Genomic DNA, 72,089 nt, shown 5'->3' with positions numbered 1-72,089 from the left:
GCTATTTGTGGCTTTGTCCGTGTCTATTTAGTCTTATCAAACAAAAAATACAAAAAATAGGTCGTGCGTAAGTTTAGGATATCATTCTACTATTAGGAATTAATCGAACCATAATCCGGTTATTAAAAGGGAAATCATAAAATATACGTCTCTTATTCTATTTGTTTGTCATTAAATGATTTTATTTTAATTAAATGTTAATGTGAGTGATATTTGTTGTTTGAGTATTAATTAACATTTGTATGATTTTATTTTTAATTTTACAATTTTAGTTAGGAATTTTATTTAAATCAAAAGAAAGAAAAGAAATGGGTTAAATCAGATTTAGGCCATTAAATTGGACCCAGAATCAGGCCCAGAAAATACTGATGTACCCAGTCCAGGTCAGTTTGGCCTCAGGGGTATCCCAACGATGTCGTTTTGGTCATGCCTGATCTGGGCCGTTGATCTCAGAATGATCAACGGCCAAGATCACATCCCCCGTACCCGCATTCAAACCCGACCCGTTCAACCCCGGACCAACCCAACCCCTTGCATCTGAAACGACACCGTTCCTCACCAGCTGAAAGATCCTAGCCCTTCATCTCGCCTCATCCGACGGCCAGGATCTAATCTTTCACTAACTATATAAGTCCAAAACCTTACCCCACGCCCCCATCCAAACACCCCCCTTCATCGTCCCAAACACGGACCTCTCAAACCCTAGCCGCCCCTGTGCACCTTCACCGTAAAGCCGGCGGCAAGGACGCCGGTGACCACCACCTTAACACCCTAGGACCTCCTCCACCCCCTGAACACAGATCCACTAACTGTGGGTCTCGAATCCTCTTCCACCATCTCGAATCTTCATTTGAAGATTCGAGCCGGACCTCGACCTACACCAAACCACCCCAAATCCATGTCAGGCACTCCCCTGACCTCCCCCATGACCAAACCAGGTTTGGTTTGGTCCGAATCCAACCAGGAAAACTTGAATCCCAAATCTGCCATTAGGAACCCTAGAAGTCTTGAGTTCAATTTGTGTCCGTTTGAACTAGAAGATTAGGGTCTAATGGACCTTAATCGAAGTGTTCTCAGTTGAGAACACTTCGATTAAAGTCCGTTCAACCCCAAGAAAGGTCGATTCAAATCCGAGCTAGGGCTTTCTAATTTCTCAAGACTTTAAGGTATTTGCTTTCCTTTTTCTTTATCAGTTCATTTTGTTTGTTGTATTTAAATGTCTGTTCATATGTCCAAATGTTTAGTTGATTCATTTTTGAATTTTTGTCGACTGTTCTGTCCACCTTGCCCGGGCCTCTGTATTTGGTCAAGTCTTTCTTCATTTACTGATAATGTGTATGTGTGTAAACTATACAATCAACTGAAATTGAATTTGGTCGATTAATTAGCTTCCAGGGCAATTTCGTTTGGTCAGTACAATTTGAACCGCATGTTAATACTGTTGGATTCTGATCAATGGCTTCGATTGTATGTGTTGTGATTCGCGTAGTCGATTCGATATATGTCGTCAATTAGTTCAGCTTTGAATGGTAATAATTTGATCCATGTTATTGGTTTTTCTGCTGAAGTTTTGTTTGAATCCAATTAGGAACTGAGTATAGCTTTGTTAGTTGTTCAATTTGAATCAAAAACATTTATGGTTTGGGTTATAGTTTCAGTTCAGGTTTAAGTTTTGAATTGATGGCATGTGTATTCTTAGGCAGCATGTGCATTATAGTTTCTTTATTAAATTAGAGCAAATGGGACAGCATGTGCTGTCAGGATACATTCCTGCTGCCCATTTTTGTTTTAGTTTTAATAAAATGATAAAGCACTTTAATAATGAAAAGAGTTTGGTTGTCAGGGGAATCTCATGGGAGGGGTTTTATTTTTAAATGGTTGAGTGGAAAAACAACAGGAAATGGGAGGGAGTGTGAATGGTTTTACAGGCTGTAGATGGTTTGAGGCAGGTTATAAATAAGAGGGGTTCCATTAGTTAAAGGGGGGGATTCAGATCAGATAGAGCAGAGAGTTTAAGAAGGGAGAGAGTTCTGAAAATCAGAGAGAGTTCTGAAAATCAGAGAGAGTTCAGAAATCAGGGGAAGATAGAAAAGAAATTTCTGTTTGTTTGATTGAAACTGAAAACACTGGTTTCTTCATCTTTTTCTGTTTGGACACTAGCTCTAATCTGCTACTGGTTCAGTCAGACTAAGGGTCTTTGCTTTGAAGTATTTGAAAATCAGCAACTGTGTTCTTTTATTGTATCGGATCCATCTGTTACCCGTTTGGAATGACATTGGAGTTTCCTGGGTCTCAACTGGGCTTTATTTTTTTACTTGGACATTGGGTACTGTATCATTGAGTTACTGTTTGGTTTATCCTGCCTGGGTTTGTCATTGCTGCTGTATTTGTTATTTGTTGCTTCCATTCTTGTTGCTGTTGCTGCTGACTTGCCTGCATTCTGTTTCTTCTGTTGTATTCAACATTCAGGTACACGTTTGAACCTCACATTGATGTAACGGTTAACAGCATGAAATGAAAGATGCACAGGAGTTTAATCAGTCGCTGCTTTACTATGGCTTTGTAAATGTGGTTAAAACTGTGTAAATTTTAGTTTGTAGATCAATAGAGAATACATTATTGAGCTTGTACTTAATTGAAGCTTATGCTGGTCTATAACTGCAATATATGATTTGTTTAACGGTATACATGATGTAACTATATAATTCATGGAATGTGCAATCACTTAGTGTAATTGTTAATTCGAACTTTTCTCTAGTTGTTTTGAGCATGTAGGGTGGATGGCTTTTAAATCTTGCCAAATACAATACAGTTTTTTAAAGTTTTTGAGTTTTCAACTTCATTAGGCAGTTTATAGGACGAGTTCCGAATACCATTAGTAGCATCTTCTAATAAGTAATTCTATTAATCCTGTTTAAATGGGTTAGTTTAAATTTAGCTTGAGGAGTGTTTGGAGTAAGTGTAGCATTTCATCAATCTTGTATGTAATTCTTTTTTTTATCAAATTAAAAGCATGCTCCATGAGGTACAGCATTCTTCACCTTGTAAACAATTAATCAGATGATTAACAAGAATTTGGAGTTGGCCAAAGCATGCAATTTAATTAGCATGTATCTTTTTTCTTCTATTTTTAGAGACAAACATAATAGAAATGTAGTCACTGTAGGTTTATCCTTTCAAACAATGAGACGAGCCTCGCCAAATAAAAAATGCAAATTGCGGGGCCCTCAATAATTGATCATAATAAATACTTAGAATTCGGGAGGGACTGTTTAGTGAATTTCACTGTCTTCCCCCAAAGATAATAACGCGTTAGACTCTTTAGGCGCGACTTAATTAAATTACATTCTTAAATTCGGGTGCGCATTTATGCGACCCATATTCAAATCTCAACGGAGTCGAAATGTGTTAACAACTACGGGTGCATTGATTGTGACGTGGTTCGAGATGCATTTTCACGACGTTGCAATTCTATAAAAAATAAATGATAATAATAAAAGCGCTTTAAACTTAATAAAAGCACATAAGTCACAACATGTATTTAAATCAGATATTTAGCCATTATAACAATTTAAGCGACCGTGCTAGAACCACGGGATTCGAGGGTGCCTAACACCTTCCCTCGGGTCAACAGAATTCCTTACTTAGAATTTCTGGTTCGCAAACTTCATTTGGAAAGTCGAATATTTTCCTCGATTTGGGATTCAAGATAAACCGGTGACTTGGGACACCAAAAGCCAAACCTTTCCCAAGTGGCGACTCTGAATTAAATAAATAATCCCATTTCGAATATTGTCACTTAAATTGGAAAAACTCCCTCGCGCATTTAATCCCTCGGGGCAGGCGCGCAAAAAGGAGGTGTGACAAATATATACATAAAGGGAATGAATATTTACATCAAATGGAGAAAATATATACATACCAAATGAAAATAAATATGAAAAGAAAATATTATCAAAGTTATTACAATTCAAATGTCAAAATATTCAGAATAGACCACACCCCAAATGAAAAATAAGCATTGTCCCCAATGCTTAACAAAAATAAGAACAGGGAAAGGGTAAAAAGTTAAGAGAAATCCCTATGTGGTCTCAGTCTGCATCGGATCCTAAGCAACCTCAACCTCAAGCTATATCTTATCATCACTAGGCTGAAGGTCAGCTGGGTTGCTGAGCATCCGGATCATCTCCTCAGCTATGTGGGAAGTGGCAACCCACTCCTCAGTCTAGTTGGCTACTGCATCTGGTGTTGTGTGTGCTTCTGGTGGGGCTATCTCCATGAGCATATCCAATGGCAAATCCCCTGCAGATGCAATCTTCTCGACCTCCTTAGTCAACTTCTCCACGGACTTCTTTGAAACTTGAGACTTCTTTATCTTTTTGACCTGCTTGGTCAAGTCTGCAATGACCTTCCTATGTTCCTCCAAAGTATCTGTAATAGTCTTCTAGTTTTTCAGAATCTTCTTCAATGTTTCCTCCACTAACGGAGGTACTTGTGGCTGTGTTGGGGCTGGTGAGGCTGAAGACTGTGCTGCAACAGCACTGGAAATATTAGTCAGCTTTGTAGTAGCTTCCTGCACCCAGTTGTTGAGACTCGCCAATGTCTGGGAGACTCGCAGCGCAGTCTGAAGATAGGTAGATGAAGCAGGCACTGGCAATAGTACTGAAAGTCTGGCAGAAGCAGGAGGTCCGGTAGATAAAGATGGTGGCATGGCTACTGTCCTGGTGGAAGTACCGGTTGTTGTGGAAGGCTCAGAAGCTACATCAGTAACCACTACTGCTGGTTTCTCAGACTGGCCAATGGAGGTAGTAGCTTTACCCTTGAACTTAGGGTTGTCAGCTCCCTAAAGTTGGTACCAGGAGAAAGGCTTCTTGTCCTTCACATTTGTATCATAATGCTTGAACTTCACTCCTTGATCCTTGAAATACTCGGTGAGGAAGTTTGCGTACGGATAGGATCTCTCACCCTTCTGGACAGCTAGAGTGATGTTGGTGTACATGATGGCACCAACATTTATCGGATACCCAGCCATAATCGAGGCCACCAAAGCTGCATGGGGAATTAGGAGCATGTTTTCATTGAGGCATGTGTCACGACCCAAACTGAAGGGCCATGACTAACACCCGACCACACTTGCCGAGCACCAACGTACATTTCATCTAACCTTCATTATTATCTTTTAGGGCTGACGAGATCAATATAAATGGTAGACCTAGATCATGGACAACCAGCAATAAAATATGACGGCATGAACATACATAGCAGGGGATGACCAGACAATCAAGAAACTACATATAAGGTATGAGCTACCACGCTACTATGAAAGACTATACAACAAAAACTAGCCGACAAGGCATACCAAACTATACATGAGCCGACACCTGTCTATGAGCCTCTAAAAGAACATAAGTGCTGCAACATAGCCGGAACAGGGCCCCGACATACCCATAATGTCTATAACAAAAATTGCATACCAAGACCAAGGCAAGTCCGAAGAAGGGATCTCGCCAATCACCGCTGAACTGGACAGTCTACTGTGGTGGGGGAGCTGCACCTGCCTGTCTATCAGGACCTGCAGCATGACATGCAGCGTCCACAAATAAAAGGACGTCAGTACGAATAAAGTACTGAGTATGTAAGGCAAGGAACCATAAATACGATCAGTAATGTAAGCAAGGATAGAGAATATACAACTTGTAACATCTTAGTACCTCTGAGGGCTACTTACATGAAATGCATGATACATATGGATAAATACATAAACCTTTAAAGCATTCGCCTTTGTGGGCATCATCATCATCATATCGTACCCGGCCATAATAGGCTCGGTAAAAAAATGTACCCGACCATCATAAGGCTCGGTAGAATCGTACCCGGCCACGTGGAGCTCGGTAAAACCCAACTGATCAGTGGTTGCACAATAGGTGTCGTACCCAGCCAACTATAGTGTGGCTCGGTAGAGTAAAATAGATACATATATATAATGCATGCTCGACTCATGGAATCACATTCTAAACCTTTCGGAGTGACGTAAGGTCGGTATCCTCTGTACACGTTATTAGGACTAACTCTTCACTATGAACCTTATAAGAATCAGGAAGTACCAACAACATTGATAACATAAGAATAAGAGAAGCAACATTAACATCAACCATTCCATAAGAGGGAAAACAATGTAAGTACTGCTAGCTTCTAAGAGTAGAGTATCTTGGAAGCTCGTTCATTACATTATGTACAATCGGAGTCGTGCAAAAGAAGGAAAGGGATAGCCTCACATACCTTGTATATACTGCCCCAATCTCAAGCTATGCAATTGTCAAAACTCCTTAGTCTACAATAAGAGAAACGATACTATCGTTATCATTTAAGCGTCATAACTATTATGTATCGACCACAACCTATTTTACGATGAAACGGACAGTACCTCCCCTATATATATGACCTCACACCATTCAAAACAGTCACCAAACAGCCCAAACAACATCAATAATAAACATATTGAGCCTCCCAAAATAGTCCACACACAGCCTAATCACTCCATACATACGACGACCACCGTAGTCGTGTCAAACAACCTGGAAATATTACGAATAAATATCAGCCCATAACCCTACATATATATGGTGTTTCTCCACACCCTTCCTCCTCCAAAACTCCACAAGATAGTAGTAAAATACGCAGCCCAACAACAACGCAAAACAGTCCACAAAACAATAACATTACTACCAAGCCTTTCGATATATATCTCACAAGTTCTAGCTTCAATGGCTTAGCCGCAACTTGGATAATCTTAAATACATATAGAGTAAGAGGTTCCTTACCTTTATACAGAAAGAACAACTCCAATTTGACCTTAAATTTCCATGAAATATCCCTTCAATGCTGCCACAACAACAAAAAAGCGAAACTAGCGATCAATTAGTGTTTTTCGGCACTAGAGTCACTTTAGAAGGCTTGAAATCACCTAGGATTGATATTAAGAACATGAGGGAGTATTTACAGAACATAAACCCTTTAAAACAACCTCCCACACGAGCTGGAACGACACAAAAATGAGCAACAACAAGAAGAACAAGAGACTTACTAGCGCCACGGAATTCCCGACACTTAATTTGTGTTGTTTGCCCTTTTTTGGGTCTTGAATCTTGAGAGAACCTTGAGAGGATGTTCCTAGGGTTATAAGGTCTGAAAATAGTGAGAAGAAATGACTTAAAACGGGTTGGAGGCATCCTATATAGGTCCAAATATAGAAACTAGACTCATAGATCTTTAATTTGGTTGGTAGATCACCCCATAGTTCCTTGTAAACTATGAGAAAAGTTTAGAAACATTTGACCTAATGTTTAAGTAAAATTATGAACCTAAGTTGCGACAACTTTTGTCGACTTTTGTTTCATAACTCGTTTGACTTCAAGACTTATGATACGGATATTATATGATTAAAATACCTTAATAAATGACCTCTTGAGTGTATTAAGCACCGCTAGATTACCTGAAAATACAAGTTACAACATCCTTGATTCGTTTAACTTCTAATACTGGTTAATCACCCTTATACACTCTTGTATCACTTAAGACCAATAGGATTGACTTCTTATCATCTCAAAGATAATTCCTTCTTGGATTTATATTAACTAATATATGGCATGAACTAACACATGTGGATATGGGTTGTAACAGCATGGGTCAATGCGGCTACACATAAAGGTTGGCCACCATTTTGCTTCAAAGTTTAGGGTGGCCCGAAGAATTGGAACTCTAGCTTTGAGCCACGGAGGTGTTGACCCTAGAATTGCCAGAATCTTAGCCAACCATGAACGAGTTGCATCACCCATGGCTAGATTTTCCAAATACTGCACCGCCTGAAATTCTTCAAACCCCATATATTTGTTCAGTGCACAGGAGTCAAAGCGGATCTTCAGATTCCGCACTTTGGTCACCTTAGTACCCTTTTTAATGTGAGCAACATTCGCGTAGAATTCCTTGACCAGGTACTCATTCGCGTAGAATTCAGAGACTATGAATTTTGACACTTAGTCAAATTTTTCATGCACAATCCCTGCAATGCACACCCATTCATGCATACACTTCAAAATTAGTTAGCACAAAACCAAACCTATCTAAAAAGAAGGAAAACAAAAGAAAGAAAAAGACATGGGTTTCCTCCCAAGAAGCGCCTTATTTAATGTTGCGGCACGACGCAAGTTACCAATCATGAGAAATGGAGAACCGCCATAGTGTGTCCATCATCAACCTTGCCAAGATAATGTTTAACCTGGTGCCCATTGACTCTAAAAACCTTATCATTCTTATTTTTCAAATATAGAGCATCAAAGGGGGTTACATTCACTACTTCAAAGGGCCCACTCCATTTTGATTTCAACTTGCCCGGAAACATCCTCAACCGGGAATTGAACAATAGAACCAAATCACCTTCTTTAAACTCCTTGTTGTGGATATACTTGTCATGGAGGTACTTCATTTTCTTCTTGTAAAGGGACGAACTTGTGTAGGCATGATACCTGAATTCAGCAAGCTCATTCAAATGTACCACTCTTAGGTTAGCAGTGACATCCCTTTCAAGGTTCAACTTCTTCAAAGCCCACATGGCCTCATGCTCAAGTTCTACCGAAAGATGACATGCCTTCCCAAACACCAATCGATATGGAGACATCCTAATTGGTGTCTTGTAGGCCGTCCTATAAGACCAAAGAGCATCATCACATTTTCTTGACCAGACAATCCGGTTGGCATTCACAGTCTTCGACAAAATGCTCTTGATCTCCCAGTTGGAGACTTCAACCTATCCTCTTTCTTGAGGGTGGTAGGCGGTGGATACTTTATGAGTGACACCATACTTGGTGAGTAAGGTATCAAAAGCCCAGTTGCAAAAATGTGAACCCCCATCACTAATAATGGCCCTTGGAGTACCAAACCTTGTAAAGATGCTTTTCTTCAAGAATGTCACCACTCCCCGCTTCATTGTTGGGCAAAGCAACAGTCTCGACCCACTTGGAAACATAATCAATCGCGACTAGAATGTAGGTGTTCTCACAAGAACTAACAAATGGACTCATGAAATAAATACCCCACACGTCAAAGATGTCTATCTCCAAAATGGTGGTGAGAGGCATTTCATTCTTCTTTGAGATCCCACCGGCCCTTTGGCATTCATCACAACGGTTGACAAGCTCACTAGCGTCCTTGTAGAGGGTAGGCCAATAGAATCCACAAGTAAAAACCTTTGTAGTCGTTCGAGCTCCACCATGATGACCACCATACGGTGAAGAGAGGCAAGCTTCAAGAATTACCATTTGTTCTTCTTCCGGCACACATCGCCAGATCATACCATCTGTACATATTCGAAAAAGATACGGCTCATCCCAATAGCAATCCAAACAATCTCGTTGGAGCTTCTTCCTTTGGTTTGAAGAGAACTCATTCGATAAGCTCACAAGATAATTGGCTAAATCAGAAAACCATGGCATCCTGATCATTGAAACGGATAGGAGTTGCTCGTCGAGAAATGAATCATTAATCTCAAGGCTGTCATGTGGCCTCCCTTCCTCTTCCAAACGGGACAAGTGGTCCGCCACTTGATTCTCACTACCCTTGCGGTCTTGAATCTCTAGATCAAACTCTTGCAAAAGAAGCACCCACCGTATCAACTTTGCCTTAGATCTTTCTTGCTCATCAAATACTGAAGCACCATATGGTCGGTGTGAACAATCACCTTAGTACCCATCAAATACCGCCGGAACTTCTCCATGGCAAACACAATAGCAAGTAACTCCTTTTCGGTCACTGTGTAGTTGACTTGGGCATCATTCATGGTCTTGCTAGCATAGTAGACCGGATGGGAGATTTTGTTGATTCTTTGCCCCAACACCGCTCCAACCACAACAACACTAGCATCACGCATGAGCTCAAAAGGCAAGCTCCAATCAAGCGCGGTGATAATAGGAGTAGTAGTCAAGTTGAACTTAATCAACTCGAATGCCTTCAAACAATCTTCATTGAAATGGAACTTGGCATCCTTCTCCAAAAGTTTACACAAAGGGTTTACCACCTTGGAAAAGACTTTGATTAATCGGCGATACAAACCCGCATGACCCAAGAAGCTCCTCACTCCCTTCACGGATATGGGGGTGGGGGGATTTTGGAGATCACCTCAATTTTAGCTTGGTTAACCTTAATACCATATTTTAAAATTTTGTGGCCGAGGACAATGCCTTCCTCAATCATGAAGTGACATTTTCCCCAGTTCAACACCAAATTGGTCTCCTCACATCTAGCTAATACCCTATCCAAATTGTTCAAACACTCGTCAAACGAGTTCCCAACAACAAAAAAATCATCCATAAAGACCTTAAGAATGTCTTCCACCATATCGGTGAAAATAGCCATCATACACCGTTGAAAAGTCGTCGGTGCATTACACAACCCAAAAGGCATTCTTGAAAATGAGAAAGTACCATAAGGACATGTGAAAGTGGTCTTCTCTTTGTCTTTGGGAGCAATAAGAATTTGGTTATAGTCGTAGTATCCATCAAGGAAGCAATAAAAAGCACGTCCGGCCAACCTATCAAGCATTTGGTCTAGAAATGGAAGCGGGAAATGATCTTTCCGAGTAACTTTATTGAGCTTCCTATAGTCCATGAACACTCTCTACCCGGTGATGGTTCTTGTTGGGATCAATTCATTCTTGTCATTTTTCACCACAGTCATGCCCCCTTTCTTTAGGACACATTGCACCGGAGAGGTCCACGAGCTATCAGAAATGGGGTACACAACCTTAGTGTCTAACCACTTGATTATCTCCTTCTTCACCACCTATTGCATTGCTTCATTCAATCTTCTTTGATGTTCAATAGAGGGTTTGGAACCCTTCTCCAAAATAATCTTTTGCATGCAAAAGTCGGGGCTTATGCCCCGGATATCCGCCAAAGTCCAACCGATTGCTCTTTTACTCCTTTGTAGCACATCCAAAGTGGACTCTACCTGCACGTTAGTTAAGCACGAAGAAAGGATAACTGGTAAAGTAGAGAAAGGTCCAAGGAACTCATACCTGAGGTGCGAGGGCAATGGCTTTAGCTCCAAGGTAGGAGGCTCCTCAATTGAGGGCTTTATTGGAGGAGTCTTCTGGTTTTCAAGATCCAAAGATAGTTTTCGGGGCTCATAAGTGTATGACCCCATGCCTTGCAATGCATTTACACACTCCACATAGCCATCACTCTCCTCATCATCATCTAGGTTGAGCAAAACAGCTTCCAGTTTGTCCTCAACATTCATTGTTGCACTAGCATCATCAACTATCATGTCGGTCACCAAATCCACAAATGAACAAACTTCATTACTATTCGGTTGACTCATTGATTTGCACACATGAAAGACCACCTTTTCGTCACCCACCAGGAAAGTGAGCTCACTGGTTTCCACATCAACAAGAGCCTTCCCCGTAGCAAGAAAGGTCTACCCAAAATGATAGGCACCTCATAGTCCACTTCACAATCAAGGATAACGAAGTCCGCTGGGAGGATGAACTTGTCAACTCTAACCAGTACATTATCAATGATGCCCAAAGGCCTCCTTATTATCCGATCCGCCATTTGCAACCTCATGGATGTGGGTCTTGGTTGCCCATTTTCCAAAGTTTTGAACACAGAGTAGGGCATCAAGTTGATACTTTGCCTAAGATCACATAATGCTTTGGCAAAATCGGTGCTCCCAATAGTGCAAGGGATGGTGAAAGCGCCCGGATCTTCTAACTTAGGAGCCATTGAGTGCACAATAGCACTCACTTGATGAGTCATCTTGATGGTTTCACAATTCATTGATCTTTTCTTGGTTACCAAATCTTTCATGAATTTTGCATATCCCGGCATTTGCTCCAATGCCTCAACCAATGGCACATTTATGGACAAACTCTTCATCATATCAATAAACTTTTTAAATTGGTTCTCACTGTTTTGCTTTGCAAGACTTTAGGGTATGGAGGAGGAGGCCTTGGCATTGGTGCCTTAGCCTTTGGCACCACTGGTTCCGGCATGTCAATCACGTGTTCCCTAGACAGGTTCACCTATTCTTGCGTTTCCTCCACACGTTCATCTATATCAATTCTCACTTTTTCATTAGCTTGAACCACATTGCTTAGGATTTCATCCTCTTGAACCACAACATATTCATCAACAATCCTTTTTTTATTTGAGGTGGTTGCATCTCCACCTTTTCCACTTCTAGTAGTCACAGCCATAGCACGTCCTGTATTATTATCACCCTTCGGGTTCACCACTGTATCACTAGGTAGTGCCCCCTTAGGATGAGTGTTCAAAGCATGTGAGATTTGGCCTAACTGAACCTCCAAATTCCGAATAGAAGTGTTGTGTGAGGCTATTTGAGCATCGGAGTCAGCATTCTTCTACATCATCTGTTTAAACATGTTTTCAATGCTACCCATATCATTGGAAGACGAGCCCGGGCCTTGACAAGGATAGGGAGGTAGATTGCTTGGTTGTTGGAACATCGGAGGCCTTTGAAAACCCGGCCCCCGGTTGTTGTTGTTGTTCCACCCTCCTTGATTATTGCCTCCATAGTTGCCTTGATTTTTGTTGCCCCAGTTGCCTTGATTACCCCAATTGTCCTGATTTCCTTGATTGTTCCAATTGCTTTGATTATAATTACCACCATTCCAATTGCCTTGGTGGTTTTATGTTGTTCTAATTACCTTGGTTCCCTTGTGACCTCCATTGTTGTTGATTTTTCCCTAGCGCATTGTTTCTTTGACCTTGATAATTGTTGACATATTGAACTTCTTCATCTTGCTCATTGAATGAATCACCTTGATCATAACCACTATCATCTTGCATAAATTGTTCCTGACAGTTTTGCATTTGTTGACATTGTTGCCATCTTTTGTTTACCATCATATTAACACCTTCCACTGCATGCATTTGTTTCGGCTCTTGAACTTGTTGAAGCTGAGCCTTGGCCAATTGGTTCATAGTAGTTGTCAACTCGGCTATAGATTGTTCGTGGTCATGTAGCTCCTTGTGTAGGTGAATAACATTAGGGTCACCTTGTGGTACATTGGCTCTACTTTGCCACGCTGAAGGGGTATCTGCCATCTCATCAAGAATTTTACAAGCTACGGCATATGGCGTGTTCATGAAGTTACCCTCGGCGAGTTGGTTAACCACATATTGATTAGTTGTGTTGATCCCCCTGTAGAAGGTATGTTGGATCATGGCCTCGGTCATATCATTGTTTGAACACTCTTTAACCATGGTACAATATCTTTCCCAAATCTCATGCAATGGCTTAATGGGTTCTTGCTTGAAGGCAAGAATCTCATCCCGAAGCGTTGCCATATGTCTCGTAGAGAAGAATTTGGAAATGAACTTTTCTGCCAACTTATCCCAAATGGTGGTGGAATGGTTGAGCAACCTTTGTAACCAGTCCAAGACTTTTCCCCGTAGAGAAAAGGGAAATAGCCTCAACCTCAGCGCGTCCTCAGAAACATTTGTTTGCTTTCTCCCCCAATAAGTATCGACTAACCCCTTGAGATTCTTGTAGACATTTTGATTCGGAGACCCAGTGAATAAACCCCATTGTTTAATTAGTGTAACCATCACGTTGGTGATTTGGAAGTTGCCCTCCCTAATGCGGGGAGGGACTATAGCACTTGCATAACCCTCGTCTGGCAATTGTCGGTGGGTTGCCGCTCTTGGTGGAGGTGGGGGAGGGATGGGCACATTATCGTAAGGCGGGTGACCTCGTCTATTAGCTTGAGGTTCAATAGGAACCTCATCCATGGCATTATCATCCACGTCCTCCCCCAAGTGCACATTTCCGATGGGTTCATTGTTGAGAGCCATATTTGTACCTAGAATCAATTCAAACACATAACTCGAAAGGAAAGAAAGACAAATCACACAAAAATCTAGATATATAGCTAAATTGGTTTAACTCCCCGGCAACGGCGCCAAAAATTGATCTCGCCCAAACTCACACCACAAATAGGTAGTGAGGCGATCAAAGCAATAATAAACCCAACACGAGTCGAGATTGAATCCACAGAGAGTTAGAATTTGGATTAGGTATATAACTAAAGCTAATTTATGTTGTGCCTTAGATTGGACTTCCACATATTCATTGGTTGTTTTCTATTTCTACTTTTAGCTAATGATTGCAGATAATAACTAGGAGACAGTGTTTTTGGTTTTGAGTGTTTTTCAAATGATAAAGGAATCTAGGGTCGTGACCTTCACCTAGGTGGCTACCTAATGGGTTGTAAAATATAGGGCAAGTTTGATTTATCGGGGTCGTGGTATAGCAAACACATGCAATTGCTTACTCTATACCTCTCGGTAGTTTGAGTGATTTTTCCCGATTTGGCTTTCTCAAGTCCAAATGGGTATTTGCACAAATCAAGTGATATATGCTCAAGTCGGGTCTTACTATCTCTATATTTGACCCTTTAATTGGGGCTATCAATTTCTTGAATTCAACCCAATTCCTTGCTAGCCAAGTTTTCCTAAACCTAGACTCTCTTTCTCAAGCAAAGACTAGGTCAAAAAGGCATGAATCAATGTTTGCAACCATTAATTCTAGAATTTAAGCATAAACAAGGCTAGATATCACTAACTCAATTACAAACAAGCCTTAAAATTAAATACCCATTAAATATCCACACTAGGGTTGAGCCACAACCCTAGCTAAAGATTTAGCTACTCACGAAAAATGAAGAAATACAAGAAGAAATTAAGATAGAATGCATAATCATAGATGAAACAAAGAAAATCTAATGTTAAGAAGTCAATCTATTACAAAATTACTTAAAGTAGTAAAGAAAAATGTTCAGGTGCACCTCCGTAAACTAAACTTAACCTAAAAATGACAAAAAGTTGTATTTATATTAAGCTGAAAATATCTGACAAAAATGCTCCTACAGAGGTTGTGTGGCCGCATAATTCTGATGCAGACCGCAAAATGGGCTTCTAGGGTCGCATAATTCTAGTGCGGTCCGCAGTCTTGGTAAACTTGGGACTAGAAATTGAGGTCTTCTGCAGTCCGCATAAAAGTGGGTGTGGCCGCACTGAGGATTATGCAGCCGCACAAAAGTGATGTGGTCCGCACTCCAAAACTTTCTAGTTCTCTGAATCTCAACTCTGTGTTCCGCATAAAAATGGACACGGCCACACTTGACCTCCTGTAGCCACACAATTTTAGTGCAGTCTACACTCCCTGAGCTAGCCGAAACATAGTCTCTAAATCTCCTTCTGCGGACGCACTAGAATTGTGCGGTCCACACTGCTATCTCATTTGCCCTGTTTTGGTTCTTGTTCACTTTAGACTCCTTTATGAGTTGATTATTTGACTTCTTTAGCTCGTTTCCCAATATTCCTGCAAGTAAGCACATTTTTGTTAGTTTCCTGGAATACCTTTGAGCATTTTGAGCTAAAACACAAGTAAAAGAGAGCAAATAAATGGTCAAAATCCCTACTTATCACTAGCCTAACAGGTACCCCAAGCTGGCAGTGCAGGGATATCAGCAGCTGGAACTGAACTCCTAGACTGAATACCTCACAGTGACGCATCTGTCCAGAGTTTGGGATAATCTCTCACCATGTGGCTGGTATCTCCACACTTAAAAGCAACCTCTCTGCTGAAGTGGTTGTGGAAGCTGTGCGGTGCGGGTACTCTGAGGACCATGGGTACCTGAAACACCGTGCGAAGGTTGAAGTGCAAACTAAACTGGCTGGCCTACAAAACGTCTACCATGTCGTACCCTGCCTCCAAAATAGGGACCAGTAGATCTCTCCGATCTGCGATTCCTCTTAGCCTCACTGTCCTCTCTCTCCTGACCCTGCATGTCCTCTCTCTCCTGGCCCCGCCTGTCCTCTCTCTCCTGGTCCCACATGCCCTCTAATCGGCAAGCGATCTCTACCACCCGCTGAAATGGAACATCTAACTCCAACTTCTGAACCATGCTGAACTGGATATTATGACTGAGCCCGTCAATGAACCTACGAACTCGCACTCTATCTGTAGCGACCAAATAAGGTACATGTCTAGACAAATCACTGAATCTAATGACATACTCTGACACTGGCACAGCTGCTCAAACTCCACACGCCATGCATCCCGAAGGGTCTGAGGAACAAAGTCTCTTAGGAATATATCTAAAAATTGAGTCCAAGAAAGTGAAGTTGCATCGACCAGGCTAGCCAACACATATGCTTGCCACCACTGATATGCTGCTCCCTTAAGATGGAATGTAGTAAAAGCAACATCATTCGTCTCTACAATACCTATAGTGCGGAGAATGCGGTGGCACTCCTCTAAAAACCCATGTGCATCCTTTGAATCCAAACCACTGAAAGTAGGAGAGCAATACTTCTTGAACCTCGCAAGTATAAGTTGTTATTCCTCAGATGTTGCTGCCCTAACCGTGAGGCTGAACCAGGACCACAGGCTGTATTACCATGATACCTAGAATCTGACCAATGTAGACTCGCTGCTTTAGAGTATGGGCGGGCGGAGTCTGAGTTCCTCCCCCCGTCTGTGAAGTAGCTGGTGCAACCCCGCCTGAGTCAATGTACCAAACATGCTCAGGAACTGTGCTAAAGTCTCCTAAAGTCTAGGTGTAACAGCAGGCTCCTCCAGTACCTGTCCCCCAATCGAAGCTACTGGAGGCTCCTCAACTGCTGGTCTGGTAGGTGCCCTAGTTGTGGCGTGTGCTCCTCTTTGGCCTCTACCTCTGCCCTGGCCCCTAGTGACACCTACTCCGGGGGCAGCATCATCAGTAACTGAAACTCGTGTCCTCGTCATCTATGAAAGAATAGAATAATAAAAGTTCAAACTCCGAAATCAATAAACTCGCACGATAAGAATAAAAGAAGTGAAACTGTCATATTAGTTTTGTAGCCTCTCAAAGATAAGTACAAACGTCTCTGTGTCGATCCTCAAGACTCTACTAAACTCGTTATGACTCGTAGCACCTATGAACCTAGAGCTTTGATACCAATTTGTCACGATCCAAATTTCCCTCCGTAGGATGTCGTGGTGGCACCTAGTCTTAGGGATTAAGTAAGCCTAATACTTACTGAAGTAATTGCAATATTTAACCAACAACTGACAATATTAATAGAAATCTCTATACAAGACTTACAATCCCAAAACTGGTAGTACAAGTCGTAAGCACTACTGAGCTTTCAAGAAAAACCTCTAAATACAATTGTTTCGATATAGAGATAAAATAGTGCAAGTACAATATCAGAAGGTGACTTTGAGGCTTGCGAACGTAGCAGCAGGTTTACCTTGAATCTCCACAACAAGATCCGTACAACTAGCTAGTGATCGACCAACTCCGAAATACCTAGATCTGCACAAAAATGTGCAGAAGCATAGTATGAGTACACCACAATGGTACACAGTAAGTATCAAGACTAACCTCAGTGGAGTAATTATGAGGGACAGTCAAGACACCTACCAGACTAAACAACTTGAACAAGTGTAAAGATGAACTAACAGAGAAATGATATTAATATACAACTAAGCATGATAAAGAGTACCAAACAATACTTGCAACAAGACACCAATAACAAAAATATTCAATAGGAAGCAGTCAAGTAATAATGTCGTAGAGTAAGCTGGACACAGTCTAAGTCTGGTGAAATCAAAATAAAGAAAACCAGCAACAACTCAATAAGAACAATCGTTTTTATACCAGATTTTGTTCAAGAATTTTTCCGAGGTACTGAACCTCATAATCACAGCTCACGGGTCCCAATTCTTGAATCCTAATCACTTTGTATCCTATGCCCGCATTACAACCCATAACTGCACGGATGACTCACGTGCCAATAGAACAATTCTCACTTAGAAGGCAAGTAAACGGGAGTACGTATAAATGGTCAATAATATCAGGATCCATATCTTAAACCGATAGGGCGATTAATTACGTGTGTGCTTGTGTAAAGTGTTCTATCATAGTTCAGGCCAACGAGTAAGAATAGAAAAATTGAATGGCACATAAGAAATGATCCCCACAATTTGCACAGGGTAAAACTCACACAAGTTAGGCACTCCAATCTCCATTACACAAATATCAACAACAACAATGCCCCCAGATCATCACAAGTCATCACAAATCATACCCCGACATAGCCCACCTTGTCTCGTCACGTGTGCAATAATAAAGTAGATGCCCGCCTTATCTCGCCGCACGCGTATAATAATGTTCCCACCTTATCTTGCCACATGATCAAACACACAAATATAGCATGTCTTATCACGCCGCATATGCAACATCAATAGTAACAATAGCACGACAGAAACCTCGTGCAAACACCCAAACAAATTCTCCCAACAATATCACGTGCCAAAAATATAACAACACAATAAAATGACCTTCACAACATGTGCCCATATTCCAAAATATTTCCTCAAAACACTTTCAATACCACGACCGCGCATAGCCCTCGGCTCAACAATACTAAGTACAACAGAAACAACAATAATAACACAAGAAGACGGCAAGTAAATTGACTCAGTAACTTCAGAATACAAAGACAACGGAAGAACGAGCTCACCAAGAAAGACCCAACGGGAAAAAATAGTACAATATAGCAATAGCTCGACAAGGAAGAGATAATTTATAGCAATGATTCCACAAAAATAAAATTCGACGATAAGGGAGATAACATGAGTCAATAATTCTTAATAAGGATAAGTCAACAATGATAAAGGATAACAAAACTTCATTTAGGGTTGAGCAATTACGGAAGAGATACAACAAATTCAATTAATGATAAGCAAATTACGGAAAAGATAATAATAACCTCAATTAAGGATAGACAATTATAAAGGAGAAAATAATAACTTCAATTAAGAATAAGCAATTAGGAAAGGATAGCATGGAAATAGAATAGGCAACAACTTCAGTTAAGACACATAAGAGTTAAATAGGCAATAAGAGTGGAACATGAAGCAATTAATTCCAATCAAGATACGTAAAGGTGAAACTAGTAAATGAGGGATTCAACATGACAAAACAACTTCATATCTAATGAACATAAGAACCTAAGAGCCCTAAACAGTCAAATTTCCACAAATAAGCCCCAGTACGTACTTGTCAACTCGCGTACACGAACTTCACATGACACAATTAGCACCCCAAGACTCAAATTCTAAGGGGTAGTCTCCCTGTCACACCTCCTTTTTCACTACACCCCGAGAAGGGGTATATAGTGGAGTTTTTTCTAACTTAAAGTGACAATCAAAACGGGATTATTAATTTATTAAATTCAGAGTCGCCACTTGGGATAATTTATAGTGTCCCAAGTCACCGGTTTAAATCCCGAATCGAGGAAAAGATTGACTTTGTTATACAGCCTGCGAACCAGAAATCCGGGTAAGGAATTCTGTTAACCCAGGAGAAGGTGTTAGGCATTCCCGGGTTCCGCCATTCTAGCATGGTCGCTCAACTGTTACAATTGGCCTATTATCTGATTTTAGTACGCTTTTAAACCTGTGTGCATTTTAACTTTAAACCGCTTTTAATTAATTTTAGGAAGATTCAACGTTATTTAAAACACTCCTTGAACCACGCCACATGAAATGCACCCGCGGTCCACGACATATTTTATTTAACATTGTTGAGAATTGGAGTTGGGTCACATGAAATGCACAACCGAGTTTAGGAAGGTAATTTTTAAATAACGCACCCAAAGCAACTACGCACTTTCAACTTTGCGAGGGCCATGGAAAATTCCACTAAATGGTGCACCTCAATTTTTAAAGATAAACAAGATTAATTAAACGAGGGCCATGCAATTTAAGGTTTTATTTGGCATGGCACACCTCGATTCTAATTTTAAGGGCTAACTAGTTTTGTGAGGGTCATGGGCTTATGGAAATTATTGTAGAAAGAGGGTAGTGTTTAATTTACATGACAAGGCCAATGGTATATCTAAATTGTGCAAAATGTTCATTAAATAAGATAACTCAGTTTATAGAAAGTGAAATCGTCCAAAATCGTACTCCTACGACCTAAAGGTCCTAAACATATAGTCAAAATTAATTAGCAATGTAGAAAACTCCGACTTCTAAGTGATCATGAAGTATGGCTGATCTTGGAGTAGCTTTTAAATAATCAAACAAGTGAAACCAAACTTTAAAATTTACTACCAGGAGAATTACTTTACAAACACAAGCACACAACCAACATAAAAGGCATCCACAAGCTCTATTTCAGATTACCAAGATAGTGCATAACCTTTAACACAATACACTCAGGCTCAGCGAAAAGTATCGCGAATAATGTATGAAAACAGGGCCTAAGACATCCAATTATTCAAGCGATAAAAATGTGGCCTAAACAAAGAAAAACTTTTCTCTAATGCTTTAATGAATTTTTTCAGATATGCCTTCATGGTCTACCTATCAGACAATTTGAAACTTAAAACTTCAATATATGGAAAGAAAAGGAAATTAACTTCATACTTTATCTTCAGATATCATCAAACCAACAATTAACATTAAGCTAGAATAAAATGAGTAGAGGATTGAAGAATTGAACCTCAGTTAGAGCTTTCCGATTAATTGAGTTGCGACAATTACACGGACTTACTGCTGGGAAGGAAACCGGGTCAAAACACGGGGACCGACGAGCCGGACCCAACTACGACCTCAAAAATCCGACAGAAAACTTCAACCAAAGTACCAAACTCCATTTTTTGTGGTGAGAATGAACAGAATTTTATTTTTGATAATTTTATACAAGAAAATTAAAACCGAAAATCAGAAGAGAATTTCTCTACTTTGTCCAAAGAACGAGATCATTCGACAGGAAATGGAGGGCATTTCTTTTGTTGAAGACAGCCGGCGGCTCCTCTTTCTTGTGTAACAATCCAAAATCGTTGAGTTATTTTTCAAATCCCAAAAGCTAGTTGCCGTTTTTTGATTTTGAAATTAGGATCAAAGATCTTTTCTCTAACAAAGGGAGATCGCTGCCTTTTCCTATTTTTGGTGTAGGAAATTTTTGAGATTTCAAGCTAATGGTTGTCGTTCTTTAGAAGTCCAAGAAGTTCTTTTGGTTCTTGGTTTTGTTTTCAAAATGAAGAAGAAAACTCTAGCCTTGATGGAAAACGGCTGATACTCTAGGTTTTTAGGCATTTTTTTTTGGTGTCCCTATATTTAGGTGTTAGGTACTATTATATAGGGGTAGGGATTAGGTTAGGGGTATGGGCCTAGGAATTATGGGCTAGGTAATTGGGCCAAGACTAGAAAAATGGACTACAAGATTTATAACGACGGGATAAACCAACCTAAAACTAATTCTTCTTTCTGTACAATTATAATATAAAACTATAAAACTAATTTTAATTAATTGAACTAAACTATAAAACATAGAACTATTTTTTTGGGTTTTCAAGATTATATAAAAATAAAGATAAGGTACTATTTTTGTATATTTTTTATTTAAATTTTCGAAAGATACGTAAACTAAAATATTTTTTGTAATTTTTATTTTTTTGTGACGAAATAAAGTAAAGAGTCAAAATTAGCTGAAATAGCGATATTAGACCTAAACTAAATATTTACATGCTAAAATGAGTGAAATTTCGGGGAGGGTCAAAAATCACATGTCTACAGCTGCCCTCTTTGACTGGAAAGAAGAGTTTTCAGACAAAGAACGACTAGACAGATTTTTTGACCCGACCCTTATTTAGGGAAACCGAAAGCTAAAAGAAAGGAAAATGTGACCTAGCCCTAGTATCTGAGCTGCCTACATATCCTTGGCTATAAAGGAATCAGGTCACGTGTAGTTCAGAAGTAAAAACAATGATGGAGTATACTGAGGTGGAGATCCGGTCGAGGTGTCGTTCCGCTGAGGTTCCGGTCTGCGGTTCCGTTATTACATCAAAACCAAAAATGAAAAAGACTAACTAAGTCTATCAGCTACGAGGTACAAGATTCCTATCTATGAGTCTTCTGAAGCTTGATCTTGAGTCTTGGTTGATTCTTCATGCGGACCCTGATTTGAATCTTGATGCTTGTTAGTCGCAGGTGTTGGTTCAATCTTCTTCAGCTTTTCAAACCAAGACGGAACATGCAGAGTTTGTGACCTCAGCCCTGTCTTGAGCAGCTCACATCTTTCATTAACTTCTGCATTTGGATTCACTTCTTATCTTTCTTTTTGTTGTTTTATTTTTTTCTTTTTTATTCTGGATTGTGACAAACTTCTGTTGATCATCTCGGACAGCTGACTCGCATTCTTGACGCGAGCTTCTTTTGTTGCTGACCTGAATTGCATTCTGAATTGAATTCCTTTTTTTTCAGGTGGGCGCCTGATTGCTGAACTTGAACTGACTTCCTTTGAAACTTGAACTATTTTCCCTTGAAACTCGAACTGTTTTCCCTTGAAACTTGAACTATCTTTCTTCGAAACTGCTTTTCCTTGAAACTGGAACTATCTTCCCTTGTTCTCCAGGTGGGCACCTGATTGCTGAACTTGACCTGTCTTCCTTCGAAACTGGAACCGTTTTCCCTTGTTCTCCAAGTGGGCGCCTGATTGCTGAAACTTTCTGTGTTTCCTTGTTTTCCATCTGGGTGCCTGCAATCAAAACCAACAAAACAAACGAAATTTTCTGCCCCAGTTTGCACTAGGAAGATTTGTGAGTTGTTAGCAATATTTTAAACCACTTATACTATTGATGCAATGATGAGTAAACTAAAGACTAGACTAGGATGTACGTCTCCTAAAAGTGATTGTGCTTGCGGAAAACTATAAACTAAGCTTGACTAAAGTAAAGACTGACCCTATTCTCCAGGCGGGGCCCCTAATTTCAAGAAAACTAAACATTGATAACTAAAAATTGAGCCCTCTTTTTTCAAATTCAGACTTCCCCCTTCTTCTTCTTTTAAATTATTATCTTAGGAGAAAATTCGTCAGACTAGGTTTTCTATCTTAGGAGAAATATTCATCAGACTAAGACATTAATCCTAGGAGAAAATTCATCAGACTAGGTCCTTTTTCTCTTTATTTTTTTTTTGGGTATCTTAGGAGAAAGATTCATCCGACTAGGATTTTGATCCTAGGAGAAAATTCATCAGACTAGGTTTTACCTTTGGAGAAAATTCATCGGACTAAGATTTCTATCCTAGGAGAAAGTTCATCAGACTAGGTCTTCTATCTTAGGAGAAAAATTCATCAGACTAAGATTTTGATCCTAGGAGAAAGTTCATTAGACTAGGTCTTCTATCTTAGGAGAAAGATTCATCAGACTAAGATTTTGATCCTAGGAGAAAATTCATCAGACTAGGTCCCTTTTTTGTTATCTTAGGAGAAAGATTCATCAGACTAAGATTTCTATTAGGAGAAAAATCCATCAGACTAGGACTTTTTTATCCTAGGAGGAAAAATGTGAAGATTAATGGCAAGATTTTATGCACAATAGCAAGGCAAATAAAGGCAAAGATTTGAGAAACTTCCTTTTGTCGGCTCTTCTCTTCTTTTCTTTTTCTTCTCTTTTTTTTGTTTTTTAACCACTTTCCTTGCACTGCTTTGTTCCTATTTCACACAAAGAAAATTTGTTAGTTTTAAAAGGTGGCGGTCGGTTTGTGGTCTTGAGTCTTTGGCAGCTTGGCTTTGTGCTCAATCATCTTGAGTCGGTCTCAAGAGAGTTTTATTCTGCACCAACTCTGATTGTTTCACACCAGTACCATTTGTATTTGCAGCTCAAACAGCCTTATCCCAATTGGAGATCTTTGCTTAGGTGACATTTTCCGATATCATGAATGACTTCCTACTTTTGAGCAATTTGTCTGTCGAAGAGAATCACCAGTTATCTTTACTTGCGCCAAGTAGGCTGACAAGAGTCTTTAGGGGAGCCTTTGCATGAATTCTCAAGGCATGTTGACAGTAATAACTGAGTGTGCTGGCCAAATTCACTTTGTGCAACTGAAAAGCTGGTAGCAGTTCTGAAATCTTTTCTTGCTTGTTTTGACAAAGACTGACTCAGAGTGGAGGACACAATGGTGCAAAGAAACAAGTATTAACAAGAAATGCCCCGGTCGGAAGGACAGAAGGAAGAATTTTTTTTTCTTTTTTTTCAATAACATGCATTTTGGACTTAACAGCCGATCTATCAAACTGACCAAATCTTCCCTTTTACCATTCTTATGATCTTTGAAGTCGGGCCTATCCGTGTCAATCCTTTGCATCAACTTCACGACTCACTTTCAACTAATGGTGCTCCGAGGAATTTTCACCAACAAGCCTCTCTCATTTATTCATCTCTACTTACCATCGCCTTACTGTGCCCGTGAGGGTTTTCACTAATAAGACTCTCTCATTTTTCTTTTTCTTTTTCTTTCCCTCTTTTTTGTGAGAAATTCGACGATGTTCTACGTCGTGTGACAACTGTTGCTCATTGCATGCGTCTCTTGGCATTCTTGAAGGCATATTGGGAGGTCTTTATTTGGAAGGTTTTTGGATAGGGTTGGAAAGAAAGGTCGGCATGAAGGCTCAAAATAAACTCAAAATGAGGGGTTGTAGACTTACAACTCTTGGAATCGACTCTTCAAAAATGAAATAAAATCTTTGCCCCAGTTTCAGATGCTGGGGATTTTTGGATTTTTCTATTTTTTCTATTTTTTTTCTTTTTCTTCTAAATTCTTATTTGGTTGGACCGAACTGTGAGGCTGCCTACGTATCCTTATTTTAAAGGAATCAAGTCTAACGTAGTTCAAACATCTGACCTAAACTATTTTTCATCTTTCTTTCTGTTTCTTTGTTTTTTTTTTTTGTCTCTTTTTTTTCAAAACAGGTTGCCCCAGCTTCTATTTTCTGGGGGCATGGATCTTTGTCAGTTCTTTTCTTCTTCATTTTTTTTTCTTGAAAATTTTCCCAGTTTGTACTCTTGGGACATGGACTTTTTTTTTTCTTTTTTGATTTTTTTTTTACTCTTGACTCTAAACTTGATTCCAAAAGGGGGTAGTGAAATAAAATACACAGGCTCAAAAGGGGTAGCGAAAGATATAAAGTGTTTGGATAGCAGAAAGAGGGCCTCCCAGCCTCGATAATGCCAAACATAATATCTTTCGCAATCACAGCATTGACGAACATATTTGTCCTCTTGGTGTGTCATGGTCACAAGACACTTTCCGTCCCTTAATGTCGAAATTTCTAACAAACTTCAATTTATTAAACATCCTCAAGCCCGATCTTCACAATGATTTAAAGGTGAATTTTACTCGACCTTAATTCCAAAGTATTTCAATTCTTTATTCATCCTCAAAAATGCCTTTTCCTCAATTGTCCAATTCAAACTTAAATCAATTATCTAAGATCTAGCCAAAAATTCCGCATGCATGTCATGTCATTAAGACTAGCGGGAAAAGAACTAATCATGGAACGACACAAAAGTCCAAAATTACCATACGAAGCTATTGGAATCATCAAAACACCATTTTCGAGTCGTCTACATAAAAGACAAATTCCGGCCAACTCTTACCGCTTACACTTCCAAAACAAGAATCTTTCTTCCAAATTGACCCTGAATCATTCAAAAACTGAACTCCGCCATACACGCAAGTCATAACACATAATACGAAGCTTATCGAAACCTTAAACCGCCGAACGGGACGCTAATTCTTAAAACTATCAACCGGGTCGTTACATCTGTGAACCATTCGGTTGAGCTGAGGCTTCATGTTCAAAGGCATGTTGGTCTTTATTGGCACTATTAGTTGTTTCAGCAGTCGTCTTCATGAGTATTTACACGTGAATTTGCTTTTAAATTGTCTTGTTCCTACTTAGAATGAAAAGCATTTTGCATTTTGAGTTGGGGGATCTTTAGGGTCTGTAGTACATTGATTAGCCTCCCCTCCACTATTGTTTTGAAAAGTAATCACTACAACCCTCTTTTGATTCATCAATTCCTGTGTTCCAAATCAAGGACGACTATAGGGTAAGGCAGGCAAAACCCTTGCCTTAGGCCCCAGGCCCAATATATATATATATATATATATATATATATATATATATATATATATATATATATATATATATATATATATATATATATATATATATATATATTGTTAATAGTGTAACTTCCAGATTTTAATATTCTTTTTAAATTTGGTAGAGATAGGATTGAATGAGTGAATATGATAAATATTTTCTCTCATTAAGTTAAACAATATATTTGTTTTTATCAATTTTACTTTTCTTCTATGTATACTTTTTTTCCATGTTTCTCACGATTTTACTTTCTAATTATAACTCAGATTTAGATATTCCTTTTGGCACATTCATACGTCAAAAACAAGTTCTTTTGTATCTTTTTTTAACTAAGAAATTTTCGAGGCAAGTGTCGCAATGTTAAAAAAAACTCGATGAATAATGGGCTCACATCTTTCTCATTTTCACTTAATACCATATTTTTGTATAGAGAAGAATTCAATATCATAATGTGCGATTAGAGTCTTATTATTTTATAGATTTTATGAAAAAAGTTCAAGGGTCTTTTAATATAGTTTAATTTTAGCCACCAATTTCGTTGAGGCCATTGCCGCATAAACATGTTGTTCAACCAATTTCATTCACATTTGTTAACTGAATGACACATTCACTATTTTTTAATGTTCTTGTCATTGTTGTATTATCTTAATTGGAAACTCTACAAAATTTAATTGAGAATATCAGGGATGGATGGGTAGCTCAAGAAGGAGGCTAGTAAAGCCTTGATTTAGGCCCTTGAGATTTTAAGGCCCAAAAAGTTTAATAGTTAATTTATGATTTCATTTTAGCATAGACAATAAAATCATTTTTCTTTTCAGTGCAGGACCTATTTACTAGTTATCGCTTTTGCTTTGCATCTTTCTTCTGGATTTCATGTTGTTCCTATTTTTTCTATGATTTTTGTGGTGATACTAATATTGTTTACTTTTGTCTTTTTGTTTTCTTGAGCCGAGGGTCTTTCGGAAAGAGCCTCTCTACTCCTTCGGGGTAGGGGTAAGGTCTGTGTACACAATACCTTTCCTAGACCCTATTAGTGGGATTCTACTGGGTTGTTGTTGTTGTTGTATTTTAGCATAGATAATATTGAGTTTGCAGAAATAAAAAGTATAAAAAATTTGTAAAAAAGAAAGAAAAGTATATTGTCTATTCTTTAATAGTAAAATATTTTAGAACTTTGAATTAAACTACTTATATTTTTATATTGGTAAATATAATTTTTACAACAATATCAAAGGAAATATATTATAAATACATGCCTAATATTTTATTTATTCAAATTATTGTTTACTAATATAAATAATATTATTACTATGTAAAGTTAAAAGGCTTGATACCATTTAAGAATATTATACTATAACAACAAGCTCGAAAAAATAGTAACAATAACTTTTTTGCATGTGCATAGATATATGAATTCTAACGTAAAGTATAAGGCCTTTTATTAAATATTAGCTTTAGGCCACTAATTTTATTGAGTCGTCCTTGTTAAACATCTTCCACCAAGTCTTGATTGTCAACAGGTTTAAGAATGACATCTTTTTGTGGCCTTTTGGTTGTCTTAGTATGATTTTCAGTTTCAATATATTATGGCACATAGTTAATGATTGTTCAGAAATTATTGCTAGAGGAGCTGCTTTTTTATGCCGAGAGGGGGCTCGGGAAGTCTATGCATGTAGTCCACATGCTGTTTTTAAGTACGTTTGCTTTATATGTGTTTGGAACTTTGCGGCTAATTTAGCATTTTGCTGGTTTTGACCAAAATATTTCCTCTTTGCAGCTCTCTGACGATTCAAACACTATCAAGTGGAGTTTTTGAAAAAGTCATTGTCACGGATACTATCCCCATTGTAAATAAGCGTTTTCCCCAGTTCATTATAAAGGTTGGCCTCGCGCAACAGTTAAGAGTGATATTTATAAATTCAAACATGAATATGAACAATATTTGCGGTATTTATTTACTCATATACCTAATCGGATTTCTATTACTACTGATATTGGTAGAAGTGGTAATGATTGTGATTATCTAACTGTTACAAGTCATTGGATAGATGAGGAATGGATAATGCAAAAACGCATAATTGCATATAGAATAATTAATTCGCGTCACACAGGTAAGTTTATAGCTAACACTGTTGCAGATATTTGTAGATATTTTTGCTTTAGCGATAAAATAATGGCAATTTCAATGGATAATGCTTCTAGTAACACCAGTGCTATAGGCATGCTTACAACAACACTAAATCCTGCATTTACTAATATTTTCCATGTTAGATGTATTTGTCATATTTATCATTTAATTGTCGGTGATGGTATGCGAATATTAAACATAGAAATTGAAAAGGCTAGAATGGCTCTTAATTGGCTTTTTTATTCAAACCGTAGAAGTAGACTTAGAGAGTATTTTAAAAAATGTGATGAATATGGCCTTAGAGAAAGAAAGGTTCCTAAACCTTGCCCGACTAGATGAAATTGTATGTACGAAAGTTTAGTAGTAGCATATGAATATAGAAACCCAATTAATGCAACGTTTAATTCTCGGGTAGGTGGTGAGGATGATGATGAAATGCTTACCACTCAAGATTGGACTAATGTTAAAATTCTTTTAGATTTTTTAGAACATTTTCAAATTGCTACAAATGCATTTTCTGGGCAATATTATCCTACCATTTCAAACTGTTTAGTTTATATTGCAGCACTATCTGATTTGTTTGTTGAATTTAGTAAGGGTGGGGATATTTATGAACTTGCTATAAATGAAATGAAACAAAAGTTTAAAAAATATTTTTTTCCTATCCCTCCTATTTATGGTCTTGCTGCAATGCTAAATCCTACAATGAAATTGGGAGGTCCTCATTTTTGGTATTCAAATATTTATAAGGCTTTAGATCTTTCAAATGAGGAAATTGCGACACTTGCAGATGCAAAAGCTTAAATTAAGATTAACGCTCAAACAGTTTATAATGCTTATCAACTTGCCTTAGAGCATGCTAGGCCAACTATTCCAACCCCTACTTCGTCTAGCTCACAATCCTCTAAAAGAGTTGCGGGCTTAAAAGCTCTTAAATCTTGGACGGAGTTCCGGGGGTCTCAAGGTGAAAATTATGATGAAACTTCACATCTAAATGAACAAGCTTCTTTTCCACCACCACCAACGCAACCTCCTCCGAACCTTGAAGGATTTATGAGATTTGTTAGAGATAATACATAGAATAATATGTAACTTGTATTTTGGCACATCTTCCTTAGTTTTTTCCTTCTAATGGTGGTATTAGTACCTTGTTGTGCTCATTCCATTGGGGGAAGGATGACTAAGAAAGATATGCCATTTTTTGGTAATAAAATTTATTGCTTCTACCCATGAGCTTCTTTTCGCAATATTTCTTTGTCTATACTTAGAATTATTTATAAGCTACAATATATACATAATATACAATATATATACTACAAGAAAATATATAAGAGAATATATATACATAAGATACAATATAATATACTACAAGAAAATATATTATGCGAAAATATATACATAATATACAATATATATACTACAAGACAATATATTATGCGAATATATATACATAATATACAATATATATACTACAAGAAAATATATTATGCTACAATATATACATAATATACAATATATATACTACAAGAAAATATATAAGAGAATATATATACATAAGATACAATATAATATACTACAAGAAAATATATTATGCGAATATATATACATAATATACAATATATATACTACAAGAAAATATATTATGCTACAATATATACATAATATACAATATATATACTACAAGAAAATATATAAGAGAATATATATACATAAGATACAATATAATATACTACAAGAAAATATATTATGCGAAAATATATACATAATATACAATATATATACTACAAGAAAATATATTATGCGAACATATATACATAAGATACAATATATATACATAAGATACAATATATTATGCGAATATATATACATAAGATACAATATATATACTACAAGAAAATATATAAGAGAATATATATACATAAGATACAATATAATATACTACAAGAAAATATATTATGCATGACAATTTAGTGTTTTACTATTGTTTTGTTATTTTCTTTTTCGTCAAGCACTTTAATAATTAGATATACATATATACTACATATATATTTTTAATATAGCCATGATACTACAAGAAATTGCCTTAAAAAAAACCCCCGCTAGGCCCGCGAAGCCCACGAGCCCGGCCCGTTAAGCACATGACCATGTGGGCTTAGGCCCGTCACGGGACGGTTCCACCCATTGAGCCCACGAAGACCGGGACCGCCAGAGCCCAGGACCACGAAGCCCGGGACCGCGAGGCCCGGCCCGTTAGGCCCACTAAGGCCCGGGCCCGGGCCAAAATACAGCATTAGCCCGGTGGCAATTGGCATTAAGGGTGTGTTTGGTATGAAACTATGAGTTCAGAGTAAGTGGCAAGAACACCTCTCATTCTCCTTTTTCCCGTTAAAGTTCCTTAAATATCATCTCACTATCTGACTTGTGTTTCAGGTGTCAGGTAGATTGTCCATCAGACCAAGAATGCTCCCTTATTGATTTTGTTGATCTGAAAGACTGTTTAGTTTTGGTGTTGTAATAGATTGCATCTAAACTTTGTTTCCTGTTGTTTGGTATTATGTTCTGTTTTGGTATTGTTGAACTGAGACTTTGTTTCCTACTATCTCCATCACTTCTAGCTACTAGACATATGGTGTACAATCTCCTATTTAAAGCTTTTCCTTTGAGATAATTTTAAAGAAATTGTTTTAGTTAGTATTTTACAGCGTTGTTTTAGTACTTTATTTTGCCGAGAAAATTCTGACCAAAGATGGGTTACTTTAAAGAGCCAAGATAAATTTAGAAACAAAAATAAGAATTAGAGGCTTGCTTCAACATTTTATTGGAGAAGCTCGCCAATGTCATCCGCTTTGTAATCCACTATAGCAATTAAAATGTTAAGGGAATTTGTTAGTTGAAACTCTTGATCAGATTGCATCAGGGCAGCCTTCAGGTTTGAATCTTACATCCTTTGATACTCTTACTCATCCTTGTTTAGAAGGACATTTGCCAATGGTAACTACCATCTCAAAGGTTCTTTCTCAACTTCTAGAGCATCTAAACTGCTTTGGAGAGAAGAGGTTGAGAGGGTGGAGCAGTTGTGGTTTCTAAAGCTTCAAGTTCACATAACTCTTGCAAGTAATACTTCTATCTGGTGGTATTATTCAAAGCGAAAAAAGTCCAAGTTAAAAAGTCAAATTTACATGAGCTACGGGGAAAATAAGAATATGAATTTGAGTAATGAAAAATAAAACGTACTTTACTAGAGCATGATGTGTCAATTGTAAACAGAGTAGTCCCATCAAATTTGGGATAAAGTAATTGGCAAGATATTCTCCTTCATTTTGATTTCCGGTAAAAGCAAAGTGATTTCCAGACATGATTGATCAGGTTTTGACTTTGTTAAAGAAAAAACATATATATCATAGGCCTATGATTCTACTCCATATGGGAGAAGTGCAGCAGCCACAATCCTTCCTTCTTCATTTAAAATGTTGTAAGTTGATGCAGCATTTCTCTGCATCACAGATGAAGTAAAGAATGTAAGCAACATAATATGGATGAGGAAGAAGATCAAGCTCTGATCAACGAATATGTGCAACAAAACATGATATATCTAACAAGCGACAGGCTAGCAAAACAAGGTTTTAGAGTTCAAATAGAAATTTGTTTTTTCATGTGAGTAGTCTGATATCACTCCACCAAAATATGTGTGATTCAATTATGGGTTCATTGTGTCTATTAAGAAACATCTTAAAAGTTTATTTTGTAAAGAACCACAATGAATCGGAAATAATATGGTTCAATGATTGCATTGAAAATTTAGAAAAGAATGAGGAAGAGAAAAGCCACTTGCAAAACATTGGCTGATACATGAAATGTTTATGCTACCATAATACTCATTCAGAAATTAACCAATAAGAAAAGCATTAAGTTAAATGTCACTGTTCTGGCATTGGTTTGCTGGCTGGCTAATCTAGTTGTATTTAAACTCCTTTATGTAGGTCCAGGAATATCAAAGAGTTCCACATGTTTCCATCTTCCAATAATAGTTTTTAAAAAAAAGTTCCAGAGACGTTAAGTAAATGGTGGGGGTATGATGCAGTAACCAAGAATAAATCTTGCTCAGAACTTCTATGGCTACCCATCTCATCTATCAGACACAATCTGACAATTACTGAAACAGTTGTGCGTAAACGATAATATAGCCCCTTATTTTTAGATTTTCATAATAAACACAGATTGACAGAACCATATACTTACAGAATCAACTGCTTCCAATTTCATTCCAGTAGAACGAATAAAGGCACGAAGCTCAGGATTTACTGGTTGAATGTACCTCCCGCAGCCAAGAAGCAGAATCTCTGCAATGAAGTTATATTAGGAACAAAGACAAAGAAGAGCCTCATACCAAGAGTAGTATAAAATTTAGAAGATAATCATTCCTTGACGAGATCAGGAACAGAGTCAATACCCATTAGGTTATATGATAATCAAAACACACGTTAGATTTTTCTGTATATTTTTTTATGTCATCAAAGATTTTATAAATGCTTGCACTTGGCCAGTGCGACAAAACATAACTACAGATTGTGAAAATCCCCTATTATATCTAAAATTGCATCAACATCCTGTACAATAACCAGGTTGCACCAAAAAGCTAGCAACAACATGCATCTTTGTTTAAGGCTATGTAAATTTCTCCTATGGCCTTCAAAAATTCCGTCATTGCTTTCAAGCCAAACAGACCACCAAATGGCTTGAGGAATGGTAATTAATTCCGAGTCTTTAGTGATTTCTTGCCCAACCCTTCTTTGGTCCAACATTGCAGTAGCTCCAAGTGGATTTGGCATGGTCCAGGACATGCCAGGGATTCAAGGACATGCTCCACAGTTGACTAGTAAACAATGCAAAAAGAGGAGACCAACATCTTCCACAAAGAGTTAGTCATGGTTTTTCTGTACAATTCGATTAAGCAAATTCATAACTAATTATGGTGTCCGGGCCAACTTGCATGCACCTTGATTATTCTAGTGGGTACCTACTAACTCCTACCACACAGATACCGGCTAATTCTACCCACCAAGAGTTACTCATGGTTTTCACCTACTTCATTGACCACTACGCCACACCCGTCGATGCATGATTTTCTCAAAAAATTTATGCTTAATTTTCCTTCTACCCAAACTCTTCAAAGCTAAGGGTGTTTGTTAAACATCCATAGTTCTCTTTCTCCGGAGGTCAAACAAATTACTGCATCCTGTTCAACTTAAAATACTAATGATTTTTTAACAAGTAGTAGTACTTAGACAAACATCACCCAGCCCTCTTTTTTTAAAGTGCAAAAACCACACAAACTTAATTGCAAGATACTTTGAAATAATCAATCAACCTTGACCACCAGGTTTTTTCCTCTAACAAGTTATTGGCAAACACAAACCAAACAGAGCAGAATATCAACACCGCACAGCTGCAACTATTCTTCCTAATACTAAAATTTACCATCATTTTTCCGATCAAAAATAGGTTTATTAATCAAATATTTTAAGAATAGCTAGATCATACCTTCTGCCAATCTATTTTACATACTTTTTCTTTTTATTCATGCCAAGAATATTAATCGCCATGAATACTCAGAATATCTAATTACCATGAATAATCATGGCTACTTCTCCAAGATCTTAAATCAGTATAAAACAACTATAGTTTTTGACTACTGGCTGTGAGACAACCTCCCACATATTAAACTTTGCACCTTTAACTGGTTGATTAAAATTTTAAATCATTAACCCCCTTGAATTACAAATTCAAGCTTTTTCCTTGATTTCAAACAATACTAGCACAATACAGGTGACATAAAGGGTATAACACTTTTCACAAATGATGTATCAAAGAAGAAAGATTAGCCTATGTTAGATGGCACATCGAGTTCAGCCAAGAGAACCCAACCAAAGCAAAGTAGTAAATCGTTCTCACGCAGGAAACTGCACCAGACAAATTTGCAGCAATCTTACAGTGTGATGTCATCAGAACTTGCCACACACTAGCATAGTATTTTCCCCTTTTATGTGGAAGAAGAAGCATAAAGCTGTGTACCACTAAAGATTTCAGAACATTTCAATCAATGCTGCTAACTTGAAAGGAAATAGGGTAAATAAATTTTTAAAGACATAAAAAATAAGATAAATTTGCTTGGTCCCTGCTAGAAAAGGAACAACAAATTAGACATGAAAGGTCCAACAGAATGAGCACCATAACAATGTTGTACATGAACATGAAGGTAGGTGCAGAGAAACATCAGCTGAGCATCGCATTCTTCAAAAATAGACTGACTGGCTACTCACCTGGAACTGGCCGCACAGTCTGGAAGATAGATAAGCTGCATGAAGCACGCACCAATGGCATGTCAGATGTGACTGTATAACAAATTGCAAAAGGAAACATCTGATATTTTTTGAGGGGAAAAAGCGTTTCATAAGTGATATACATGCAATATAACTAAAGAGTTGAACTTTGTGGCACAGTAAAATGTCCAAAATTATGTAATACAAGGGCTGTGGACATGGTACTACTCCCTTTAGCTTTACCCCAAATTAAATCTCTCGCTTTGACCAGGCTAATAGCCTGCTTCGCCAAACTTCCAAAATTTGCTTATTCTGAAAAGTGCTTTTTATCAGAAAAATGCTTTTCGAAAAAGTACTTTTGGAGAGTAGCAATTTGTGTTTGGCTAAATTTGATATCACTTTTGCGAATATTAAAACAGAAACTTGTGTTGGCCAAGATTTCAAAAGTGCTTACGGGGAGAAGTTTCCCTAAAAGCTTGGCCAAACACCTCAACTATCTAAAATAAGCACTTTTGGCTTTGCAGAAGCTAGGCCAAACTAGGGCTGTGCATTTGGATCGGATATCCGAAATCCGATCCGATCCGCTCAATTTCGGATTTCGGATTTCGGATTCGGATTTGATTTATTAAAATTTCGGATTTTCGGATTGGATTCGGATTTGTATAGTTTGAACCCGATCCGATCCGAAATCCGAATTTATTAAGGGAAGTATAAATACTAATTTTATTGTTAGGGTTAGCCGGTTAGGTCTTATTTCATTCTGCTGCTCCATCACTTCACGCCTCACACCCAGAGAGGCAGAGACTGCTGGCTGCTGCTCACTTCACGCCTCAAGGCTCAAGCTGCTCCTGCTCGTCGCTTCCTCTATCTCTTCTTTGTGTTCCGGCGACCGGCGACCGCACTGGTAAGACACTAAGACTCACTCCTTCTCTCTCGTTCTCTCTCTTTCTCCCCCTTTCTTAGAGAAGGATGACTTATTTTCTTATCTGTGTGTCTACCTTTTTGGGCTTGTTCATGTTTATTTGCTTTACATTTTACAGTATGAAGGAGTATGAAGAGAAGGCAGTGTCACTGGCACTGAATCGCCCCAAGCTCCAAGATCTCACCAATAGACTCAAGGCTGTTCGTCTGAGTTGCCCTCTGTTTGATACAGGACGCTGGGTGAGTGATCCAACACCATTATACACGACTGTTATATTTCTATGCTTATGAAGTCATGTACCTTAGATTATACACGCGTTACGATTGTGCTATGATTTACTTACACACTGGTTTTTCTTTCTATGCATCATTAGGTACGGAATCTGGAGCGATCTTATTTTAAGATGTGGAATCTCTATTGCTCTGGCCAACATCCTCAGCCGTTCAAAGTGACAGAGAACAACATGGAATTTCCTTATGACCGCTAGATGTAAAAACAGTAGTCTAAACGGGATTGTAGATAAATCAAAGAGCATGTGAAGAGCTATTTATTCTAAATCAGTGTCTCACTATTATGGTATTCAATGGTGAGTTTCAATCTTATCTTTTGTTGTTGAATTTGAAACTCTCATGAAGTATATTAGTTGTAATTAGTATGCCCATTCTAGCTGTCCAAAATCTCGAGTTTACCCTTTGTCCAAGGTAAAAATTCAGTTACATGACCACACTACCTTTACCTAAAAAGGCCCAATGGTGAAGCAGTTGCGCAATGGTTGGAAAGGAAGGATCATTATTCCCTCTTTGGGTAGTTAGTTTGTATTTTTACGGAGGTGAATGGTTCGTCTTGATTGTATTTGTTTATCTACAAGCAATTGTTGATGTTTACAGCTTGACTTTATGCAGGCCTCAGCTGATGGATGATCCTGGTAAAATCATTGAACAGTGATTAATTTGTTAATTGAAAGATGCTACCGAGGTTTACAGGTATATGAACAATTACAGAGGTACTCGAGAATACGTTTCCTCGAGAATATGAAGAAAAAAGTGAGTTTGAAGCTTATTAATTGAAAAAGTTAAAGGACAAAGGTATAGTAGTCACTAAAATAAACAGAAATGATGGTTTAACTGTTCTGAAGAGGAGGTTTAACCATTTGGTATCAGCCACCTACCCACACCTACCCACCCTGACTAATGCCGAGTTGCATGTTTCTCTCATTTACTTAGGGCTGTGATTTACTGATCCTCTCATTTTTTACTAGTGCAGTGTTGCAGAACTTGAAAGCGTGCCAGGAATCAGGATTGAGTGCGATGGCCAGAGAAGTTGGAACGTGGAACTCTTTTGTGTAGTCTATTAAGGAATTCAGGTTGAGGATTTCAGTTCATTAGACATATATTTGAGATTTCAGTATATTTTGTTTTGTTATGAAGATTGTGTTTTGTTTATGTAATGGATTCTATCACAAGAATTAGGATTTGCAGCTTTCCTTTTCTTGTTGAATTATAATTATTAACTATGTGTATGTCAATTAGGACTGATGTTCGAGAACTTTGTTCACAAGAATTAGAACTATAGAGATGACCAAGAACTATGTGGATTAGGACTGATGTTCACAAGAATTAGAACTATGTTGAATTGAACTGTTGTTTATGTTAATTTTGTTCTGTTATGAACTGTTGAATCCGATCCGAAAATCCGATCACCAAACCGATCCGAAATCATGCAATCCGATCCAATCCGATATAATTCGGATCGGATTCGGATTGCGTTTTGTGGAATCCGAAATCCGAAATTTCAATCCGAAATGTGCTAAATCCGATCCGATCCGATCCGATCCATGCACAGCCCTAGGCCAAACAGGCTACAAGTTAAAAAGTGAGTGTCGACTATTGTATAGTTTATTATTCATCGGAAGGGGCACGTGAAGATATTAGTAATTTTTAGCTTTGCAGACCATAAGAGGAAAAAAGTTACATAAAATAGTGTAAAATTTGGATCCCTGTAATTACTGTTTTTGTTTGACATATGACAGAATTTTCTTTCAAAAGAAATTGGACATTATGAAGGGAATATCAACTAAAAAGAGGAATACAACTTGGAAGGATGGGACATTCTTTCACCCTGCTGTCACTTTTTGGTCATCCCACTGAGCTACTAGGCATCAGCTCCTTAGCTTCAATTGACTACAAGCTAAACCAGACTGAACCACTTCGATTGGCCAGTCCAATCCAAATGTATAAAAGGTTTCCCATGTCTAACCAGCTTATAGTACATTCAAGGAAGGTACCAGGTTCAATGAGGAGCAAAAGTAAGTACCTTTCTGAAGTAACCTCCGAAAGTTTCTTGGGATGCCAAGACATTAACAAGTTGCCAACACAAAGCAAGCTACCTTCATAATGTAGACCATTAACTTTGAACCCGGTATCAGTAAACCTATAAGGAGCCCAAAAAAACTATTAAAATAATCAGGTACTGATACATATTAACATGTCTTGCAATCCAAGAAAAAAGTGCCACAACCAAATTCTTGTAAGAAAGAAAATCTGTTAACACGAAAATTTTGAGTCGGCACGGACTGAGGCCATCTGGCCATCTTCTTAGGCTATCTGAATTGAATCATGACCACAGCAAAATTGACCACGATACGCAGCCATGGGCACCCAGAAGAGACCCTTTGAGGCTTAGTATAAATCGTGGCAATGTGGCCTAAATGAGATTAGCCCAACATCCATCCTAATGGATTAGTAAAGGGAAAAGTCATATAGGGTTTTACTCTATGACAACCCAGTCAAGTAATTGCCTCTCATTGAAGTGGGAAACGAACATGTCAGCTGAACATGGAGCTAAAGGCGGTTGGTGACTTAGTCAAGATGAAAAAGGCAGAATCAAGCAAGCAATGAACCATCTCAACATTAACTAAATGTGCCGTACTTTTACGAAACAAAAGCGAGCACGTTAAGAAGGTGGTTTAAATGACTGACCCTGTAGCTATAAATAAGACCATTTGTACATAGAATAGATATCATCCATCACACATACAACACATATCAACTCTTTTCTATTAACTCAATTCGTTACAAATTTCTATACACTTCAAGCTTTAACATCTCTCTTAGTCCAAGCATTTACATCCTCTCTTCACATGCTTTCATCTTAGACTCACGCCAATCATACCCAAGACTTTGTTACCAGGATTTTGAAATAACCTAGGAACCCATAGTAGGGACCAGAGTCCCCTCCTGAATGTTAATCATCTGATTTTACTGGGAATCACTGGTGTGAATTAGACCACCTCATCCAGCCCAGCAAACTCAGTATTTTCACCAACATGGTAGTACAGGGGCTTAAAATGGAAATGATACCAAATTACCATTACTATGAAAGCAGGGCATTAAGCAATAAAATTAACAAAAGAGAGCTAAAGAAGCCATCCACCCAGAGGGTTATGAGGCTATATAGTATATCTATTGAACCAGCTTGGCAAAATTTAAGACGTAAAAGCACAAAACAGTCCACAAGCCTAGTAATACTAACAAGATAGCCCACTAAATTTTATAGCTTGATTTGTACTCCCCAGAAATATCATACAACCAGACATTTTTCTTAAGGACCACATCTTGACTCACCCAAAGTCAGTACGAACATTTCAAGATTAGTACGTGTGGTATTTGCCATATGGTGTGGGTGATTTCCTAAATTTTTTGATAAAGGGTGTGGGTGTTTTTTTAACTTTTCTTAGCTTTTTGCGGTCCAAAGGCAATGCAAGTTTTTGGTTAACACCTATTGTAAAGCTAAACAACAACTGAATAGCAACTTTAATTCGCTGATTTCTCCCCTCCTCCAGGATTCTTTAAAGCTGAGAGAAAACACTGTGTTTATTAGTAACGGTCTTTTCTATCTACATTTCTATATATGGGTCTCCTTTTTCCATCCTTCATGCCCCTCCACAAAAACAACAGCCAAGCAAATTTAGAAAGCTAGTAGGAAATGGGAATAACTTTGAAATAAGTCTCCTTTCTTTATGTTTGATATAAAAAGTAAATATTTATCATTTGATAAGGCTGATTATCAGAAATATAGAGCAATAATGACATTTTTGATTGACAATTGAACAAATATTTGAAAGGAAGTAAGGCACAAAGGGTAAAAAATAAATCTCTGCTAGTATGTTATTAAACTGCAAATGTAAGATGAAACTAAAAGTTCTATACGCTCACTGAGACAATAAACATCCGCAGCAAATACATAAGTGGTCAACTAGCATGCCTAAGCTGCGTGACGAATTCTAACCAAAGTAATTATGCCATTACTTGCCTCATTGAAGTAATTGCAATTTATTAGTTTCTGAACTTTGAAGAGTTTTGCTCAAATAATGCTAAAAAAATTGGTTGAGTTAGCCACCAGATACGAGGCAAAAAAAGAAAAAAAGCTATCTGCCGGTGGAGGTAGTAGGTACCGATGGAACAGTCGAGCAAGCTGGCTCGGTCACCAGAGTCATAAAAAAATTGAACACTAGATACGACGTAAGATACCTAAACTAGAAGAAAACAAAATTGCATAAATTGTTCTTCAAATGAAATTTAGCTCAAATAGGTCATAAATACTCCTAATTTGACAAGAAAATAACCGCATACAGAAAATAAGTAAGAAACTGATTAAAGAGGGAAGAATAGGGAAGTACTGTTGGAAGCGCAATTGATCTTCAGGAACATTATCGATAAGATTGATTTGATCGTAAAGTGAGAATGCTCGTCTCAGTGAAGGCAACGGTTGATTCAACGGCATATGGTTAGGGTTTGGGGTTCCCTTCCTCATAGCTCGCATCAACGCCGGCAGCGTCGCCACTGCTTTCTGTCTCACCGCCATTTCTCCCCTACCTTCCCACTTTCCTTCTTTCCCATTGAGGTTCCAGAAGAAATTAAGACATCGTCTTTCTATTTTGACTTTCACCCCCTAAGCTTTTGCCTATCGTGCAATAACACAACTCAATTATGTGGAACACCGTACTAACCCTTAAATTTTCTTTTCTAGGAACCCTTTATTTATTCTTTTTGTCAGTTGGGACAATAATACAATCAAAATTTGCCCATTTTTACCTTCTTACTCAGTTTGGCCCCCGAGCCATGAATATACATGCAAGTGCCGCAAATGAGTGCCACTTTATAGCTTGTTGGATTGTTGTTATAATACGAATCTAAATGCGATTGACAAGAAATTAAAAGATAGAATTTGAGAATAGACCCAATAAAATTATAAATACAAAATAATTAAAATAATTAATTATCCAATAATTACATAACAAAATAAATCTAAATTATAGGAATACCTTCAAGTTGAAGTGTGATTCCACTTGAAAAACATATCTTGAATAAAGTTGTCATCAACAATGGCAAATTACCATTATATCATTCATCAAAATTAGTTCCCCTAAAATAAAAATCTTAAGGGCTATTTATACTGGAGTGGGTACTAAAAATGAACCAAATATCCCTAAGCTAATTCTAAGAAATTAAGTGTCATCGCTTATTACAAGTATAACCTCCAATTACACCGTCTTCAATTGATGGAAAATTGCACGCATAACCTCCAATTGCGAAAGACATCCAAAGCGCATATTGGTTATCTTGGGTCGTATCATGTTATACGTCGTTTCATAATGTATAGTATTGTATTATACTGTATTGTTTGATAAATGCAATTTTTGGATAGATTGCATTATTTGTCGTCGTTTCATGATATCACACACCAATAATATAAAGAATAAACTTGTAACATTACTAATAAAAAAATAGGATATGGAGTAGAATTATTATATACAAAAGTAGGGTAAAGAATAAAATATGATTATTTAATAATAAGGAAGTGCAAGATGAGAGGGAAAAAATAAGGTAATGATGCTATCACACCAAATCAGTCATTCCATAAAGTGACATTTTTCGTCGTTACGTAACAATATAATATAATAAAATTTAAATACTAACAATCAAAACAAATATTATATTTAAAATAACAATACCGGCGGAATTGCTTACTCTCTCTCTTTCTTATGCGTGGTCCAATTTCTCACGCTTCTCTATTTGTCCACGTCCTATTTCTCTTGCACATTCCACCCGTAATGATAGACTACATTTATCAGTAAGGGCATATGTTCTGACCTTGTTGTGGTCGCCGCCAATGATGGCACGGTTGTTGGGACAACAACATATGCTGAAAAGCTTGATGTACCTCTTGCTATGGTGGACAAAAGGCGCCATAATTATAATAATTTTAATTTCAGGGTAAGATGCTATTTGACATTTAGAATAATGCCAAAAAATGAGATGAGCACTAAATTAGATATACAAGATTTCATTTAAAATATTTATTTATGTATTAAGCTAAGAATCATTGAGTTTACTTTTATACCCTTGGTTGATTGGCTTTTATAATTTATATGCTTTACGAAAAAGACAGGAATATTTTTGACCTTTTGGTACTTTTATCTATGTATAAGTTATACATGGATTACAGGATTAGTTATTCCATATTATTGGCGGCATAAAATAATAAATCAATTGGTATATTAAGTAATACAAGGATTTGTATAATTCAAACTACTCCATAAACCAAACATTGAATAAATTAGAATGTGACGAGTCTAAATGGAACAAAATGGACAGTGGGGTTAGTGTAGTTCTTTGGTTGTTGTAACATCGATAGCAATTTCGTCCGTCAAAGCAATAGGTCATTATGTATGTTGGATAATACACTTTAACTCCCTATTGAAACCTAATCAATGCTGAAGCTCCAGAGAATTCATCATGTACAATGTTTTATATCGAATTGTATGGATTTTGGATCCTCGGGTCACAGAGGCAGGAAAGCTGTATAGCCGTGCTTTTCTCACTTTTAGTCGCGCCAGAAATTATTTATATTCGCTATCCGAAAAAGTGTATAAAATTATAGTAGACTTTTTTATATAACATATAGAATGTGTGTATGCATATATATACATACATATATACATACATTTTTTCAGTTATTATTTTGAGAGGGACTGTACAATGTCATTTCCCTATGATAAAATGAAAAAGAATGACAAAATGAAATAATAGATGAATTATTTTTTCAAGTAGTTCCATCATACCAAATGACCCCTTATGGTTATGTTCTTTAACCCAGAACTTGTCATGTTTATGTTCTTTGACCAGCAATCGCGATGGTTATGTTCTTTATTACCAGCACCTGTTAATATATATATATTAAGTGAAATTCTTTTAACTTTTCTTTTTTAAAACTAATTCTTGTTACCTTCTTTTATACTTACTTTCTACTTACAATGGCTTTCATGTAATTTTCGAGTATCTAATTTTTAAAACTTCTTTCGTAGCAATTCTAAATGCACCTTGAAATATGGTGAAGTTCACCAACAAGACATTCAATTTGAGACAAAATGCACTTCATCCATAGCATCAATGAATTTACAAAGTCGCTCTCGCAACATCACTAGCCTCGACGTTATTTATGCCAATCATGTAAAAGCTCTCCGCAACACCGGATCAAGGAAATAAGATTATTCCATATGCATCATCTGTAAGATACCACTTTGCTCTGGTAAACATAATTGTGGACCAAACAATAAAAAGAACAAAATCTATTCCTTGGACATCCCACGCCCAAAGTTACTCAAAGTCTCAAACCTTTAAAAGTATGACATCCAGGTGCTGCCAATAAGCCAATATAAAGGGGTACTTCTGTTCCTGTTTTTATTACATTAGTACAAAAACAAATTTCGAGAAAAGATTCATATCTTATGGTGTGGCATATGAAGGAGCTGGCAAGAAAGGAAATGGAGCAACTGAGGCATACGATACAGGTGGCCGACGTTGACTACCACCTACAGACTGTTTCTTTCTGTTTTCTTGCGACCCCTCTGTACTTTCCAATGAAGATGACATCTCAACAATCTTAATGGAGTTTTCAATAGTCATTTGCTGCTGACTCTCAGTTACACGATGAACTAGAAGCCCAGACATAAATACGGGAAGATAGAGAAGGCTGGCATGGAACATTCTCCTAGCCTCTTTGGTTGTACGGTTCAGGTAGAATGATACTGCTGTACAGCTAATAGCCAGAGCAAGAAGTGTCGATTCCAGGCAAAACCACCCAGATGTCAACCCCCCTGCATGCAGACAGTCATAAGAGAAGGAAGTTCAGAGACGAGCAGGAAGAGGGAGGTTAGACGTTAACAAAGTACAAACGGTAATCACAAACAGAGGAAAGGTACATTGAGCAATTGCCATGAAACCATGAAGCTGCTAGGCAAACCAATCTAGGACCAGATATTCATTCCAAGATTTTCTACAACTCAGGTAGCATTTCCATAATGATATTTAAGCAATTTCATATTTATGTACTCCACAGAAACCTAAAAAGTTGTCATTGTACACACTTTCCTAAACCAGGGTCATCTACAAAAAGGGTCAAATTCACGTAATTAAAGTCAACTTAAGACACCTAACGTTGGACAGAGAGGAAAATACTAGTCCACTTACCTTATAAAACTTGGTGGCGCTTCAAGCCATGTCAAGTAATTTTTACACAGACAGTAATGGAAAAATGGAAATATTCCTATATAGAAAATTGACTCACAATCATAGGCTAGGTAACCCAATGGTAGTAGATATAGGCAGTTCCTCAAGGCAACAGCGGCTGTCCTCTGACCAGAAGCATCAGCAAGAGAGAACATCTTGAACCTATACAGAGAATGATAAATGATAAGTCCAGGAAGAATCTCAGGGGCCAACTTAGAAGAAATATATAGAACATTATGAGAAAAAAAAGGACGCTACATGATGTCAAGCAGCTTTTATTGCAAGCATCATCAACAAATATTCAAGCTCCCCCACCCCCAGCCCACAATAAGCCTCCAGTAGCCCAAGATTTTTATCGGTCATTTATTACATGAAGACTAAAGCTCGAGGACCTCTTTAGAGATAGCACATGCGGGAAAATTCTCGGTGTCTAGATGCATATGAGCATTAATTGAAACAATATGGCTACTTTCACCATGCAACAGCCTTGACATTGAAGATCATTACATAATCAGTACTTACCCTCCATCAGCATAATCTTTACGGCACAAGTACGCTAGGGCCATGAAATGAGGTATTTGCCAAAAGTACAGAGCTGCTGGGAGGAGCAATCCATTCAGAGACACTTGACCAGAAGCTGCGGCCCACCTATACAAGGAGAGAAAACCTTTCATTATGGGCTCATCAGCTGTAGACCCACAGCAATTGCAAAAATACCAAAAAACAAGCTAAAACATAGTTATATCCAGGTACTTGCTGTAAGTGGTACTCTATTAACATTTCCGTAGTAACAAACGGCAATTTATAACGTAAATATGCAATTCAGCTGGATAATATTTCATCCTTTCTGCAACTAAATAAGAAACTTCCCATGCAACGGGTCTGAAAATAATCATAATCCATGAAGAGAGTTGCACTCTGAAGGTGGAATTGCTATTTTACTATGCAGAATAGCTACATAACAAAATTAAGTAATGCATAACTCTGAGGAGCGCAATGAAGCATACTCAAAGAAAATATAGATCTGAAGCATGCCAAAACGATCAGTCTAGTAAAATTACGTGCATAGTACAGCATGCCAAAATATGCCTATCAATGAACATTCTCAAACCAACAATTAATTCGTGAACTTGTAAGAAAAAAACAAAATAGAATGATAAAAGATCATGTCTCCTTTATGCGCAGGTACATAGACACAAAATTTAGGTGGGACCGATATTGGTAAGGCAGAAAGCCTAAAGAGTGTATAACAAGACAATTACCCAAGCAGCGGTGGGATAGCACCAACAATTGCACCGACCCATGTATTTATTGGATGTATCTGCTTTAGCGGTGTGTATACAAACGCATACAGCACAAGATTAGAAGCTCCAAGGCCAGCTGCCAACAGATTAGCCTGTAGAAGCCTTGTCATAGAAATTGCAACATCAATCCCTCAATCAATAATTTATATCAACGGAAAGAAAGACAGTCTATCTAATTGCAATATATATATATATTGTCAGACTAGTTGCAGAGGATATCCGGCCACCTTGCTAGCCAGTAGAGCAGTGCCCACTATCCCAGAAGATGCTGCCCATGTTACTGCATGAGGTATACTAATCCGTCCTGATGGCAATGGTCTTCTCTTAGTTCTGTTCATCTTAGCATCATTTTTTACCTCAAACACCTAAGAGCAAAAACTACAACAATTAATCACTGAGTTTCACTGCTTAAAAAAATGCATGAAAAGCATATGCTGCATCAACTGACACTGATGGATACAAGCTTATATCCTTCAATTGTTTCTCAAAGAAAAACATTAAGGGAAAAGGCACAAATTTCTTGACGGCCCACCCGGGGATTTACCCACTTTATCGTGGGAGGGCTTCAATTCTCATTTAGGTGGCCATTCAGTTGTCAGCAAGATTGCAGCATTATACCTGATTTAACGTGTTAGCCGATGCCGCCACCATCATTGTGCCAGCACATGTGCAGCAAAGTCCCATGTAGTCAATGGCACTACCACTCCCAAGGACATACCCAGCGCCGGAGGTTGCAACAACTAGCATACTGAAATAAGTGTTTAGAGAAAAATGAAGTAGCAAAAATACATAGTGGTAACATATTGAGTAGCTCATTTACCAACATTCTGGAAAGAAAAGACTGGAACAATCAGAACAAGCAATAGATCCAAGCTGTAGTCAATAAAGAATATAGAAGCTCTTCAACTGAGTGAAGAGCCAAGGAATACTAAGATCAGAAATTTGGAATGGTTGATAGCACTCTTTTTTCTCCCACTAAAGGAAATCCATATTAGACCACTGAAAAATGAGGAATGGAGCTGGAGAACAAGAAAAACCAGTGTCTTGTCTTTTTTTGCTGCTTCTTGGTCTGGATCTTAATTTGCTTAAGCTTCTAATTTATAATACTAAAACACTAACGTAACTAACTTCATTTGATGAAAAAGTTGATTCTCATGTCCTTTAAAACTAGCCTTGACAAGCTAAGACTAATCTCAAGCTAACTTTTTGGCCCACAATCTCCTACTTCTATTTTTTTTTATTGTGTGTTTTTTACAGAAGATAAGAAGCTTGTATCTTGAAAGGGAACTTTTTTTTTTATTGGTGTGCTTTTCATAGCCTATCTATTTTTATCATTTCACCTAATTTTTTTTATGAAGTAAATTGCATTAGAAAAGGCATCAATAAGATGCAGAATTACATCATTTCACCTAAAACATTTGCAATGTAAATCTAAAATGAACAGGAAAATCCATTAAAATTGGATACGAATTGAGTCTTTAATGATTTTTTGTAGTATAATAATAGCTGCTAGCCTCTTCTTTTGCTTCTCACTTTCGGACCCCTATAATATGTTTTAACTTTTATTGCTCTAAATGAGTAAATGGACCTACCATCACCAGGAAAATCATTAAAACGGCCATAAAAACCAAAGTGTTCTATTGAAAGTTAACCCTTTAGGGAAACAATAGAGGCTTAGAGTACTTTATGGACAACATCCAACTGTCCAAGTGTATCAGTCAGATACAGTACAACATACACAGTCAACCTCGAACACGTGCTACTCCCATTTAGTCACATTTTGACAAGACTGCCTTACCTTCTAAAACCGTTTGTCCTTCATTATTATATTGCTATAGTTCATGTATATCATTCACTAATTACTCAGCTAAGTTGCCAGAGTCTTGGATCTTCACCCCGCAAAATTTTGATTATCTGCAGCAGCCAGCTATCATGGGAATTTATTCTACACATTGGTACCCTTGCCTCACAACCACCACAAGAGAAAGAAATAAAAGGCAGAAAAACACACAATACATCAACCAAATATCCCCCCTCCTTCCACCCCTCTCTCTAAAAAAAATAAGCCAAGGATAGTAAGATATAAAAGTTGGAATGGTTGACAGCACGCACTTTTCTCCTGCTAAAAGAATTTCATATCAGAACATTGAAAAATGAGGAATGGAGCCGAAAGCACCAGAAAATAGTAATTAGTCTTCTTTTTCTGCTTCTCAATTGGATCTTAATCCGCCTTAAAATTGTAATTTGCACTACTTCTAAACACTAATCCTTGAAGTAACAAACTTGGTTTAATGAAAAAAATGATTTCTTTTGTGTTATCAAAACTAGCATCAACAATCGAAGAGTAAATTGGTATGTCCACTACACTCCAGAGTCCAGCCTCACTCTTTGACCCACTATCACCTACTTTTTTTTCTTCGCCTACTTTTTTATTATCATTTCACCTAGAGTTTCCAACACAAAATCTAACATGAAAAGGAAAACCAATTTTCATTAATCGCGTGCATGTCGACCAATCCACTGGGCGACCTACTATAACCCACAACCTACCAAAACTGGGGCAAATGGGCTCACACTGAGAGCATTGTAGCAGGATCAATATCAGATCAATATCCTTCGTGATATCTACAAGATGACCTAAAGTCCATTCCTGTAAGCACAACTACACAGGCCCTAACGTCCCAATAACTCTACGAAGCCAGTTGATACATAAGTTAATTCACATACTCCAATAATTGGATTCAGCAAGTTATTAGGCAAATACTAAACAGCAGTTGCAGTACCATTACAGGAACAATCAACTACATCATCCGGTCCAAATAAATCCAACAGTACTTTGAATAAGGATTCACACAGCAAAAAGGGGCAAACCTTAAGCGAGCTTTAGAAAGCTCCCAATAACAGCGCCCATAGTGCTTAGCAAAATCCACAACATCCCTAGATTTCAAAACTGATGCTGCAGCCGCAAAAGATGAAAGATCCACAGCTGAAGGACCCGGAGATCCGGACGAAAACCCCAACTTTACTGAACCGGCAGCTTCAGTTGACTCCGGACCGGAGCCGGCGGCTGTAGAAGTGGATCGGGTAACAACGCCATGATGAACTAAAGGAAGACGAAGAGAGGAGGAGGATTTGGAGGCGGCTAGGAGCTTCGAAGAGAAACCCACCGTGTTTCTCCACATGGCCGAGTCTGAGTTAGGGCGAGTTGAGAGAATGTTTCAAATTTGATCTGTGGGATTTTGGACGATATTGTTAATGCCGTGTTATGTGTTTCTATTTTAGTCCCTGAAATTTTAGAAAACTAGTAGATTTAACCGCGCTTTGGGCGGTGGAAGAAACGAATGAATTTAAAAGAAAATTAGATAAAATTAGTCGAATTAGAAAAGATATAGAAATATTGTCATGTATATGTGTATAAAAATGACTATAATCTATTAATGAAATCACAACTCTGATATTTTATAAGAATTAGAGCTAGATAAAATGCATTTTCATTATCATATTTCTTTAAAACAAAAAAATTTAAGGAAAATTTTCTCTTATGTGTGTATAGTTTAATACATGAATCTGTTAGTCTAATTATATATTAGATACAGCATACATGTATATATGTATTTGAGAAAGTTTTTTCCATTCTAATTACAGAAATTAACATGAAATGAAAATTAAGAAACTAAAAACAAAGCGAAAAAAGAAAAAGAAATACGAGGCAAGTCTGTCCATTAAATTCATTTCCGCTATCTATTTTACGATTCAATTTTTTTTCTTCCTTTTACTATTCTTTTTCTTTCTTTTGCTATTCCTTAATATCCTTCTCAATTCCCCATCCCTTAATTAAGGGATATACTTTTATAGAATTTCTCTTGTCCTACTTGATGCTTCAAGGCAACATTGTGTAGCAGCACATTCTGCAGGTCCATGCATCGATCATCCTCTTGATCATCCAAGAACATGTACCATCAAATTCTCAAATCAAAATATTTTTAGATTATGAAGGTCATGTATCCCTATAAAAGTAGTTTTAAAAATTGTACTCCAATGTACTCATAATCCAAGAATTACAGGAATCTCACCAGTATATCTATTAATGAGCAAAACCTCTAACCAGAATTATATTACATTATAGGGAGGCAGAACACAAATAGCACCATAAGTTTTCTTCCCGCGTACCCATATATGTGTCATTTGGTCCCAAGTAACAAAAGAACTCGTGTCCTCATGGATGGATTAGAAAAAATCATCATCATATATAATTTTACCTTTAAAATATGGGAGATATATAATCCCTCCCGATTTTATAAACTCTTTCAACCTTTTTTTTTGCTCGATCCAAGATGAAGTAATTATTTTTTGTATTTTTATTCGAGCAACTTTATGGTTCTGAATAACAAGGAGGAAATATATGAATGGTAGCATATCTCCATTGTTGGTATATTTATAAGTGTGGTGTCGGAGACTCTAGGGATTCTTTTTCCACCATAAATAAGGAATATGAAAGATTGCAATAGTTATTCTCTCAATTGTTTGTTCATTAATGGGTAAATAATGATCAGGTAACTGCTACAAGTATTACTGTCTTTATGTTGGTATGCGTTTTTTATACATGTGGGTAAAAGTTTATTTCTATTGAATTCTATTATAACCTCATGATGAATATGTCCATTGTGGGAGGTGACTTTTGGTTGGAGGTGTAATTAAGAGATTGGGGGACGTGGCTTTTGAATTCTTAATCATAGCACATAATAATAAATGGGAATATAAGCAGAAAAAGTAGGAAAAAACTCAAAAATCTGAAAAAATAGACAAATATGATATATATATATATATATTGTGTAATTGATATGCCAAAAGTTTATGAAACCGGCAGATGATAATTATGAGAAAAGTAAAAAAAAAAAAAAAAAAAAAAGAAGAAGGGATTGTATCAAAATTTTATGATGGGATATATTGTCAATTTTATACTGAGCTTTTGGAAATTCTCTCGCATCAATCATTCAATTGTATGTGTGGATTTCTCTTTGAGCATCACAAATGTTCAAACCATGTCATGTTTGGAGTATTTTGTATAAATTTACACCACTTATTTTTTTTAGTATATTTGTGGAGTTAAGTGACACTTATATTTTAAAATAGTTCACCAACACTATTTTTATTTTGAAATTCTAAAAACTATACAAACTATATATATATTTTCCGGCATTTACTTATAGTTGTCGGCATTACAATTATTGTATTAAAAAAAGATAAAATTAGATCGATCATCGAGTACAAAATTCTCTTTAGAAACAAATATGCGCAAGATAATTGGGATATAACCAAGATTCAAATGAGTGCTAGAGATTTGGATCACAAAATTACGATATTCACAAAGCTCCCCATCTAAATTGGAAAAGAAACTTTGTTGCCATCGTGGATAATGCTAAATTCACACCCCATTTTTTTTCTTTCAGTCAAAGGTATATACCAAAATGTTGATTTGCAGGGGTAAATTAGAAATAGTTGATTGGATTAAGTCAACGTAAACTCTCAAAGCACATAAATCATCCAGCAAATTGCGTCTTGTCTATGGCCATAGTGTCACCAATATTAGGTGGGAAAAACAAAAAATAGTGACACGTTTATTTTCAAGATTATGCTGAAAATGTTATTGTTTTTATTTCTTTTGGTTTTGGTAAGACCAACTATGTTTGTACACTTCACCAACTCTTTCATCAAGTGGCTCCATATTTCTCTACAGTTGCTTTTGGTCATATAAAGTAGCTATATATTCATATAAAGAGAGTTAAAATTTTCTAATATATATATATATATATATACTAAGTCTTTAGGTGTCACAAAAGAAAATTTTGTACTGTGGTACGAGTTTGCCTTTTGATTTTAATAGATCATGGAACAATAATCCCAAATTTCATTATTCAGCTTAATTGAATAAATTTCATAGTCAATTTCTCTAGGTTTCAGAAGACTTTTTTTTATTACTACAAGACAATCTGCATAATTTTTAACATACTAAGAGAAAGTTCAAGTCCCACCAGAATATTTTGCTAGCTGATGATAAATAGAATAAAATATGGTGATCGAAGAATTATGAAAAGTTCTAAAACTCCTACTGCATAAATTTTTTATGTATTATGATACTCACTTGCAAGCCTATAGGGCTCCTTATGTAGGGGCTCAACTAGTATTCATCTGTAATTTCTTGCTCAATGCTTGGATATATGTCCTTATGGCAACAGGGTGAGAGAAATTCTTTAGAACTCAAAGCTTAAACGGTTCTTAGCTATGTATGCAATGAGTTACATTAAGATCTCATGCAGATAATATTGCGTTGTGCAAGGCAATGTTATCTAATGAATGTATCAACAGTGGAAGAAGAAACACATACATAAGCACATTCACGTCCCCTTTTTTTGGTAGTTGAGCTTAGGTCGATTAGATAAAACAAGCAACTTATTGCTATCTTTTGCTCGGTATGCAGACTTTAAACATTATGTATGTTCACTTTGTTGCATGCAAAAGAAAGCACACTAATGCTATATAACAAGAATTAAAGGACATGAGGAATCTAGAGACAAGTTCCAAAGTCAGCATGGTGAATTGGCCTCCAAGGTTGAATCAGCAGAATTGGATGACAAAATTTTAGCTGAGTAAATACATTGTTTTGTCAAAAAAGTTTTAAAAGGAAATGTTGAAAATAGATAACACAGAGCAAAACCAAAATCCATATTCAAATTGTGATGGTAGGCTATAATCTCGTATTTTAGTCGTTTATTACGCCCTAATTCACTGCACTTTAATTGTATTTGAGCTTTAATCACTAGTGTTTTGTACTTATTATGTGTTTTATGCCTTGTATGAGTGATTCCGAGTGATGTAGATGTTATGGAGCTAATTCGAGCTTTGAAGTCTAAGTAAAAGCCCAAGGGATTAAGCCGGGATCGTGTTAGGAGGTCGAGGACCAAGCCTGGACATCAAAAATCAAAGTTTGAACCATACTCTGAGAAAATCCCACAGCCGCGGTGCGTGAGGCGCCGCGGTTGTACAAACTCTGTTGCCTGACAGAAGTTGAGCTCTCTGTATTTCCCCATTCATGCCTCGCATGGCGCGTCATCCCATGCGGCGCGCCTGTGCAAATTTTACAGAGCCATTGTCCTATTTCGGCTAGGAGAATGTGGTTTCATCTGGGACCGACCCTACTTGGTATAAATGCATGGAAACACGTTATTTTCTAGACTTTTGACATACTTTAGACGTAAGAAAGCTAAAGAGGAGTTGGAGGAGCCAAAGCTCAAGGATTTCATCACTCCTTCCTCACTCAAGACCCGAGTTTGGATTGAATTTATATTTTCCTATACTTTTATTATATTTGTGACAAATTACTCCATGTCTATAGAGTAGTACTCTTTGGGGTTTGATGGATTTGGTGTATTGATATTTGTTTGATGATTATAACTCTAGTTTTATGTATTGAAGTGTTTTTGGATGATTTAATCATTGCATTTTGTTGTCACTTGTGCATATAATCGAGAGAGGCATAACTTATGATATATCTGCATTATATTGTTGGTTGAGTTCACTAATTCTTCTTAGTAATCAAATAAGTCTAGTTGAATCATTAATTAAACATAGTTAGGAGGATAATCGAGAGAGGTTCTCCTAAAGATCAATCCACTACGCATTCTTGCATATCTTCATAGAGATTAAATTGGTTCATCTCGTGAGGTTGGGGCTTAATCGAGAGAGGAGTTTCTACTAAACAATTGAACTGATAATTAAGTGAATTCGGGAGACTCACTTGAACATTAGAAGTGAATTAACTAGTGTTAAATCCCAGACAATTATCTTGCACCTATCCTATCAAAACCCTATCTTCTCCCATTGATATCTTTCTTTGATTATTCCTTGCTTTGATTGTCATTAGTCAATAGCTTAGATTCTTAGTTAATTTTAGTATTAATCACATAAATCTCAATTGTTGATCATCTTAGATAGCAATCAAGCTAGAAACTACAAGAATACTGTTTAAATCCAATCACTATGAATACGATATTATACTATACTATATTTGATTAGCGAAAATAATTATTAGTGGTGTTCTGGACTCGTCAAATTTTAGCGTCGTTACCGGGGATTGACAATCAATAGTGTTTGAAATAGCTTGTAGTGCTAATTCAAGAATTTTACTTTTTTTACTTTTCTCTTTTTACGTTTGGAGTTCTTTAATTGTGCGCTGGCCACAGGTTAAGAGTGGTGCATGACTCGAGTTTCTAGGAAGGAAGTGTTACCATACGAGACATAAATTGAAAAACAACTACGACAGCTGAGGAAGGAAAGAAGTCCCACCGAGACGTTAGAAAATGTTAGGCAATCCTCAACCAAAGAAACTATAGCTGGAGAAGATGATGATAATGTAGATTTGACTGCACGAGAGGTAGCCCAACAACAAGAAAGAGCTGCACGGGATGCTGAAGAAACAGCTATTAGAGATGCACATATTATCTATGAAGAAGAGAGGGCTCGGAGAATTGCTTAGAATCAACCCTTGGCTGCAGATCAGTTTGGAAATATAGCTCCCGGGTCTAGGAGATCACTTAGCAATTATGTTAGACCGGTTTACAACCAAGGATTATCAAGTGTTTGATCACCTCCAATTGCAGCTAACAATTTTGAGTTATCCGCTCACTTTATCTTTGCACCAAAACTCTTCATGTTTCCGAGCAAAAAGGGCAGCTGTGAGCACGTGATTTTTGCCCCACATGAATTACTCCTACAGAATTCCAAAGAATTAGATTTTTTCTTATAATTGTTTGTTATTTTAATAATTATTGTAGAATTTTTCTGATTGTTTGCATTTTTATGTGCATGTTTAATTTTATTTAATTCATGAAAAATACAAAAATACATTGCATTTGCATTTAGGATTTAATTTTACATTTTTGGATTAATTGGTAATTTAGTTTGTTTTATAAAATATGAAAAATCAAAAAAAAAAGATAACTCATTTTGGCATTTTAACTCTTTAATTTTGAATTTCATAGCTTTTTCTTTTAATTTAGGACTTAATTAATTTTTGTAAATATTATGTTGAGTACTTAATATAATTTGGTAGGTTAATTTAGTTTTTAAGAGTTAATTTAGGTTTTTATTTTAAATTTGAAAAGAAAAGGATTTTAAATTGAAAAGAAAAAGAAAGAAAAGAGAAGAAATAAAAGAAGTCCGAATTTTGGGCCATTTCAATTAATTTCCCCCCAAACCCAAACGATTTTTCTCCTGAAACTCGTTCAAACCAGCCCAGTCATGCCTCAACCCGGTCCAACATTTACAGCTTAACCAAACGACGTCGTTTGGAGTTCTTTGAGTTAAAACAATCTGAGCCTTCTATTTTGTCATATCCAACGACCCCAAATCATTTCCCCCATCCCCTTTAAAAGTGTCTGAACCCCCCTTTCATTAACCTAGTACTATGAACTACTTCACTTCATCTCCCTAATCTCCATAAACCCTAGTGCCGCCATAAATTCTCCACCATATCCAGCCGGCGGCGCCACCTCTAATCTGCCCCAAATTTACACCACAACACCCCCATGACTTTCCCTCTCCCAATCCCTAACTAGTTTCCCCCAAATCCTTTCAGAATCCTTCGAATCTTCAATTGAGACGACCCGATCCCGAACTCTAAAATCCCAAATCTCCTGAATCAGCAAGTTTCGTTAAAGGATTGGAGTTGAGTTTGATTTTATTCGTGTGTTCTCAACGAGAACACACGATTAATGTCAATATCGGCTAAAATCAAAGGTGTTAAAGAATTTTTCATTTTCTAATGTCCAATCGTCTCTTAGGTACTTGTTCTTTTTGTTCTGTTTGTTTTTCTTTTCTTCACTTTTCATTTTTATTTCTCATCTCATCTTCTTCTGCTTCTTTCTTTTCTTTCTTATTTTTCTATTTCTTCAAATCATTTTGGTATGCATGCTAGTTTTAGGTCTATTTTTAATTAGCACGTTTTTTGTTTTTGTTCGATTTTGTTCAAATGCTTGTTTGTTTCTATTTTCTTTGGGCTCAGGACCTCATGAGTCCTTACGACTCTGTAAGTTAATATCTTGTGGGTTTTGATTTTGATTGAATTGAGGTTCTGAAAATCAGAAGCCCAAAGAGAGGGATTAGCCTGGGTTTGGCAAGCCCATGTCTGTTTAGTCTTGGGTCAAAATTGGCCCATATTTTGGTCGAGGGTAAATAGCAGAGGTTTAAAGGTTTGTATAACTAGTCTAGGAAGCTGCCTGCAAGGTGGGTTTGGGACTTGTTTGAAAAATAAATTTTGAAATTAAGGACTGAAAAGCAAAAACGAAAATTAAAAAAGGAGTAAAGGGCAAAAACTGAAATCATTTCTACTGCCCTAAAACTTCTCTATAAAAGGCTAGTTACTTCACTCTCAAGTAAGATTTTGGGAGAGATTAAAAAAATACTGAAATTTAGAAAAACAACCGAGTCTTCAAATATTGAAATCCATTGCAATTTCTGGTGAAAATTGGTTCAGCTTCCTGTTTGTTCTAGTATCTGAAAGTTACAAGAATTTCTGGGTCATTTTTTTCCAAGTCTAAAATTGGTTTTCAAGTCCGTTTGTTGCTGGTTTACTGAATCGAATATGTTACTGTTGTTTCTTTTTAAACTCCCAGCTTATTTTCCCTTGTTATTTTGTTGTAACCAGGTATTCACTACACTTCCTTGACATGTAAAATGGAAGAACATGAAGCTGTTTGATTGAGCTGAAATTCTATGGCATATCAGTTTGTTAACTGTTGTTTTTTACATTCCTGAAATCATTAGATTCTATAATTAGTTTAATTTTCTTCGTTATGTTTACTCTTTTCTATTTTAGTTTTAAGCTCTATTTGTAATATTGGATAAATCATTGGCTCTAGTCACTTAGTTTAAATGAGTTGAGCTTGTGTTTGTATGGATGGACTGTTAAGATTACTGCAGTAGAAGGTTCAGTCGATTTACATGTGTTTTAGATCTGCTTTAGTTTTGCTAAAATCAGTGTTTGTTTTGGTGTTGATTTCTGATTGAACTTGCTAAAATGACAAGTATAGGCCGGGGATAAAAACTTTCAATTGGAATATATACCAGTAAGTGTAGTCTACTATTTGAAGTCATGTAGTACTTTATTTCATGAAATTGTCAGCTGATTTGTTTCCAAGCTAATAGTCAGTATACAGTCATCTTAGATAAAGGAAATGTTCTAGGTTATTACCTTAAGGGTCGAGCCCTACACTGAATTACTCTTGGTTTGTTTGTGAGCTTGTTTAAGTTGGGTTTAATGTTTAAGTTCAGAATTGTTTGCATGACAGTCTCATGAGGTTGATTTGCTATCGTATGTGTTGAAGAGGGGTTTTAATTGGGGTTTAAATCTCACAATTGTCTATGAGTTAGCTGGGGGTTAATTTAAATATGGTCACTATACAGATGTGTACTATTGAAAGCCATCAGGCCCTTGTTGTTAGGCTCGATTGTCAAGTGCCTTTTATACGCTGCAGGGACTCGATCTTGAGTCCTGCGTTTCCCCAGCCCCATTTTAAGAGATTTGTTTTCCTCTTGGGCTTTGGACTTTGAAGGCGTTTGCAAATGAGAATGGTATGCCGACTGCTGCTTGGGCCTGTTTCTCGAAGCCCAGTAGCTCATTATTTGCCACTGCTGGATTTTTCCACAGCAAGCTTAGCCTAGAACGCATGAAAGTTTAAATTTTAGAAGTTCAAACATGTTGCCTTTTTCTCTTTCAAAAGTTTTAAGTGTTGCCATAAACGACAGTTTTCATTTCTTTGGTTCGCGAGAGTTTGGATTCATTTTGTGCTTGGATTTCGAATTTATTTGTGAGTGAGAATAACATTGTCTTATGGTGCTTGGGCCTGCATTTCGAGCCCAGTGGTTAATTTGAATGCTACAGTCAGTTTCGTCTATGGCAGGCGCGACCCAAGTGCCTGAAACCAATGTGATTTTAGTATGTGTGCAAACATTAGTTTTAAATTATGTTTTTTTTGTTTAAAATAATTCTTTTACCTAAGTTGAGGTGTGCCATATTAAGTAACTCCAATAGTTTATGGCCCTCATAATTTAAAAATAAGAAATTATTTGAACAATTAGATTTGAGGCGTGCCATATTAAGTAAGATATAATTTATGGCCCTCAAAAACTTAGTTCGAACATCCTTTAAAATGAGAATCGAGGTGTGCCATATTGCAAAAATAGATAACCCATGGCCGTCGAATAATTAATTTTAACCCTTTAGAAATTGAGGGTGTGCCATTAGTTGAATTTTTCATGGCCCTCGCAAACCTTGTCATTAACTTGAAAGGGCATAGTTGCTTTTGGCACGTAGTTTAAATTAATTTTCTTAAACTCGGGTGTGCATTTCATGTGACCCAACTCTAATTCTCAACAACGTTAAATAAAATATATCGTGGATCGCGGGTGCATTTCATGTGGCGTGGTTCAAGACGTGCTTTAAATAATGTTGAATTTTCCTAAAAAAATAATTAAAAATGGTTAATAAGTTAAAAATGCACCATAGGCTAAAACATGTAATAAATCAGATAATAGGCCAATTATAATAGTTTAAGCGACCGTGCTAGAACCACGGAACCCGAGAATGCCTAACACCTTCTTCCGGGTTAACAAAATTCCTTATTCAGAATTTTTGGTTCGCAGACTTCAAAAAGAAAGTTGATTTTCCTCGATTTGGGATTTAAAATAAATCGGTGACTTGCGACACCGTAAAATATTCCAAGTGATAATTCTGATTAAATAATAAATAATCCCATTTCGAATAATGTCGCTTAAATTGGAAAAACTCCCTTATACCCCCTCGGGTGTGTAAAAAGGAGGTGTGACAGCTTTGGCGACTCTGCTGGGGATCATAACCCAGAACTTCCAGTTCAGGGTTCAAGAACTCGAGCTTAGAATAGCTGTTATATTTGGCTTTATTCATTATCTGATTTTTACATGTCTGAGCCAAATGTGCTAAATGCTACTTTTTACCGCTTTGATATTGATTGAATTATATATATAAATTGTTACGAAACCCTCTTCTCTCTGAGTCTTCTAAATCATCTAGGAAGTGTGCACTTCGTGTGACTTCTTTTCTGTTAGAGTCTTATCCTAATTTTAGAATGTTGTTCGGACAAGTTGCAAAGTCGGTGAAGCTTCTGTATTCCCGGTACGCTGCTCCCTGTCGGCTCGAGCTGTCCACTCGGGTAAGTCAGGTCTAGAACAATACACCCAGATTTTAAACCTAGTATAACAAAGCCTCATGTCGGATCCCTAGTAGGAATGTTTGTTTGCATCACCTGCATTTGACTTTGGAGACTCAACACAGGGGTTGAGTCTGTCTAGGACAGGTATACCTGAAATGAAAAGACCATCCTGATGTATTCTACTTGCTACTTGTGCATTTATTTGCTTCGGATTTGCATGTTGACCGGCTTATGAATAATAGGAGAAAAGTTGGGAAAAAGAAAAAACAATGTGAGGGCTGAGAGAGATAATTACCTGTTTTTGAAAAAACCAATGACCAAAAGGTACCGAAACTCTGCCGAAATTATTGAAAAAAAAGGGAGATTTTTTAAAAAAAAATAAAGTTAGTGTTGTTTTTATTATGGAAAATCTGTCCGAACTACGCCAGTTTGATTCTCACCGGATGTGGGATACGTAGGCAACCCCCATCGGGTCCAACTTCATTTTTGCAAAAATAGAATTTTTTTAATTGTTTTGTCATAAATAAGTAAGGTGATGCCATTCTTGTCTAAAATAGCCGAATGTCCCCAAAAGGGCGTCGGAAGGCTATTTTTGCAAGGACAGCCACCTATGGTCTTTTTTTTCAAATTTTTGGCCGGTTAGCAAACACAACCCTAAAAGCTTCTTCCCCGAAGTGCTGAAGGGCCGTATTTGCAAAGTCGAGTTTTTTTTTTGTTTTTTTTGAAATGAAAACTTTTGAAAAGATGGTGATAACTTTTTCTTGAGTCAAAACGAATCATGATCCTTTAACTAAATCACCCTAATAAATGTGCAGGATGAGCACAAATGAAATGAACCCTTCACAGCTCTTGATGAAATCCCCTTACAAGTCCATATGTGGTGGAACGATTTAGGAAAAGGCAACAGAGGGACTGTGGTAAAAGTTTTGGGTAGTCTCGTGGGACTTTCTAAAAATCAAGCCGAGATTGGATGTGATTGAAGCCTTGATACCTTTCTGGGACCCGGCTCACAATATGTTTCACTTTTCTGATTTTGAGCTCACCCCCACGCTAGAGGAAATTGCAGGCTATGATGGCCTTAGTGGAAATCTTAGAAGTCGGTACCCGGTGTCACCAAGAACAGTGGTTCCTCACAAGTTTCTAGATATGTTGAGTATTAGCCGGGAGGTCTAGGATGGGAATTTATTCGATGGGTTTTGCACTTTCTAATTCTTGTACCAGCACTATGGAAATCCCCAAGGTTTTGAAGCGCCGAATACTGGTCTGACCCATGTAGGAAACAAAGATAAATGGGAGGCACGACGGGGCTTGGCCTTTATAGTAGCATTCTTGGGTGTCATAATCTGTCCAAGAAAAGACGGTAACATAGAATTGGATCTCGTGGGAATGGTTGATGTCATGATCAAGAAAGCTAATGGCACCCTGGTTCCAATGATCCTAGTCGAGATTTACCGAGCTTTAACCATATGCCGAGAATGGGGAAGATTCTTCCAGGGTTGTAACCTACTACTACAACAGTGGATACAAGAACATCTCTGTCACAGTGTCGGGTATATGAACTATGACATGACTGTTTTGAATTGCATCAAAGAGTTTGAAAATCGAGTGGCGGGTGTTGAATTTCCAAAATGTACAGAGGCTTGGTTTGCACACTTAAGTTCTTTAACTTCGGACAAAATTGAGTGGACTTTCGGATGGCTCCCTGTCACCGAAGTCATATACATGTCAGCTGAGGTGTGATATCTTCTCCTAATGGGTCTCCGGAGTGTCCAACCATACGCTCCTCACCGGGTATTGCGCCAACTGGGCAGGTTTCAAACTATTCCCATGATGAAGATCTGAGCCAACAAGTCATAGAGTTGGGCCCAAAGGCTGTATTCCCAGAAGGGAAAATTTGTCAGATTTGGAATGAGTGTAGATTTATAGAACCAAAGACTCTGGTGCGGAATTTAGCTAAAGGCGAGTTAGACCCTAATTACATGAATTGGTTCGGTAAAAGGTTTCAAATCCCTCGAGAGCCCGAAAGGCCTACTAAAAGACCTAACATCCAGCAATTCACTGACGACTCGCGGGAGCAATGGGACTGGTTGACGAAAGAAGCAAGCTATAGGGCCAAGATAAGTAAATTGGAGGGCAAATCAGGAACCTCAAGTTTGACAATAGTGTCCAAGCTGCCGCCGATGAAGGGGAAAAGAAGAAGCTGGCTTAGGAAAACGAAGCCCTCAAAGCTCAGATCCAGAAAATGAGAATAGCGGCTAAGAACCAGGAAAGAAGCCGAGCAGATGAAAGGCTTATAAGTGGTCTCAGAAAGAAAGTAATCAAGTGTCAAGATGATTTAGAAAAATCTGAGGCTAGTCTAGCAAGAGTCCAAGCACAACTGGCAAAGAATGCAGAAGGGCGGGCAGAGTTTGTGCGGCAGATGAAAAGAAAATATGAGGGAACGGTCATAGACTTGAAGATAAAGCTAACTACCCTTGAAAATGAGGTGGCCAAATAGGCTAGGAACTTTAAAGCCGAAAGGGAACATTGCTATGCTTTGATGGCCCAGATAGAGGAAGGTATGCAACAGTTGCAGAATCAAAACCATCATGACACCCAAGTGTTAGAAGCTCGGAACCAGCAAATCGGGTGTTTGCTCCAAGAAAAGGGTATAATCCGGGAGAGGTTTAGAGAAATTACCGACTACATCGTCATGAAATGCCACGAATGTGAGGACATGACTCGAACCACTTTCTTTGCTGTAGTAATGACGTTTGTCTGCCAAAAATGAGTGATCCGGAGCGTTTTCAAGGGAATCTTGCACATAGGCCTGTGGCAAGACCGAATGATGTCCCACGGCCCCCAGGAGTCGAAGCCCATATGTACTCTTGCTTTTTTCATTTATCAAGTCTGTATTTTAGTTTTTAGTTTAAAATTTTCTTTTGAGTTTGTTTGTAGTTTTTAAAATTCCAACAATTGAGTATGTTGGAGTCTTTTGTAATAGAAAAGTTTAGGAGTTTTATTAATGAAAATTGAAAGCTCCCAAAAATTGTTTCCTTATTTCGTACTTATTTCTTGAACTATGTGATGATCTAATTCACGCGGCATCGTGATACGTAGGCAATCCTCATCAGATCCAGTCATGATTTTTGTAAATAATTCAAATAAAAAAGGTATGTGGAAGGAAAAAACCGAAAGAAAAACCAAAAAGAAAGAAAAAGAGAGCCAAGGAAAAACCAAAAGAAAAACGAAAAAAAAAGCAAGGAAAGAAAAGAAAGGAAAATGGGAATGAGAGGAGAGGCATCAAAGAGCCAACGTGGAAAGAAAAGAAAATTGGGTAAATAAGAAAATCCGAGATGAAACATGCAACCGTGGAGAAACATGTAAAAACACATTTAACTGTATAGGTGCATCACACCCCAATGTGCAATTACCTATGTGTTAATTGCTTCAAACTGACTGGTTTGTTGTCTACTATTAAGTACAGGTTCTGTATTAAGGTGGTTGGTTTTGTGATAGTCTGGCTTCACATCCGTACTTCACAAGGTCAAAGGAAGTGTTGAAATGTCTTCAGAAAGTCAGCTGCCAACAATCCCTATCCCGGAGGATAGCCCGATCTTGGCCATCCCTACTTCTGAGTCAGCAACTGCTGAGGAAAATAGGATTCTGCGTCTTCGCATGATGGAAATGTGGGACGCTTGGGCCAACGGAAGAGAACCACCAAGTGCGATACCTGGATTCCCTGAGCTATTTCCCAGGACAAGTGGGACTTCCAACATCCCCATAAGTTATCCAAACACCCCACTGGGATATCCTACCATCTCAGCCCACTTTGCTGGAACACCTTCTGAGGCCCACCTCCAGGTGTTAACTTCAGGTGCGGCCTCGAACATATTCACCGCACCACCTTGTTCAGCTACGGCACAACCCACTCTACTCAGGCCTAGCTTTGATCTGTCTTCCTTCACCTTTCAAGCACCATCTTTCCCAATGGAACCAACCCAGTTTACTACCATTGCTTACCCTTAGCCGCCCCGGTACGAGTTTACTATGGGGTAGGAGAAAACCACAAAAAACCCTGAACAAGAGGAGATTATCAGAAAGATAAGGATTATGGAGTAAAGTCTCAAAAATATATAGGGTTTGAGCGGGCAAAAGAGCGTATCCTACACTGACCTGTGTATGTTCCCATACATAAATTTACCCTTGGGTTTCAAAACCCCAAAGTTTGAAAAGTATGACGGGCATGGGAATCCCATAGCCTACCTCAAAAGGTACTGCAACCAATTGCGGGGAGCAAGCAGAAAAGAGGAGTTTCTCATGGCATATTTTGGAGAGAGCCTGGTCAGTATTGCTTCTGAATAGTACATGGATCAGGATATATCTCGGTGGCATATTTGGGACGACCTGGCTCAGGATTTTGTCAGGCAGTTTCAATACAACATCCCCTGACATGAATTCATTGTCGAACCTAAAAAAGAAGTCCTCGGAAAGCTTCCGAGAGTATGTTGTCAAATGGCGCGAACAAGTGACCAGAGTCAAACCTCCAATGAATGAAACATAGATGGTTAGCATTTTTCTTCAAGCCCAAGAGGATGATTATTATCAGAATATGATGTCTGTGATGGGGAAGCCGTTTTTCGAGGCTATCAAAATTGGTGAAATAGTCGAGAATGGTTTAAAAACAGGGCGCATCTTGAGTCAATCTGCTATAAGGGCTACCTCTCAAGCAATTCAAGGCGGGTCTGGAGGTGTAGCAAACCGAAAGAAGAAGGAAAAAGCGGCAATGGAAACTTCAAGTGTAAGAAAAACCCGTCCACCCAGACCTTATTACCCTGAAAGAACCAGACAACATTACTATCCCCATCAGGATGTGGCATATGCTATAGTTCCTCAGCCATACGCAGTGATGAATACCCAACCCTACGTTAGGCCACAACAACAATTCAATCAAAACCGAGCTCCATTCCAAGAAATCAACCTCCTCATCAAGCTCAGTATAATCCCCGAGCTCAACAGAACAACTTCCCCTACAATGCCCATGCCCGGGAACCACCCAAGATGGTAAACTTCACACCCATTGGCGAGTCATATTCCAGCCTTTTCCCCAAACTTGTCCAGATGGGTTTGCTGCAGCTTGTACCTCAAACCAGGCAGAACCCAGCGTCGCCCGCTTAAAGAGCTGGTACTCGATGTGCTTACCACTCGGGGGCAGAAGGGCATGATACAGATGACTATTGGACCCTGAAAAGGGCTATGGAAAACCTTATAGAACAAAAGCGGATAGTGCTGAAGGACGAAAATGTTCCTAATGTAACCAACAATCCATTACCGGCTCACATTAACATGCCGGTTATTGGAAGGATTTGTGAAGATAGAGAGTTTGACCCAGCCCTAAAAGCCATCATTGCCATAGCCTATGTGGAAAAGAAGCCAAAGGCTATCGCAAAACAAGACAAGGGGGAGAAGAAGAGTAAACCCACCCCTCAGAAAACATAAAAGAAAGTGGAAACCGAAACTGGGGCAGCACCCTCAAAAGATGTCGTTCTCTATATTCCCCGGGGCCACAAGAAAGAACAAATGTTATTGAGCCCTCCAAGAAGGTTTGAGATAAACAAGGGGTCTAAAATGTATGTGCCTAAAGGGACCTACGTGGTGCGGGGACTAGTAATTTCACCAAGGCTGAATGAGCCCGTGGTTATTGGCCGCACACCGCAGAGGCCTATGATAGATCCCACTGCCATTCCATGGAATTACAACAAGGTGGTAGTAACCTACAAGGGTGAAAAGATCTTGGGAGAAGTTAAGGAAAATAACCCGGCTGAGAAATACCTCAATCTAGAGGAAGTGAATAATGCCACGAAGAAGCGTTTCCCACTTAAGAAGCCAATGAGTGCTGAAGAAGCAGAAGAGTTCTTCCGAAAAATGAAAATGGTGGACTACGAGATAATTGACCAACTCCGGAAGTCTCCTGCTCAAGTCTCTTTGTTGTCTCTACTAATGAATTCAACTAAACATCAAAAAGTGTTGATCAAAACTCTTAATGAAGCATATGTACCCATTGAAACCACTGTGGAACAGTTGGAGAGGATGGCAGAAAGGTTTTTTGCAGTCAATCAAATCTCTTTCAGCAAGAATGATTTGCCTCCGGAAGGGGCCGTCGACAACAAAGCCCTTCATCTGACAATTAAATGCGAGGGATATTATGTGAAAAGGGTCATGCTGGATGGTGGTTCTGGAGTAGATATTTTCCCTCTCTCAACTATGCAATGAATGGAGATCGGTACTAAGAGAATTAGGCCCAATAACGACTGTGTGCGTGCCTTTGATGGCATCAAGAGAGATACCATAGGCAATATTGATTTGATTCTGACTATTGGCCCAGTGGATTTCGAGGTGACTTTTCAGGTCTTAGACATGGATACTTCCTATAATTTCCTCTTGGGAAGACCTTAGATTCATTCAACAGGGGTTGTACCTTCTACTCTCCACCAGATGGTAAAATTTGAACATGAAGATCAGGAGATTGTAGTCCATGGAGAGGATGAGCAGTCGATTTACCGGGACCCGTCAGTCCCATGTCTCGAGGCAAGGGAAGGAAGTGAACATATAGTCTATCAAGCCTTTGAGGTTGTGGTCGCGGACCAATGTGAAGAAGGAAACCCTTGCCCTCAACCCTTTCTTTCAAATGCATCAATTATGGTAGCCAAGGAAATGATCAGGCATGGTTACAAACATGGGAAGGGGCTCGGGACGTCATTGCAAGGAATCACCGAACCTATCACTCTGGCTGCTAGCAAAAAGTTCTTTGGGGTAGGTTTCCAAGCCACGCCAGTTGATGAAAAATGGGAAGATAAACGAAAGAACAATGGTTGGGTCTTGCCTTAGTCGATTCCGCATCTTTATAGAACGTTTGTCAGGCCCAAGTACAATCAGGAAGAGGAAGATGAGGCCTTCACGACCGAGGAAATTGAAGAAATCTGTGGGCTTATAAGGCAGATGTTGTATGAAACCCATGGTCCAACTGGGAGAAGGCTCGAGCACCGCTGAGGTGCTGTATATAGGGCCCAATGCCAAATTGCAAAATTGGAAGGCTACTCCATTCCCAATCAGGCGGGAATCTCGATAGTCCAGTCCTGCCACTTTTTCTGCATCATGAGTTAATTCAGGGTGTAACTCGAATGTTTTCTTTTGTTTCCTATCTGTAATTTCCAATGTAAACCCTGTTATCTTCAAAATTCACTGAAATGAAATCAATATTTCATCGTTCATCTCCTTTTATTCTTTCTGATTTTCGTTATTTTTTCTCTCTTATTTTTTCTTTTCAGTTCTAATAATATAGTTTTAAATAACATGACATGCTTGCAGACTTCATGCCCAGATCCAAACACGCTGTCTAATTGCGAAATAATGAACCAAGAACTGGAATATGATGAAGAAGAGGCTTTTAGGGAAATAAATCGAGAATTGGAACAATTTGAGAATAAACCTAAGCCAAACTTAAATGATACCGAGCCGGTTAATTTGGGTAGTTTTGAAGAAGTCAAAGAAACCAAGATAAGCATTCACACAGATGAAAAAACTTGGGACGTATTGATCCAACTTTTGTTTGAATTCAAAGATGTGTTTGCTTGGTCATACGATGACATGCCAGGACTAAGTGTCGATTTGGTGGTTTACAAGTTGCCAACCTACCACCGATTACCCCCCTGTCCAGCAAAAGCAATGAAAGTTCAAAACTGATATCAATGACAAAATTAAAGAGGAGGTCACAAAACAGTTAAAAGCGGGGGTGATCCGGGTGGTTCGATACACCAGATGGTTAGCCAATATAGTTCCAGTGCCAAAGAAAGACGGGAAAACTCGAGTGTGTGTGGACTATAGAGATCTAAACAAAGCAAGTCCCAAGGATAATTTCCCTTTGCCAAACATCCACATCCTTGTTGATAACTGCACCAAACATGAGATTCAGTCTTTCGTGGATTGTTTTGCAGGATATCACTAGGTGTTGATGGATGAAGAGGATGCGGAAAAGACAGCTTTCACTACACCCTGGGGCACCTACTGTTACAGGGTTATGCCTTTTGGTCTGAAGAACGCTAGGGCAACCTATATGAGGGCCATGACTGCCATTTTTCATGACATGATGCACCAAGAGATAGAGGTGTATGTGGACGACGTGATCATAAAATCCAGGACCTAGGACGACCATGTTCGAGACCTAAGGAAAGTCTTTAAGCGACTGCATAAATATGATCTGAAGCTAAACCCAGCCAAATGTGCATTTGGGGTTCCGTCTGGCAAACTCTTGGGATTCATAGTCAGTCAGAGGGGCATCGAGTTAGACCCAACAAAGATAAAGTCGATTCGAGATTTGCCTCCTCCAATAACCAAGAAAGAGGTTATGAGCCTGCTGGGAAGGTTGAACTACATTAGCCGATTCATTGCTCAGTTGACTTCTACATGTGAACCCATCTTCAAACTTTTAAAGAAAGATGCAACAATTAAATGGATAGACGAGTGCCAAGAAGCCTTTGACTAAATCAAAGAATATCTATCAAACCCGCCAGTCCTGATCCCACCTGAACCTGGGAGGCCATTGTTTCTGTATTTGACAGTCTTGGAGAATTCTTTTGGATGTGTCCTCGGACAACATGACATGACCGATAAAAGAGAGCAGGCGATCTACTATTTGAGTAAAAAGTTCACAAGTTATGAAGCCAAATACACCCTGCTGGAAAGGACTTGCTGCGCCCTAACTTGGGTCACTCAGAAGCTTAGACATTACCTACTGGCCTATACCACTTACCTCATCACCAGGTTGGATCCTTTAAAGTACATATTCCAGAAGCCAATGCCCACAGGGAGGTTAACAAATGGAAGATCCTGCTCACTAAATTTGACATAGTCTACATCACCCGCATGACAATGAAAGCCCAGGCTTTAGCAGATCACCTAGCTGAAAATCCTGTTGACAATAAATACCAGCCTTTGAGAACCTACTTCCCAGTTGAAGAGGTAAATTCAGTTGAGATAACATCAGAAGACACCAATGCTTGGAAAATGTTCTTTGATGGGGTTGTGAACGCAAAAGGTGTTGGAATTGGGGCAATCATGATCTCACCCACTAGTCAGCATTATCCAGCCACAGCTCGGCTTCGGGTTCTTTTGCACAAATAACATTGCCGAATACGAAGCCTGCATTATAGGTATGAACATGGCAATCGACCAAGATGTTGAAGAATTATTGATCATGGGAGATTCAGATTTGATTATCCGACAAGCCCAAGGAGAATGGGAAACTCGAGATGTCAAACTTTTTCCTTACAGGCAACATGTGGAAGATCTTAGCAGGCGGTTCAAGTCAGTGGAGTTCAGGTACATTCCTCATTTTCACAATGAGTTAGCTGATGCACTCGCTACTTTGGCCTCGATGCTGCCATACCCAAGCAATGCCCACATTGACCCAGTGGAAATTCAAATCTGGGAAAAGCACGGTTACTGCAATACGGTTGAGGCAGAACCAAATATTCAGCCATGGTATCAGGATATCAAGAGATTTCTGAAAACTAAAGAATATCCCAAGCAAGCCAGTGGAAACCAAAAAAGGACCATTAGACGGCTCGCAAGTGGTTTCTTCTTGAGCGGTGATGTCTTGTACAAAAGGACTCCAAATATCAACTTGTTAAGATGTATAAACACCGAAGAGGCCGGAAGAATTATGTATGGAATGCACGCAGGAGTGTGCGGACCCCACATGAACGGATATGTTTTGGAAAAGAAGATTCTTCGATCAGGCTATTATTGGATGACTATGGAAAAATATTGCTTCAGTTTTGTCCGGAAATGTCATTAGTGTTAGGTGCATGGTGATCTGATTCATGCGCCACCTACAGAACTGCATCCCATGTTAGCACCTTGGCCATTTGTTGCCTGGGGAATGGACGTCATTGGGCCAATCGAGCCAAAAGCTTCAAATGGGCATAGATTCATATTGGTCGCTATCGACTACTTCACAAAGTGGGTTGAAGCAATTACTCTCAAATCTGTCGCCAAGAAAGCTATGGTAGACTTCGTGCACTCCAATCTCATTTGCCGTTTTGGTATTCCTGCAACTATCATTACAGATAATGCTGCAAACTTGAATAGTAACTTGATGAGGGAGATATGTGAGCAGTTTAAGATCACACATCGGAACTTTACCCCTTATCGGCCCAAAGCCAATGGTACTGTCGAAGCAGCAAACAAAAACATCAAGAAGATTCTGAGGAAGATGATCCAAAGTTCCAGGCAGTGGCATGAAAAGTTGCCAATTGCATTATTGGGATATTGCACAACTGTGCGCACATTAGTTGGAGCAACCCCGTATCTTTTAGTTTATGGCACTGAAACCGTAATACCCACGAAAGTTGAAATCCCTTCTCTTCGGATCATTGTTGAAGCTGGAATTGAAGACAGTGAGTTGGTCAAAATCCGTCTGGAACAGTTAACCCTGATCGATGAAAAGCGAATGGCTGCAGTCTGCCACGGGTAGTTGTATCAACAAAGAATGACCTGTGCCTACAACAAGAAAGTGTGGCCTAGAAACTTTGAAGTGGGGCAACTCGTTTTAAGGCGTATTCTCCCCCATCATTAGGAAGCAAAAGGAAAGTTTGCTCCTAACTGGAAAGGGCCATACATTATCAGAAAATTGTTGTCAAAAGGGGCGTTATACCTGGGAGACATCGAAGGGAATGACCCCGAAATAGTTATAAATGCAAACGCAGTCAAAAGGTACTATGTTTAATCCTTCTGTAGCAATAACATTATCCAATTGGGATGATGAAGGCTTTCATTCTCACTCCCCAAACACTCCAATCTTTTGCTAACCCTTTGAGCCGGTTACCTTTCTTTCATTACTCTCTTTGGAACTTGAAGACGTTTGTAAAAATAAAGCATCAAAACAAAAGAAAAACAAAAACAAAAAAAACAAAAACAAATGTTTCCCTGAACTATGTTCGACTTAATTCCGAAAGGATACGTAGGCAGCCTCTCTCTGGGGTTTAGTCACACCAAAACAAAAATCCAATTTCCCCCAAAAAGTGAAACTGGGGCAGATGTTATAATGGTTCGGCGATGATCTTGCCTGAACGGTTTCAAAGTTGTAATTTGATCCAAATTCTTTTTACCCAAACCTTTTTCAAGTCCTTCCGATTAATCGGGGAAAGGTTTTCAAATCAGAGAACGCAGTTGTTTGGATCCGATGCAATCAAGATAAGAGAAATAAAATGAGAGAGTCTTATTGGTGAAAACCTAAGGGCACCGTAAGGTGATGGTGAGCAGAGAAACTGAAAAACGAGAGAGTCTTGTTAGTGAAAACTCGTAAAGAGCACTATAAGGCGACGATGAGAAGAGAAATAAGAGAGCTCGATTGGCAAAAACCCGCAAAGGGTGCCGTTGATCGTAAAGAAGAAACCCCTCACCACCATTGGCACTAAAAGAGTCCTAGCAAGGTTTCTCGATTTTAAAAACATGGGTCGCAATGGATTTATGAGAAGTTGGATAGTTGTGCAGATCGGGTATCTAGTCCAAGAAGCATGTCATGTATATTGAAGTTTGCATGCAATCCAGATGAGTCCTTCTTTCCTTACCGAAAGCTTCTCCTTAAATTCACTTTCTTATTCTTCGTTTACTTTTCTTTGAATCCCTTTCGGTCTAACTCTGTTCCAAAACTAATACAAAAAAAGGTGGCAAGATTGGTTTTAAAGGGTTCTGCTTTAATAAAAGTCAAATCCAAAGAAAAGTACCCAGCCTTAGTGGGTGCATCAAGTCGATCTCGACTGGCCATGATGGCCGATGCTCTGAAATTAAAGTTATTGAAAATGAAAAGAAATCCAAAGTCAAAAGCCCCTAGAAGCAGAATAAGGTGAAAGGACCAAAGCCCCACACGGGTGGACCGTCATCTGGAAAGTTTGGAAAGTTGAGTTCCTCGGTTTGAGGAGAGAGACTAATCCTCAGAAAAGCCAGCAAGCAGAAAAGGTTCTCACCAAAAAAGTTGGGCCGAGATCAAGTGATCAAAAACAATCAAGGCCACAAAACTAACCACCGTTTCAAACTAACAATTATTTTTGTTTGAAAATTTGAAACAGGTGCAATCCAAAGCAACCGTACAAGAAGCAGGTGCAACCAAAAAAAATGCGCAAGTGCTAGAAGCAGCTTTGTAGCAACAATCCATAAAAAGGAAAGTCCCCTCCAATTTGTCTTTCCTGCATTTACTCATTCTTTGAAATAAAAAAAAAAGAGAAAGGAAAATAAAATGAAGAAAAAAAAGAAGATAAGAAGAAAAATGGTAGCTTAGAATCCCCAATCTCAAATTTTACCCTTTTGCCAACATATGGTCTCCAACCCCTAGTTGAGATTTGTTTAGACATAGGGTCTCCATTCCCTAGTCGCCCTTTTGCCAACATAGGGTCTCCAACCCCTAGTTGAGATTTTTAGACATAGGGCCTCCATCCCTTAGTCACCTTTTGCCAACATAGGGTCTCACACCCCTAGTTGAGATTCTTTTAGATATATAGGGTCTCTATCCCCTAGTCGTCCTTTAGCGAACATAGGGTCTCCAACCCCTAGTTGAGATTTTTTTGACATAGGGTTTCCATCCCCTAGTCTCCCTTTTGCCAACATAGGGTCTCCAACCCCTAGTTGAGATTTGTAGACATAGGGTCTCCATCCCCTAGTTGCCTTTTGCCAACATAGGGTCTCCAACCCCTAGTTGAAATTTTTTAGACATAGAGTATCCATCCCCTAGTCGCCTTTTGCCAACATAGGGTCTCCAACCCCTAGTTGAGATTTTGTTAGACATAGGGTCTCCATCCCTTAGTCGCCCTTTTGCCAACATAGGATCTCCCACCCCTAGTTGAGATTTTTAGACATAGGGTCTCCATTCCCTAGTCACCTTTTTCCAACATAGGGTCTCCAACCCCTAGTTGAGATTTTTTTAGACATAGGGTCTCCACCCCCTTGTCGCCCTTTTGCCAACATAGGGTCTCCAACCCCTAGTTGAGATTTTTTTGACACAGGGTCTCCATCCCCTAGTCGCCCTTTTGCCAACAAAGGGTCTCCAACCCCTAGTTCAGAATTTTAGACATTGGGTCTCCATCTCCTAGTTGCCTTTTGCCAACATAGGGTCTCCAACCCCTAGTTGAGATTTTTTAGACATAGGGTCTACAACCCCTAGTTTAGATTTTTTAGACATAGGGTCTCCATCCCCTAATCGCCTTTTGCCAACATAGGGTCTCCAACCCCTAGTTGAGATTTTTAGACACAGGGTCTCCATCCTCTAGTCGCCTTTTGCCAACATAGGGTCTCCAACCCCCTAGTTGAGATTTTTAGACATAGGGTCTCCATCCCCTAGTTGCCTTTTGCCAACATAGGGTCTCCAACCCCTAGTTGAGATTTTTTAGATAGGTTTTCCATCCCCTAGTTGCCTTTTGCCAACATAGGGTCTCCAACCCCTAGTTGAGTTTTTTAGACATAGGGTCTCCATCCCCTAGTCGCCTTTTGCCAACATAGTGTCTCCAACCCCTAGCTGAGATTTTTTAGACATAGGGT

At 38.2% G+C, this 72,089-nt stretch overlaps 2 protein-coding genes and 1 long non-coding RNA gene across 3 annotated transcripts; 1 reads left to right on the top strand and 2 right to left on the bottom strand.

Annotated features, from left to right (window-relative positions):
- Positions 1 to 31,368: 31,368 nt before the first annotated feature.
- On the bottom strand, positions 31,369 to 40,421 carry LOC107829281 (uncharacterized). Its single transcript, XM_016656757.2, has 5 exons — positions 40,081 to 40,421; positions 37,716 to 37,832; positions 34,481 to 34,515; positions 32,400 to 32,500; positions 31,369 to 31,653 (listed from the first exon to the last, which is right to left on the bottom strand). Exons 1-5 carry the CDS (start codon positions 40,263 to 40,265, stop codon positions 31,567 to 31,569), a joined length of 525 nt encoding a protein of 174 aa, XP_016512243.1. The 5' UTR covers positions 40,266 to 40,421; the 3' UTR covers positions 31,369 to 31,566.
- Positions 34,522 to 36,004, top strand: LOC107829282 (uncharacterized). Its single transcript, XR_012711734.1, has 2 exons — positions 34,522 to 35,641; positions 35,776 to 36,004. It is a non-coding gene; the product is annotated as an uncharacterized LOC107829282 (long non-coding RNA).
- A 2,399-nt stretch (positions 40,422 to 42,820) lies between the features above and the next one.
- Positions 42,821 to 48,537, bottom strand: LOC107829283 (protoheme IX farnesyltransferase, mitochondrial). The gene is made up of 7 exons (XM_016656759.2): positions 48,148 to 48,537; positions 45,895 to 46,024; positions 45,504 to 45,641; positions 45,235 to 45,368; positions 44,495 to 44,620; positions 44,031 to 44,134; positions 42,821 to 43,560 (listed from the first exon to the last, which is right to left on the bottom strand). The coding sequence occupies exons 1-7, from the start codon at positions 48,456 to 48,458 to the stop codon at positions 43,190 to 43,192; spliced, it is 1,314 nt and encodes a 437-aa protein (XP_016512245.1). The 5' UTR covers positions 48,459 to 48,537; the 3' UTR covers positions 42,821 to 43,189.
- Between the last annotated feature and the right edge of the window lie 23,552 nt (positions 48,538 to 72,089).

Source organism: Nicotiana tabacum, chromosome 7 (assembly GCF_000715075.1).
Source record: "Nicotiana tabacum cultivar K326 chromosome 7, ASM71507v2, whole genome shotgun sequence".
NCBI lineage: Eukaryota > Viridiplantae > Streptophyta > Magnoliopsida > Solanales > Solanaceae > Nicotiana > Nicotiana tabacum.
This window is presented reverse-complemented; position numbering and strand designations above follow the sequence as displayed.

Bases quoted from the DNA above. Each gene is read 5' to 3' on its own strand.
- LOC107829283 (XM_016656759.2), bottom strand. From the start codon at position 48,458: ATGTGGAGAAACACGGTGGGTTTCTCTTCGAAGCTCCTAGCCGCCTCC. The intron at 46,025-48,147 runs GTTTGCCCCTTT...CACTTATTTCAG, and splicing joins CTTTCTAAAGCTCGCTTAAG to TATGCTAGTTGTTGCAACCT. The intron at 43,561-44,030 runs GTGAGTCAATTT...GTCTGCATGCAG, and splicing joins GGGTTACCTAGCCTATGATT to GGGGGTTGACATCTGGGTGG.
- LOC107829281 (XM_016656757.2), bottom strand. From the start codon at position 40,265: ATGGCGGTGAGACAGAAAGCAGTGGCGACGCTGCCGGCGTTGATGCGA. The intron at 37,833-40,080 runs GTACTTCCCTAT...GGCTCCTTATAG, and splicing joins GATCAATTGCGCTTCCAACA to GTTTACTGATACCGGGTTCA. The intron at 31,654-32,399 runs GTAAGTATATGG...TCTGTGATGCAG, and splicing joins AATTGGAAGCAGTTGATTCT to AGAAATGCTGCATCAACTTA.